The 64194-nt window shown below is 40.6% G+C and overlaps 3 protein-coding genes across 5 annotated transcripts; 1 reads left to right on the plus strand and 2 right to left on the minus strand.

Annotated features, from left to right (window-relative positions):
* Window positions 1-3234: 3234 nt before the first annotated feature.
* ZNF239 (zinc finger protein 239) lies at window positions 3235-17673 on the minus strand. The gene is given in 4 exon segments (XM_039257744.1): window positions 3235-5065; window positions 13465-13638; window positions 16748-16839; window positions 17631-17673. A coding segment is annotated over 1 exon segment (1389 nt). The 5' UTR covers window positions 4972-5065; window positions 13465-13638; window positions 16748-16839; window positions 17631-17673; the 3' UTR covers window positions 3235-3582.
* A 15648-nt stretch (window positions 17674-33321) lies between these two features.
* ZNF485 (zinc finger protein 485) lies at window positions 33322-40830 on the plus strand. Its single transcript, XM_039257745.1, has 4 exons — window positions 33322-33393; window positions 33638-33764; window positions 34271-34363; window positions 39436-40830. The coding sequence occupies exons 1-4, from the start codon at window positions 33322-33324 to the stop codon at window positions 40515-40517; spliced, it is 1374 nt and encodes a 457-aa protein (XP_039113676.1). The 3' UTR covers window positions 40518-40830.
* A 7906-nt stretch (window positions 40831-48736) lies between these two features.
* On the minus strand, window positions 48737-53537 carry ZNF32 (zinc finger protein 32). Of its 3 annotated transcripts, none has more exons than XM_039257764.1 (3): window positions 53467-53537; window positions 50891-51030; window positions 48737-49674 (listed from the first exon to the last, which is right to left on the minus strand). In XM_039257764.1, the coding sequence occupies exons 2-3, from the start codon at window positions 50958-50960 to the stop codon at window positions 48923-48925; spliced, it is 822 nt and encodes a 273-aa protein (XP_039113695.1). In that variant the 5' UTR covers window positions 50961-51030; window positions 53467-53537; the 3' UTR covers window positions 48737-48922. The 3 variants fall into 3 exon arrangements, with proteins under 3 accessions (XP_039113695.1, XP_039113694.1, XP_039113696.1); XM_039257763.1 differs by having other exon boundaries at window positions 48737-49716; XM_039257765.1 differs by lacking the exon at window positions 53467-53537 and having other exon boundaries at window positions 50887-50971.
* Window positions 53538-64194: the final 10657 nt, after the last annotated feature.

The following is a 64194-nucleotide window of genomic DNA, read 5'->3' on the forward strand; positions in this document are numbered from 1 at the left end:
GGAGGGTAAATCTCTGGTTGGGAAGGGCACAAAGATTCGGGATGAGGGCATGGGTGTATGGGGTTAAGTGAATGTTCCGTATACACGTGGCCATTGATTTCAGTGCTTTCCCTTCATGTCTCACTCCCCTCTTCCACAGTATTAAGCATTTCTAGACTGGAACCAAACTGGTTCCTTCTTGTCCTTATCTTCATATGCAAGCAGTTTAAATGGTGCCTGCTTCTGCTCTGATGCAATAGTCATTGCCCTTCCATCTTTCAAATTTTTGTTGAGATTTGTTTGTTATGGTCTTACTCCTCTTCTCTTTATTGCTGTGGTTTTATAAATGTAAAAAAAAAAATTTTTTTTTTTAGCACTTTAATGCTGTCCAGAGAGATGTTTAACAAAAAGTACACTTTCTAGTCCTTTCTCTGCTAGCCATTTTGCTTGGGTTGGCCAAACACTGACATTTTTGTGGTCAAAATGTCCACATCCTTGCTGATCAGCTGCCACATGTTCCTATGTATTAGCTTTTCCCAGATCTTACTCTTGAACTACTGTTATTACCTGCTCTCAGGTACCAATTCAGTGCCAGTTTTACTCTTGCAACTACTTTGGGCATGTTGCTTTGAACTTTGCTTAGCTTTCATTACCTAGGGTATAGTCTTGCACTCCATGACCAATTATGATGCTTTCTCATCAATTAAAGTACAGAGAGAAAGCCATGGGAGCTTCCATATTTCTTTCTATCCCTTAACTCTGGCTGTCAGGGTGGGGGGTGGGAAGGAAGAATGAAAATATTAGAAGTGCCTGACTGGTCCAGTTGGTAGAGCATGCAACTCTTGATCTTGGGGTTTTGAATTTGAGCCCCATGTTTGGTGCAGATTAAAAATAAAATCCTAAAAAAAGTTAAAATGATTATAATTTGTGAATGTGACTACCAGTAATGAACACATATTCACTAGTATTTTGACTTTAAGATGTTAGAAGGAATAGCACCCAATGAATTGGTAAGAATTTTAATAATTGTAAAAGTGTCTCAAGTACTCAACAATCTGTAATCTATATAGTGAAAGAATTATTAATTGAATATAACTGATGATTACTGAGAATATCCAAAGGTCTTTGTTTAACTCAAGTATCAAGGCAAGGGCAACTCCTGAACTCTGAAAAAAAATTTTTTTCAACAATCCTAAAGCACACATACGTTTTTTTATATGAAATTGGGATGTATCTTAGCAAAGTGCTCCCCCCCCCAATCGTTTCTTACGATCTGATGAAATGTGACATATCCCCTGTTGTTCCTCCTGTATTTTCATGTGTAAGTCCTCTTTTTCACACACTTCTTTCCCATAGTCAGTGAAATACTTCCCAAGGACTCTGATATTTCAGTTGTATTAAGAAAGGTGATGTTTAAAAGAAAATAGTAAAAGCTAAACATAGTTAAAAACATTGATATCATAAGTTATGTTTAAAAGGAAATTTGGGAAAACAGGCTATTTTATAATCATTTGAGATTTGGACTTCAGACCTCCTCCTATCCTCAAAGCATACAGGTTCTTGTGTTCATATTTGGCTCCAAATCTCAGTTATATTCCATACATCAGGTAGTCAGAAGACATATGTGACAAACAGTGAAATCCTGAACAGATACTGAGGTATGATCTATGAGGGTAGAAGGAATGAGAGGCATTCATTATTCTAGAGATTGGTGAAATAGAATCACATCATTTGTGATGCTGCCTTAGAGTATCCAAACAGGTGAGATATTATGGAATGGCTAAAGGGAAGATGGTTATATATCACCCTAATCATTGCATATAGAATGCTTACTCAGGGGTGGGGTCAAAGATTCTGGAACTCTCTTCTAAAGAAAGGCAAATGTCTTAATTTCTCTCCTTTATTCCTTAATAGAGATGAGCTGTTTCCTGAAAATTAATGTATACTTTCCCTGTTATCTATGTCCAGTTAACTACTTCAGCTTACCTTGGTCAGGATATATTAGTTACATCCCAAGTTCTCAAGCTAATGAATAAGGCATCCATCTTTTTCCTACCATTTTTCATGTATGGATACTAGTAATTGGTGAAAAACTGGGATATTAAACACTAGATAACCTCCTGAGAACTGGCTGAAGAATCATTAACCATCAGTTAGAAAATGAGGGCTGCAGTCAGGAGCTCATTATATAGTAAATTCCAATTTAGTTATGTATGCAATCACTTTTCTACTTTCAACTGTTGTTTGAGCTTCTTGTATGAACTTCTAGGGGATAAATGCCTCTTTGAAGTGTCCTAGTTTCACACTGCAAGTGAATTGTATGTGACACAATGCATATTTTAACCCTGGTCATCCCAAACATACTCTAAAATAGTTTAAAATGTTTTTATATAGCTATTTTTTTTAACATCTATTTATTTTTGAGAAAGAGAGACAGAGTATGAGCAGGGGAGGGGCAGAGAGAGACAGGCTCCAGGCTCGAAGCTGTCAGCACAGAGCATGATGCAGGGCTCAAACTAATGAAATGTGAGATCACGACCTGAACAGAGTCAGAGGCTTAACCAACTGAGCCACCCAGGTGGCTATTTTTATGTGAAGTACTTTCAGCCAAATATAAAAATAATTTTATAAATCAGACTTCTAGATCTATAGTGAGGTTTAAAGAGGCTGGGGATTCTGTGAAAACAAATGGCTTTCGGGGGTACATCAAGTATTAAACAAAAGATAAGCCCAAAGAGAAAAATACTAGAAACTTTCTCTCTGGACTCCCTTGTTTTGCTTAGCACTGACATGAATGCCAAAGAAAATCAAGGAAATGAGGTAGTGAGGAATTACATACGTTTAGATATATACATTTCATTTTTGCTATGTTTCAACATGGTATATGTACCCTACTTGGCTTTAGTTTGGTGGTGATGGGGGGGTGAAGTGGTGAGATCTGGATGAACCCCAATAGACCAACCGCACCCAGGAAAAATAACTACTTCTGTTCCTAAGCAGCTGCCTTAAGGGGAGAAGGCGGATGTGTTCAATATCCTGTAACATAGTATATGGGGTGTACCACACAAGTAGCTTCTCTCTACTTACTTGTCATGTGGCCATGCATTGTTGGTATATTTTTGCCATAAACACAAGAGATTTCATGCCCATAATATCTCCAACCACTCCCTTGACCTAAAACTAACACGTGCAATCACAATTCAGAGAGAGCTAATCAAAGTTGGAAGGAAATAGGAAAAACACAAGGCACAGGATTTGAAGAGAAACCAGAGTTTCAATTTCTCAGAGAATGTGAACAAAGGGAAACATGTTCTGTTTGCACAAATATAAAGTTCTTGCACTTAAAAAGGCTGGGTAGGATATATAGTTCTAATAACACTGGCTGAACTGCAAAGTATAGACATTTCACTCTACCCATCTGAGGAAACAGAAGAGTCAGTTCTCTATATAGCATGACAAAGTGGTTGGTACTTAAATACTTTAAATAATGAATGAATTTCAGTGAGGGAACATATCTGAATAACCTATGATCTCTCTCCTGAGAATAAAGAGTGATATTAAAAATACTCAAGTCTTTACAGTATGAGCATATGACTGAAGACCTTATTTAATAGGATCTTTCCTATGAACCCGCTGGTGGATGTGGAGGTTGGAGCTCTGGCTGAAGCCCTTCCCACACTTGCTGCACTCATAGGGCTTCTCTCCAGTATGCACTCTCTGGTGGATGAGGAGTTTTGAGCTCTGGCTAAATCCCTTCCCACACTTGCCACAGTGATAGGGCTTCTCTCCAGTGTGTACTCGGAGATGGATGCGAAGATCAGAGCTCTGACTAAAGCCCTTCCCACATTCATAGCACTGGAAGGGCTTCTCACCTGTGTGTATGCACCGGTGAATGTGAAGGTTTGAACTCTGACTGAAGCCCTTCCCACATTCCCCACATTTGTAGGGCCTCTCCCCAGTGTGGACTCGCTGGTGGATGTGCAGGTTGGAGCGCTGACTGAAGCTCATACCACATTCCCCACACTCATAGGGCTTCTCGCCAGTGTGCACTCGTTGGTGGATATGCAGTTTGGAGCTCTGACTAAAGCCCTTCCCACACTTGTCACATTTATAAGGCTTTTCGCCTGTATGGACTGCGTGATGAATGAGCAGACTTGAACTCCTTGTGAAGCCTTTCCCACACTTGTCACATTTATAGGGTTTCTCATCTGTGTGGACTGCTCGATGGATGAGGAGACTGGAGCTCCTCGTGAAGCCCTTCCCACACTGCTCACATTTGTAGGGCTTTTCTTCTGTGTGGTGTCTTTGATGAAGTAGTAGTTCTGAGCGCTCACTGAAGTCCTTACCACACCGACTACATCTGTGTAGTTTCTCTGCAGTGTGGATTTTCTCACATGGATTACTGCCTGAGCTGCTGTTACGTCTTTTCCTGCAGTTATAATGGTTACAGTGTTTCTCCTCTGTTTGAGGTCTCCGACGACTACGACTGACTACCTGTGATTTCCAACCACAGATGTCTTTGCAGTTACAGTCAAAGTGATCCAAAGATTCTTTCAACTGGCCATTCTGGCAAGTTGCCTGACCACTGACCAATGGTGAGACCAGTCCTGTTACATCAGATGTAAGTTTAATTTGAAGGTTCTCTGAACAATGGTCCATGGGAGGACTTTCTCCTTCTGAGACTTTTCTCTCAGTGCCTTCTTCAGTTATAAACACACTTTTGCTTTTCTGAGGATCCTGGGGCTCATTTTTACAGAAAGTCACTGAGGAGTCCTTTGCGGCCATTTGGCTTGGGAGTTTCAAAGACAAATATTCTTCATTGGCCATGTTTTTGTAATCATCACTTTGAAGAGTCACCACACTGCTCGTTTCTAGAAATACAGAAGATGCTTCTCCCTACTTCTGATAAAGGGAAAAATCTAGTTCAGGGTCCTGTACACTTCTCCCGGAAGATTCAGAATACGATCCTGACTCTGTTATTGTGCTGACCATATCTTCTAAAATTAGCCAGCAGAAAAGCCCCTATATAATAGATCCTAAGTCCTTTTTTCTTGAAGATTCTCCATAGAATTTTCATTCAAGTCTCCTAGGGAACAAAGAGAATTCAGTGATAAGGACATACAAAGAGTAGATTTCAAGATTTTGGAGCTGGAATGCCTAATGCTTGAAGATTTAGTAACTAGGAAAAAGTTCAGTCTTGTCCTTATAGTCATGTCCTTTGGGTTAGTATCAGAAGGAGAGAAGGCTTAACTACACAAGGCAGAAATCTTGTCTCAGCTTTTAAACATAGCCAATAAAAGTGTTTTTTCCCTAACCTTGCAGAGGCAATGAATGTGTACTTGTCACAAATAACATTTCATTTCACTCTACTTCATTTTACTTTAATTAAATGTGCATTTAATTGGTAACCCACTTTAAGAGGTGCTGGGGATACAAAGAAGAAAACAGATATTCTTCTGCCTAGAGGAGCCTACTGGGAAGGGGCTCTTCCCTTCTGGTTAGGCTAGAGAATACTGGGAAGAAAGACAGTATCAACAGTGATAACCATAAGTGTGACACCAGTCACATGCACAACCAGTCATGGGAGCACAGAGTACAGGAATTCAACCCAAACCTTGGGGAAGATTTCTGGGACCAAATGGAAGGGCGGGGGGGAGTGAAAATGCGGAGGAAATACGACATGCTCTGGAAAACTATACACAATTCCTTGTGAAGGATATAAAACAGATGACAGTGGTAAAAAGTGCTCTGGAGAGGAAGGCAGGAGCCAGAACAAAGGGCTTGGTGTGTACTATAAGAATTTAGGATTACAACCCTCAGGGATTTAAAGGACTTCAGTGGGGAGCAAAATACCGGACTTCGCGATTATAAACACCATCAGAAATAAGCAAGACTTAAGGTAGAGAAACAATTGCTGCAGCAAATCTGAAGCAAAGGATAAGGACGGTTATCAAGACAAAGGGAGAGATTCATTCTAAATCACACGATGACTGACTAAACTTAGGAGGAGAAGGAGGCATCCAGCATGATCCTTAAGATTCTTACTTGAGTTGATCAGATATGGAGGTATACATGGTAAGACAGGCTAGAATGATAAAGTGGGGAACCAATAACAAAACAGGCTTTGACTTGTTTAATTTGTGGTACTGATGGAACATTCTTGCACTGTTCAGTAATATGGGTCTGCAATTCCTGAGAGAGAACTATGCTAGGAATGTAGATTTTAGACTTACTAGTATGTATGTTCATCAAAAACAATTAGAGTGAATATTTTAATATTACACTGAGGTGACAAAAAAGAAGTCCACAATAGTCCTGGAAAAATAGAAAGGCTGCAATCAGCAGAATAAAAATGTTGAGGAACTCCTAGATGATAAAAAGCAGATGAATGGGAACTGATGGTGAATCCAGAAAAAACAACAACAACAAAACAAAACTCAAATGCACAGCTCAAATCACATACAGAAAAGGGCTTAAAAGACTAAAAGATCTCAGGGGCACCTGGGTGGCTCAGTCAGTTGGGTGTCCGACTTCAGCTCAGGTCATGATCTCACAGTTCGTGGATTCGAGCCCTTCATCAGGCTCTGTGCTGAATGCTTGCTCAGAGCCTGGAGGCTGGTTAGTATTCTGAGTCTCCTTCTCTCTCTGCCCCTCCCCCTGCTCACGCTCTGTCTCACCCTGTCTCTCAAAAAAAAAAGAAATAAATGTTAAAAAAAAAAATTAAAATAAAAGACTAAAAGATCTCAAAAAGTCCTAGAAATTCAAATTCCAAACTCAGAATAAACAATTATAAAGTAAGAGAGGTTTATCCTGGAAACAGGTTTATGAATTCATGTTAGGCATGTCTAACGGTTGGACTAGTTGTTGCCATTAGCAGCACCATTTTCCCAGACACCCTCTTCCCTACAAAAAATGAAATATTGGTTGGCTAAGGGTGGGTCCCCATAGAAAGCCTCAAGAACAAAATAAATGGTCTGTCAAAGAAAAACTCCTAATGGTATTATTTGGGCTGGAGAGAGAACCAGAAGTTGAGGAAATACTGAACCTGCACAATGACATGGTTAATAAAGTACAAACGAAGCAACTGACTCCACATGTGCCCAGGATAAAGATTCAAGGTTGGGGCGCCTGGGTGGCTTAGTCGGTTAAGCGTCCGACTTTCGCTTAGGTCATGATCTTGTGGTTCATGGGTTCGAGCCCCGTGTCGGGCTCTGTGTTGACTGCCAGCTCGGAGCCTGGAGCCTGTTTCAGTCTGTGACTCCCTCTCTCTCTGACCCTCCCCTGCTCGCACTGTCTCTCTCTCTCCTAGAAATAAATAAAATATTTTAGAAAAAAAAATTTTGGAAATAGAGGCTCACTGTATTTTGTATGAAGTTAAAATTTAGGCTTAGAGAAAAGATGCTGCAGTGGCTTAGTCTTTTATTCTGGAGCTCAGAACTACTGAGAGCAAGATGTAACAGTATAAGCAAAGTAGCAGTCCCAGGTTTGGATTATAATCAAACCTCTGATTTTTTCCAATTCTTTATGAATNAGTCTGTGACTCCCTCTCTCTCTGACCCTCCCCTGCTCACGCTGTCTCTCTCTCTCCTAGAAATAAATAAAACATTAAAAAAAAAAAAAAAGATTCAAGGTAACCCCTGAAGTGGGATTTCTGCTAAAAGAGATAACTTGAAAAGCAGGGCACGTCCCAGTTAATTTTGGGCTGAAAAAAGCAACCTTAAAAAAGGGGTCTACAACCACCCACCATTTGGATTCTTATATCTATCTCAAACCTAATCACCAGAGATGTCCTCTATAAGTATAGCATGCATGCACCAAAGAGGGCCATACATCAGCTGAGGATACACATTCCAGTATCATACTGTGAACATATGCCTTTTGAAAAAAATATCAGACAATAAAAACAATATAAGCAGACTAAAAAAAAAAGTAGAAAACTAACATAAATGAAGATTGGCGTAAACTCAAGAAATAATGAACAGAGGAAACGATTTAAAAGGTACATAATTAAGATCCCAGAGAAATCTGAGAAGATATCACATATAGAAAACATAATCTAATAATAAAATATAAACACATTGCTATGAAAAATAATCAGAATTCTTTTAAATTTATAAAAGGACTGAAAAGGATGACAATTGTAGTATTTATGACCTATCATGCTTATTTGAAGTACTCAGATACTAGTTGCACAATCTTATGTAAGAGGAATTCTTAGGACATCCATTCTATACATGAGGAAATCCAAGACTGAAAAGGTTAAGTAATGTGTGTCATAGCTACTGTTAAGCAGATCCTAAGGTCTACAATCTCAATGGGTCGAGTAGCAAAATGAACACATGGCTAAGATGGAAGATTGAGGGATTCTTCTAGAATGCAGAGTAAAAAGGAAAGACAGATGGAAAGATAAAAGTAAAAGCCCATCTTGTAGGAGTTCCATGAATATAGTGAAGAATGAATGGAGGGAGAGAAATGATCAAAGCAGTAACAGATAAAAATGTTTCCTAAAATTCACAATTCAGTGCTTACTGAATGCTAAAAATTGTATGCGAAATTTCAGGACTTCAGGGGAAAAAAAATTCCCCAAAACACTAAAAACATCCAGACAGAAAAGGCAGGTTGTGTGCAAATAAATGAGAATTAGTATGCTAACACCGAACTACCAATAAACAATACTGGAAACCTGGAATAATTGAGCATTATCTTCCATTTGGAGGAAAAGTGATTGTGAAAAAGATGATACACGATACAAGAAACAGCAGTGAGCAAAGAAGTCAATAAAATAGACAATTAAGTTGAATCAATTGTTGTTACATAAAAGAAAACTATAATAATTAACCAATTAACCAAACCACTATAAAACAGCATGGAAAATCACCCCAAATAAAATATTTTAAAAAGCAAGCATCAGCTTTAGGAAAGTGGGGGGAAAAAAGGAAGTGTAATCATAGTATACTACTTGACCTTGTAGGGAACAATAGTTATGAAGTCAAAGCAATATAAGCATTAACCTTGGGTGGATGTTGGGGGAAAATAATGTAAAAGAGTTAAATCCTCATTTATGATTTAAAGAAGTCAATATAAAATATAAAATATTGACAAACTGAAAAATAGCAGTATATTACAATAAACTCACATTAAAACTATATGAGATACCATTTTCCACCTGTTAAACTGGCAAAAACTGAAAGCCTGAAGACACACTGCTTGTGAGTGTAAATTTGTAACACCCCAAGAAGGACATTTTGACAATTATTAAAATCACACATGTATGCACTCCACATTTTGGCTTGGGGGTTTCATTCTTCAGATTTCCAGGTAGAGTTGTGAAATGATAACTGTATGAGATTTAGTCACTGCAGGTGGCTTGTGATAGTAAATGACTAGAACCTGGGTAGAGGAGTTAGGGACACGAAGGAAGGTTTACACTGTGTACCTTTTTATTTTCGTAATATAGCTTTAATACTTTAAAAACGTTTTGTACATTTGGGAACTCTTCACTGCTCATGCATAATATATTTTTTGCCTTTCCCCAGGATGTTCAATGTCCTCACTTGACATTTTTTTCAGCTTTTTTTAGGTATAACAGACAAGTAATACTGCGTACCTTTTTATGTTTTTTAACCATATGAATGTATTTGTTCCTTAAAAAAAAAAAAAGAAGTAGCTGCATAAGTTACTTGAAATATGAAGGCAAACAGAGTAAGAACAACTTAAAGGATTAAAACTGAGGGACTATGAGAAGCCATCCTGTGGCATGAGGAGCAGCAGAGGATGAAGCCTGGTGTTTATAAGTTTTTCAATACATTTCGCTTTACCTAGGTGAATGTATTCCTTTGTTCACAAAGTTTAAAAGTAATGGACAAAAAAAAAGGAAGAAAAATAGTGCAGTTTGGAACAATTAAGTCATGAGGTGGGCCAAAGTTATTAAATGGTCACAGGACACTGCTTCAACATCCTTGCCATACAATACTTGTGATACTAGTTTTTGTAACACACAACACACAGATATATGGAGTACATTTAAAAGAAAGGATACACAAACTACTATTAGTGATATCATTTCATATTATACTTCTGTGTTCTCTGACTTTTCGAGATTTTTAAATTTTTATTTTTATTATTATTTTTTAACATTTATTTATTTTTGAGAGAGAGAGAGAGGAGAGAGAGAGAGAAACAGAGAGCAAGCCAGGAAAAGGCAGAGAGAGAGGGAGACACAGAATTCGAAGCAGACTCCAGGCTCTGAACTGTCAGCACAGAGCCTGATATGGGGCTCGAACCCATGTACCATAAGACCATGACCTGGGCCAAAGTTGGTTGCTTAACTGAGCCACCCAGGCACCCCGTCCCCCCTTTTAAAAAATATTTTTGAAAGACAGAAACAGCAAGCAAGGAAAGGGCAGAGAGAGAGGGACTTCAAGACTTTTTTTTAGGTGGTATCCAGGTGTGGCCTGAATCTGGACCCTGAGATCAAAACCTGAGCCGAGATTAATCTGGCCATATGTAGCAACCTAGATGGACCTTGAAGGTGTTATGCTGAACGAAATAAGTCAGGAAGAGAAGGACAAATATCATATGTTTGCACGTATAGGAGGATTAGGAGGAACTTAACGGAGGACCAAGGGGGAGAAGAAGGGGGGAAATAGTGGGGGAGAGGGAGAGAGGCAAACCATGAGAGACTCTTGAATGATGAAAACAAACTGAGGACTGATGGGTGTGGGGGGGGGTAGATGGGCATGGAGGAGGGCACTTGTGGGGATGAGTACTGGGTGCTATATGGAAACCAACTTGACAATAAACTATTTGTAAATAAATACATAAATAAATAAATAAAACTGGATGTAATTTGGCAGGTAAAAAAAAAGAGTTGGACACTTAACTGACTGAGCCACCCAGGTGCCCCAATTTTTGGCATTTTTATATCTAATTTGCATTAAAAAACGCTGGACAACCACATTCAATGTCTTACCAATGAAAAACAAAAACCTAGCATAGAGCTTGAAACTGGAAGCAAAGAGAACAGGCATTAAGTTTATATAAAGAAAATGGAAGTACAGTCCTCTCACTCCTTACAGGGACTTCTTCACTCTGTGGTGCTTACCTCACCTCCCAGGTTTAGTTGAAAATAATGGTTCAAGAGCCATAGTTACTGAGGGAAGAGAACCATGTGGACAGAGGCAGGAAAAAACCCTGATAGCCACTATTATAGGTTACTTCTTTTTGGTGGTTTTTGTACAATGTCTGCTTTTACTAGAGAATGACAATTTCACAGGGTTTAACCTAGTAGGTATATATGTATCTTACATCTGTGAAAAAGTTTTTTGGGGGGGCACCTTGGTGGCTCAGTCGGTTAAGCATCACTTCTTGTTTTTGGCTCAGGTCATGATCTAGTGGTTCAAGAGACTGAAGCCTGTGTTGGGCTCCACACTGAGTGCTGAGTGTGGAGGCTGCCTGGGATTCTCTCCCTCTATCTGCCTCACCATGTTCACTCTGTCTCTCTCAAAATAAATAAATATTTAAAAATTCATTTTTTTTAATTAAAAAATTTTTTTAAAATTTCAGAGTCAGAGAGAATGCAAGTTGGGAGAGTTAGGCAGAAGGAGAGAGAAACCCAAGCAGGCTCCATGGAGCCCCACACACGGGACTCAATTCCTTGACCCTGGGACTGAAATCAAGAGTCAGATGCTCAACTGACTGAGCCATCTAGGTGCCTCTAAAAATTCTTTATCATTATATATATTTAAAAAAAATTTTTTAAAGATATTTTATTTATTTTTGAGAGAAAGATACAGACAGTGTGATCAGGGGAGGGTCAGAGAGAGAGGGAGACACAGAATCTGAAACAGCCTCCAGGCTCTGAGCTAGCTGTCAGCACAGAGCCTGACATGGGGCTCAAACCCACAAATCATGAGATCATGACCTGAGCCGAAGTCGGATGCTTAACCGATTGAGCTACCCAGGCGCCCCATCATTATATTTTTTAATGGGTACATATTTTTCCCTTGTATGTTCCACTATAATTTGTATAATCAACACCCTTTGATATGTTTGGTGAATAAATTTTTCACTATTTCATTTTATTTATTTATTTTAAAGTTTATTCATTTTGAGAGAGAGAGAAAAAGTGGGGGAGGGTCAGAGAAAGAAAGAGAGAGAGAATCCTAAGCAGGTTCCACACTGCCAGCACAGAACCTGATGCAGGGCTCAAACTCATGAACCAAGAGGTAATGACCTGAGCCAAAATCAAGAGCTGGACACTTAACTGACTGCGTCACCCAGGCACCCCTTCACTGTTTTAAATAATTCTGTAATGACTTATCATTCTCCACAATTTTCCGCTGGAGTACTGATTATTTCCTTATAGTAGATACCTAAAAATGAATTATTACACCAAAAATGTTTAACACCCTTTGATATGAGTCAGAATGTTCTTGAGAAAACCTGTCAATTATATCCATATTTTTCTTTATGGCATGCAATTTTGTCTCATCACAAGTATTGTCTTCTATTCAGAAGGGGAGATGGATGAGTCCCTGAATGTGTAAGAAAAGAAGCAATGGAAACTAGACATTGTAGGGCAGGGGATATTTAGTGAAAATAAAGTTGAGCAAAACTAGTCCAAGGCCAATGTGGGGAAAATGTAGGAAAAGACAGAGTACAGATAAGAAGGTCAGTGTAAATGGGGAAGACCACAACCTTCTGAAAAGGAAGAGGGGGGAATAAGTGACTAGAAAAAGGCAGATCAGTATGTGGAAAGTATCCTTTTGAGGTCTTAGCTTTCTCCATACATCAGAAAACTTCAGAGAGAACTTTGGGAATATTTAAAAAGGGACTCCTCTTTCATGTATTAGCCTGGGCTTATAATTTGCCATTATATCTAACTGATTCCTTTGGAGTTTATTTTCCATTATATAATGATCTTCACCTTGTTCTGAGAGATCACAACTGGGAGACAAGATACTGAGTAACTATACAGAAAGCAAATTCAGTCCCAAGGGATGATTTTGTAAGGGATATGGTTTTTAAGATGATTCAGTAAAGCTACATTCTCCAGTTCTTTTTTTTTTTAATTTTTAAGAAAGTTTTATTTATTTCTGAGAGAGAGAGAGAGAGAGACAGCATGAGCAGGGGAGGGTCAGAGAAAGAGGGAGATACATAGTCTGAAGACAGGCTCCAGGCTCTGAGCTGGCTGTCAGCACAGAGCTTGACGCGGGGCTCGAACCCATGAACCGTGAGATCATGACCTGAGCCGAAGCCAAGGGTCGGATGCTTAACCAACTGAGGCACCCAGTTGCCCCTATGGTTCTCCAATTCTTAACAAGCCAAATTCTTTGGCTGCTTAGAATACTCAGAAACATTCTTTGAGGCAAAAAGAAACTAGGAAACTTTAATTTCTAAACCACACCCCCTGGGGCGCCATCACTATTTAAAATTGAAGAAACAAAGATTCCCGTAAGCATGTGTCTAGGCTCGTGTTCTTACCTTCAAAGACCAACTGTGGTTCTCCAGCATCACAGCTCAGTGCAGCTTTCTCTGAGCAGAGTCCAGGCAGCCCTGCTGTTCTTCAGGGAAGCCCCAAGAGACATCCTTGAATGTCACTAGTTCCTAAAACATTAAGCAAATTCCTCCTTGACCAGCAGCCATTGGCACAATGCCCTGGAAGGAAGGAGAGATGAGATTGGGCTCAAGAAGCCTGCAAGTCCCTGTGTGATGGTGGGACACGGAAGTGGTAGAAGTGGAGGTTGCTGCCTCAGGGTGCCATACATATACCCATTAGGACAAGGGCCAGGGGAACATCAAGCATTAGGATTAGCCACTCCTTTCAACCAGACTTTCTTCTCAACCTCAGAGAACAAGGTTTCTTTCTGTTGGAGGCTAACCTCTCCCCATGCATTCTAGGTCCAATCTTTTTCTTCCTTCTGAAATTCAAGTTCATGAATTATCTTTTTTCCCTTTCATTTTTTAACTATCTTCCACTCAGTCATCTGGATGGTCTAAGACTCCCTCCTTACCTCAATAATATTCAAGCCACTTCAGATCTTGTCAACTCTTCTCTCCTCAATCTCCCTTCTTTATTTCACTGCTTACTGTCATAGATAAGGCCCCCATTTCTTACCTAGACCACAATAACTCCTTACCAAATCTTTAAAATACCAGTTTTGTCATCTTTCATCCATAGACTGAAAGACAGAGTTATTAATTTTTTATTTAAGATCCCACAGATAAAGTGGTGAGGAGAATTCCATGCCAAGAATGAAAAGGATATACTGATGGACTAATTCTGCAGTAGATTCAAGATTCCAGGATAAGAAATGGTAGGACAGTGGCCCAAATGAAAGGAATCAGTGTGACAAAGGGAAAGAAAATAGTGGGTCTGCTAAAGACAAAGCTGGGAATGAAGGACCCTGATATCAATGGAGCTAATGAGTTACACCCAAGGTGGACTCAGTATCCTGGAGGCCAACCAAAGGGGAAGGTCATGGGACTAGCAGTTTCCTGTTCCCACCTGACAAATGTCAAACTCCTTAAAACTATTTATATCATATAACCTTCCACTTCCTTTCCAGAGCCCATCCTTGCTGGATCCAACAATTTACTCAGAGGCAGGAAAACAGTAATGCAGAAGTCAGGAGCTAGACAAAAGCTGTCGTCAGACTAGATTACCTGCAATTAACCAAATGTCATGCTGTAGTAGAATAACCCTTTACATGCTGCTTCTGCCCTGACTTTTATTTCTCCCACCCATTTTGTAATTCCGTCCAGTTTCAGGACAATCAACAACTGCTTTTATGAACCATGAGGATAAGTTAAATGCCTCTTCCTTCAAGATCTCATAGTATTTTTCACATATCTTTACCATAGCTCTAAAATCTGTCTTCCAAATTGGACTACATGATTCTAAAGGATAGGGGCCATGTTCAACTAATCTTTAATTCCCCAGCAACTAGCACAATTGACTGGGAATCTAAATGATATTTACAAATTCACATTCAACTTAAATGAATGATGAAAAGATACAAGTAAAAGTGAACTTTGAGATCAAAGTAAACACTCTAATTTTACAGATGAGAAAACCAAGGCTCAGGATAGTGAAGTGACTTACTCAAGGTCACAGAGGGAGGAGTTAAATTGGGACTCCTGCCTTTCAGACTCAAGGACAATGTCTGGTACATAAAAGTATGGGTGGAATAAAGTCCTTTTTTAAATTCAAAAGAATCTCAAATTTCACTATATTAGCAATACCCAATTACATGATAAATAATCTTCATCAGGGACTAGGTAGAGGAAAAGGAAGGAAAATATACAGAGCACAGGGTCTCATTCATATTAATTTCCCTTGAAGTCCTCAATTTCTTTTCAAGGCACAGAGATGGCATGCTCTTAGGACTTTGAGGCTGCTTACTGCCCTCTAAACTGATTTTTATAAGAGCTCATGGTCTCTTCCTATGTATATAAGAACTGTATTTGCCAAGCAAAAAGATGGTCTTTTTGGTGGTAGTGTGAAGAACCAACTACTTCTTCCTTAAAATCCAGCCTGATATTTTATTCAAGTAACTTCTGGTGTAATTGACCCGTTTAGTTATGGAGAAGGAAGAACATAGAGTCAGAAGACACGGGATTTCCTTCTGACTCTGCTGCTCTCTGCAACAAAGGACGTGGTGCTTCCCTTCAGCCCCCAGATTTAGAGCTCTCTGTAAAATGCCAGCAACCGAGGCAGAGAGGAGGCTGGTGGGCCCCTTCCATTTCAAATGTTCTATGATTCTAAGTGTCAGTCTTGAGGTAACTTTCAAGGAATGGTTTTATGGAGACAAACAAGCAATCAGTTTTTACAAAAGTACTACTCAGTAATTTAACAATTTATTGTACCAATTAAATATGTAGATATGTTGGTAAAGGGAACAAAGCAACCTGAGTATAAAAGATAAAGAACCCATCTTACCTATCTTAATGATGCTCATGTTAAGTTTATAGAGATATATCTCACAACAAATCCAACAAATCTTAGGTTGTACAGAAGCTAATGAGATTTAAAAAAAAAGTGAAATTCTCCTTTTCGTAGGTTTAGGGGAAGGGTAGTGGCTATGAATCTGAATTCTTAAAAAACACCACAGGTAACTGATGAACAGCTTGATTAAGAAGTATTACTGGGAGTGTTTTGGTAACTACTGTGCTGGTATTTAACAAACTTTTTAATGTTTAATCAATAGTTATTATTAAGTGTGTATTTTGTCACACACAGAATCTGCTCATGCAGAAAAGCACCACAATTTATAATTCTGTTTTCCTGAGACCACTTAGCATTGGCTGGAACAGGTGATAACTCTGAATAACTTTCAATGTGAGTGAAATGCCTTGGCAGGAAATGGGAGGCTTTGAGAGAAAACCGGGCAAAGATGTTATGTGGAGTCTTTCAATGGAAGAGCACAGCACATTGGTCTGGGGAGTGGGCCAAGTTCATGGAGCCAGGGTGGTTCAGTGTAAACTGATGTGGAATTTAAAGCAAGCAGCCACCTGTGCAGACTCTGGAGACATCATCTGACAGCTACATGACCTTGGTATATTAATGTTCTTACACCCATATTTACACAATACTTTAGGTCTCGCAGCAACCTCTGACAATAAAAAGATCCTACAGAACAAAGACAGGACCTGACACCACATAAGCACTCAATTAATGCTGATGTTCTTTCTTTGTTCCAAGCTAGAAAGGTTCTGTCCATTCTCAAACAGATGGCGTTTTCACAGAGAAGAAACCCCAACTCACCTGGCACTTGGTCATTTCTTCCTCTCTGGAAGGACAGCGTCCTGGACAAGTGTCATCAGGGAAAGAGAAACAGCCATGAAAATCAAGTCCACCTTGCAGGATACAAACCAGCCGGTCGAACAAGACTGTAGAAAAAAAGTTACTGAGCTCCGGCTCCTAACCCCTTTCCGGTAGCCCTTCCCACGCCATCTCCTGAGCGGCCTTTCTAGTCTCTCCATGCTGCCCCTCCCTCACCTCTCTCCACAGGGTTTTGGATTGAACAAATTGTAAGTAGATTCCGCTGCCCCCAGCAACACTAGGATGTGACCCATTCCTCAGAGATTCTGATTTCTGCCCTAAAGTTCTAGAAAGAGCAGTAGGAGCTCTGAGCTTGGATGCTCTGCCTCAGAATGGATTTCGAATCCCCGAGGCGCTTTCCCCGACCTGCCTCATTTCTGGGGTGTGAGTGCTGTGGGGACAGAAACCCAAGTCCCTCAAAGGGGCCCCTCTCGGTCACCTAATGTCCACCCAAAACCCTGGAATAAGGCCAGTCACCGGCATAGAAATGGCCGGTACGGCCAACTTCGAAGCCTCCAGGCCAGTCAAAGCCAGAGCTAAGCTGGGCAAGAGAGATGGGCCCCTCGGAGCCGCAGTCGCTTCTGCGCTGGGGGCTGTTTAGTCTCAGGTGATTATGGTTGGGTTTGGCGGACACAGCGGCGGTCGCGACTCCCACACAAACACACGTGCGGTCCCGGGCCGCACCTCCTTCAGGTCGCGCGCCCTCTCACAGCCGCCCGGCCAGGCTTTCGGGTCTCAGGGGTCCTGCGCCACCACCGCGGCACTCCCACATCCCAACCACAGAACGCCTCCCTGCTCGCAGCGTCGCCTGTCCTGAGCGTCTCACCTCCCACGTGGAATCCGACACCTGCAAGCGCAGGATTTCCGAGACTGACCCGCGCCCGCGCCTAAGGGCCTCGAACTACAAGTCCCAGAAAGCTGCGGGCTGGCCATACCCACTTCCGGCGCACACTTCCGGCGCATGTCCGGGCCAGTTCCCGGCTGCTGGGGTCAGTGGGTAGGTGTTTCTTGAGGTTAGAGACTAGTTTGTTTAAGTGATCTTATTATTGTTTAAAATTTTTAAATGTTTACTTAGAGAGAGAGAGAGAAAGAGAGAGAGAGAGCATGAGTGGGGAAGGGACAGGGAGAGGGAGAGACAATCTGAAGTTGGCTCCAGGGTTGGAGCTGTCACTACAGAGCCTTCCGTAGGCTCCAACTCACAAACGGTGAGATCATAACCTGAGTTGGAGTCGAGGCCTAACCGACTCAGCCACCCGAGCACCCCTATCTTATTATTATTTTTCTTGATTATAAGTGTGTAAGAATTATTTTACGAATACCCATTAAAATGTATTTTTTTGAAGTGGTGTAGGTGAAGAAAGAACGTAAAAATATCACCGTAATTTTGTCTTCTCCCTTAAAAATATTCTGAAATATATGAATAGTGGCCTCACTATCTTGGCTCCAAAGCTCATTCGTTTGGCAAATATGAGGACCTTACAATGTTACAGGAACTAGCGAAGGTAGGTAGTGTGAACCCCATTTTACAGCTTTTACATTTTAAAAGTTTCAAGAAGCATACTCAGTGTCTCATAATAAGGGCAATGTTTGGATTTAAGTCCAGATTTAAAAAAATATTCCAAAGCACATGTTCTTCACACTTGATTCCCTTTATTATTACCCCGTGTTTCCAGATAATTTTCCCCTTGAAAACTTGGTTTTCTCATTTATGAAAGGGATCCAGTAACCACAGCCCTTTTCAAGGAAACCCCCAAGAAGGCAAAGGAGGTTAAAGTGTTTCAGAAACTTTCCAGGGTTCTGTATGGTTGAAGATAAGTATGACCGAAATATGGTGCACTGTACTTAGAAAAGCACAGGAGGTGTTTGTAGGGATGAGTTGAGGGGCCTCAGCCAGGGTTTTTAGGGGGACAAAGACATTCACCTTGTGTTCTGTGCAGTTTAGAATCCCTGCCCGAAGGATTTCCTCCTAGGGTGGTGCTGGGACCTTGGGATGTGTGCTGAATGGCATTCTGCTGACAGTGATTAGCCTGTCTACAAACATACACCATACTCATTCACACAAACTATATGCATACACACAATCTGTACCCCTTCACAGTGTGTTCCCATACAACCACATTCACACATGGCATGTGCTCACATTCTCACCCCATTATTATCTGTGACAGAACACATTATTATTTCCCAATTTGTTTCAGTTCATATATTTTTAAAACTTTTTATTTTGAAATAATTATGGACTCACAGGAAGTTGGAAAATGTACAGGGAGGTCTCTGTATCCTTAACCTAGTTTCTCCTAATGGCAGCATCTTACATAACTAAGTTTTGTAATTTTCAGGATATAGGTCCTGTATGTGTTTTGTTAAGTTTATACCTTAAGATTTACTTTTCTTGGAAAGATTGTAAGTGATACTGTGTTTTTAATTTCAGATTTCACATATTTATTGCTTAATATATAGATAATTGATTAATTTTTGTGTGCTGATCTTGTGTGAGACTGCTGAACTTAGTGGTTATCAGAGGTTTTCTTTTTTAAATGCTTTTTTGACATTTTTCACATAGAGGAATAATGTCATCTACAATTAGAGATCGTTTACCCTCTTTATTTCCAGTCTGTATTCCCTTTATGCTTTTTCTGACCTATTGCACGAGCTAGAATTTCCAGCACTATGATGAACAAGATGATGAGAACAACATCCTTGTTTGTTACCCGTCTTAGGGAGGAAACCATTTGAACTTTTAACATTAACTTTATCAATTTGAGGAAATTCCTTTCTGTTCATAGTTCGCTCAGCATTATCATGAGTAGTTGTTGGATTTTATGAAATGCTTTTTCTTATATCAATTGATATGATCTTAATATTTTTCTTCCTTAGTATTGATATGGTAGATTATACTAATGAGTTTTCAAATATTGAACCAATCTTGTCTATGTAAAATAAATTCCACTTGGCTGAAGTGTGTAATCCTTTTTTTATTTTGCTGGATTTGATTTGTAAATATTTTTGAGTATTTTTACATCTAAATTAATGAGATATTGGTCTGTAGTTTTAAAAAATATTTATTTTTGAGAGAGGGAATGCAAGTGGGGGAGGGGCATCAGGGGAGGGGACCCAGAGTCATCTCACAAACCATAAGATCATGACCGAGCCAAAGTTGGATGCTTAACTGATTGAGCCTAGGTGCCCCTTGGTTTTGTTTTTTTTTTTTTTTTTGATACTGTCTGGTTTTGGTTATCAGGATAATAATGGCCTCATAAAATGAGCTGGGAAATTTTTCCTCTTGTTTGATTTGTTGGAAGAGATTGCATAAAATCAAATGTTATGCATTAAAGAAGAACGTTAATTCTTTAATTGTTTGATACAGTTCTCCAGTGAAACAATGTAAGCCTGGAGATTTATTTTAAATTATAAGTTAAGTTTCTTTAATAGTCACATGACTATTCAGATTATCTATTTTATTTTAGTTTAGTTTAGTTTTTGCAGTTTGTGGTTTTCAGGGAACTCGTTCAATGCTTCCAAGTTGTTACATTTATGAAGGTAGACTTGTTAGTAGTATTCCTTCTTGAGCCCTGTTTAGGGGACTCACAATATGGTAAGGAGCCTTTTACCTAAATAGTGTGACTGAGGCTTATAGGAATGGTTGTATCTATTTTCCAAGGCAAATGATCTGCTGTGTGGATGTAGCTAATGGTATTTCTCTTTTCAGTCTTACTTTAGTCTTGCCCCACCCTATCCCAGTACCCTTTTACCTTCTCTCCTTAGCTGATTCCAGCCCAGACCCCAGAAAAGCACAGTTACGGTGTGGCCCCCTGAGGCCAATGAGGCCCAGCTAGGATGCTTTCCATGTTGCCAGGGCCAGGTGCTCTGGGAAGAAGCTTGAGAGGTATTCAGTTGGGGTCTGCATCTTCTGCTTATTGTGGTCTTGAGACCTGAAGGAGCACTGGCCAGGGAGCACATTAGTCTTTAGGCCTCAGCTGGAGAGCCCATGGGAGACACACAGAAAGAAAGGTGGAGTAGCAATAGCACTGCTAGGAATTTACCCAAGGGATACAGAAATGCTGAGGCATAGGAGCACATGTACCCCAATGTTCATAGCAGCACTCTCCACAATAGCTAAAACATGGAAAGAGCCTAAGTGTCCATCAACAGATGAATGGATCAAGAAGATGTGGTTTATCTATACCATGGAATACTACATGGCAATGAGAAAGAATGAAATCTGGCCATGTGTAGCAACATGGATGGACCTTGAGGGTGTTATGCTGAGCGAAATAAGTCAGGCAGAGAAGGACAAATATCATATGTTTGCACGTATAGGAGGATTAGGAGGAACTTGACGGAGGAACAAGGGGGAGAAGAAGGGCGGAAATGTGGGGGAAAGGGAGAGAGGCAAACCATGAGAGACTCTTGAATGCTGACAAAAACTGAGGACTGATGGATGTGGGGGGGAGGGGGAATGGGCATAGAGGAGGGCACTTGTGGGGATGAGCACTGGGTGTTATGTGGAAACTAATTTGACAATAAACTATTTGTAAAAAAAAAAAAAAAAAAAAGAAAGGTGGAGTGACTTCCATTTACTGATTTCCTCCTGGATGCTCTGCACTGGGCTCAGGGCCCAGTGTTCCTCCTTGCCTGTTAACAACCCTGTGGAGTAGGGGTTATTCCTCCCTTGTTTTATTTATTACTTAAGAAAAAAAATTTTTAAATATTTATTTACTTAGTTTTGACAGACACACAGTGTGAACAGGGGAGGGGCAGAGAGAGAGGGAGGCACAGAATCTGAAACAGGCTCCAGGCTCTGAGGTGTCAGCACAGAGCCCAATGCAGGGCTCAGACTCATGAGCCATGAGGCCATGACCTGAGCTGAAGTCTGATGCTCAACTGACTGAGCCGCCCAGGTGCCCCTCCTCACTTATTTTATATTGAAGGCACAGAGAATGAGAGAGAAAGGGACAGTGACTTGCCTAAGATCCTGCTGGTGGCAAATGGCAGAGCCAGGATTGAAACTCAACACCTTGGATATTGAATTGGGAGTGCTTTCACTGTAGCACATTTGTCTGTCACCTTGTCTTTTCAGGGGATTGCAAAAGGAATAGGCCAGAATAGAGATAAGGAAAGGAACGTCTGTTGGACCCCTTGGCCTCTGCCTCCCAGTTCAGCCTGCTGGGAGATCAACCCAACATAGAAATGGTGATAGATGCAGGTCCAGTCATAGTGGACTCCTAGGAAAGCTGAAGAAATCACTGTAGGAGCTAGAAAAGGGAGGTCAGGGCTCCTATGTAGATCTGAGCCCAGCCAGGTTGTCTCCTGGGTAGAGCAGGGGAACACAGAGCCGGCTCCTTCCAGATTCCTACAAGTTCTAAGAATATGTCCAGTTCTGTTTCCCAGACTGTCCCGGAATGTGCTCAAATGTTGTGAAACCATACAAATGAAGAGGGTGATAAGGAGGGTCTCATCCAGCCTTCTTCACTTTTTCGACTGGGAATTGAGGCCCAGAGAAAAGGAGAGAATTGGTCAAGTGCCCCCGGGCAAGCAGGGAGGGGGAGAGGAGGGAAGAGAGTCCTGCCTGGTACTAAAGGTATCTTGGTGCTGCCTTGCTAGGGACTCATGGGTAGACGCTCATCATTATAGTATACCTGCTACTAGATGCACATTGGTATCATTCTTGCACTTACTCATTCTAAAGCATTCAGTGAGTATATTCTGTGTACCCTGTCACATACAATGCTGTTTCTCTACAGGGCTCCACCAGCACTGGGGGTGAGGGTTATAGTGGTTTTCAGCAGTATGAATCCTCTCTCCTCCCCCATCAGCCTCTTCGTTCTGATTGTTGTTGCTGCACTTCCACCTTTCTTCAGACTCTACCTGTTGATTTTCTCTAAGACATCGGCCACAACCAACTGAGGATACTAATGAGTAGTTAACAACCTAAGGAGCATCCCCCCAAACTAAGGTTAAATGTATCACAGGGTATCCCTAATGGTTTAAAAATCTTTAAACCAAAAAATTGTGGCTTTTTAGATGCTGTATTAAGATGATAGAAATGTAGAAATGTAAAAGAAAAAAATCTGTGTGGAGTGGGCAGAGTTGGGTTGCCAGATTTAGTAAATGAAAATACAGGATGCCCAGCTCAATTTGAATTGAATGGCCTTTTTTTTTTTTTTTTTTTTTTAAAGACGTGTGTTCTTCCTAATGCCTGTCTGAAATTGAAATGCTGCTAGGCATCCTGTATTTTATCTGGAAACCCTAATAGAGCAGCATATTTCCAAGAATGCCTTGGAAAAGTCTAAGGGGGCAATTGCAATTTCATAGGCTACTCCAAAAGATGTGCTAGCCCGGCTTTCAGCTTAGTCACCTACCTCAGTGAAAGAGGATACTGAGAATAGCTGCACAAAGCTTCTCAATAGCTCAGTAACCAGCTCCTGCCTCACCTTCTCCTCTGTCTTCTGTCTTTCCCTCATCTTCTATGAAAACCCATACTTTCTCCCCTTCAGGCATCAGAGCAGAGCAGCTGAAGGCAGGGGCTGTGGAGTAAGATAGCCTGGGTGTAAATACAGGCTTTGCCACCAGAAAACTGCCATCATGAGCAAGTTTATCAATGTCACTAAGGCTGGATTTCCTCTTGTAAGATGAAGCTCAGGAAATCTGCCCCTTTCCGGCTGTTGAGAGAACTGCATGAAAAAAGGCAAGGAAGGTGCTCATCACAATGCAGGCTATAAAAGTTAATGTAACTGTTATTCTCAGTTTTAATCTTCATGTGGCCATGGTTGCTAGTTGCTAGAGGAATGCCCTCGAGGCGGAGATGCTGTTCCAGGAATGTCTGCCCTTGTGCTCTGTGGTGTCCCTCTCCTTGAATCTCTGACTTTTCATTTCTTTTATATCTAATTCTCATAACAGTCCTGGGAGGTAGGTAAGAAGAGATTAATTTTTTTTGCATATGAACACACTGAGGCCCACATTATTTAGCTTCTCTAAACCCTTCTCATAAGTTACAAAAAACGAGGAGCAGGGCAAGGTCCTTATGGCAGCAGTTTTTGAATTCCCCAAATCACACATAAAAATGAACTGATTCACTAGGATAGCAGGAGAACTATCCCACTGGACAGCATCTTCAACAAAACCAAGATCAGGGTTTCCCCACAGATCCCAGAAGAGGGGAGGTCAAATCACCACCAGGCTTCAGCAACTGTTCCAAGATTGTGAGAGTTCTGGAACCCAGAACACAGAAACTGTCACCAGATAACACAGTCCCCAAAGAAGAGAGCTCCACTCTGAGCAGAATCATCAGCAAGCTGAGAATACTATTGAAACTGGCCTGAGGTTCCACAGGTTCTTTCACAAGCTCCATTTGGTAGGTGAATCCAAAAGACTGCAGGAAACTGAAAACCAGGGCTCTTTGGAGAAATGGCTGGTTCATGGCAAAGCGTAGTGTAAGCGTGGAACAACTTGTCTGCCACCAAGCAAGTAAGTTCCAAAGACTACTACAGTCATGTCATAAAGACCCAGGCCGACCTGAAGGGTTCCCCTTTGAGTCAAACAAACTAGATACAAAAGAAATTTGTGGGACATTTACAGAGATTTGAATTTGGACTGGATATTAGATATAAAAGACCTATAGGAAAAAGTGAAGACCAACCAAATGAGAATAAGCATGCAAGAATAAGCAAGGTGGTCAGCTACCATCCCTTGCATTTTGGCAGAGACTCAAATGCAGTGGAGTGGTAAAGCTTTAGAGTGGAAAAAAGGAAGGCTTTGGGTATGTCCTGATTGCAGGGAAACTGGACGTGACTAAGTAGAAGAGGGCATCCTATGTGATTGGTTAGGGGAATATATTTGGCTTTCTCTGATTGATCCTAAATTGGAAGTGGGGACAAACTTAGGGATATTGTCAGTTATTAATCAAGGCCTGACTGTTTGGGGATAATTGATAGTTTGGCTGCCTAGACTGATTGCTGGAGATGATAATCTGACTTCTACAAGTCAGCCTGTAAGCAGGCTGGCTTCCTGGGCTAGTTATTGTACATTGTGGGTTGGTTTCCTGGGTTGGTTTCTGCAGATTGTTTTTATATATGGTCTTGCCATTTTCCTTTTGCATATTCAGTCTCTCAAGTTATTATTAATTTTTGAAGTGTGATAATGGCACAGTGTAAAAAATTAAAATGCCCTTAGGTAAGATATATACTTGATTATTTATAGATTAAATGGTTCAGTAAAAGTCAAGGGGAGATTGATAGATAAACTAAAATAGGCATGATCTCAATATTTGTGAATCTGTGTTATGGATACTTGGAGGCTAGTTATATTAATCCTATGTTGTTCATATTTTGAAATTTCTATAACAAAGAGTTTTTGCTATTGAGAATAGTAATACCACCTACCTCAAAGGGTTGCTTTGAGTATTAAATGAGATAATTCAGGTAGAAGGTTTAGCATGGTACTTGGCATAAGGTGAGTCACACCTTGCAGTAGGCCCTTGCTCAGCATGTTTCTAGCATTATGTCATTGTTATTTGATACTTACGTGGGATTATGCTACAGAGGCTGTTTTAGAAATGGCTTATTTTCACTCAACAATATTTTGTCCATAAATATTGAGGGTAAAAGGTACAGCACAGGGAATAGAATATAGTCAATCGTATTGTGAGACCTAAATCTAACTGACTCCATTTTAGAAAAAGCCTCCATCTTGAGGGTGAACTATGCCCGAACCCAGTCCCAGGAAAAACCGCAGGAAGTACTTAGGCAGCCTGCCCTTAGTTACTTACCTAACAACAGCAACAGCCAATCAGTTTAAAAGAGGCGCCTATGTCCCAAGACGTTCCTGTTGGCAGTTTGCGGTCGGGCCAGATGGGCCGAGCCCATCGAGTACTGACAAGACAGCCTGTACTAAAAATCAACCTATCAGGGACTGCCACGCTGGAAAGCCCCCGAATCTCACTGTAACCACAATAAAAAGCCCTGTGACCCTGAGTTCGGGGCACCATACTATCACCGCTGCGTCGGGTGCATTGCAGTCTCTGCTCGAGCTTGAATAAAGATCCACGTGTGCTTGCATCAGAATCGGCTCCTTGGTGGTCTTTCGGGTTCTCGCGATCTGGGCATAACAGTATTATAATAGTTGTATGGTGACAGATAGTAGCTACACTTGTGGTGAGCATAGCATAATGTGTAGACTTGTATACCTGAAATGAATGTAACATTGTATGTCAACTCTACTTCAGTTAAAAAAAAACCCGAACCCCCCAAAATTTTGTTAGCACATTTATGAAACATATGTTTATATCCATATTAAATTTTAGTGGTTGTCTAGTATTTTTTCATTTGGATTTACTATAACTTATTTAACCACTCCCTATTAATAGTGAGAGTGTTGAAGTTTATCGGAGCTCTGTGCTTCTGAAAAACAGCACAGATTAAGAAATACCCCAAACTTCTGTTTGGGAGACACTATAGTGTGGCATAAGATAATGATGACATTTCATTTGCTGGAGGAAAGAATAGACTTCTCAGTGAAAGGTGCTGGAACGATTACCCAATCATTTGGGACAAATTTAGATCCTTTCTCTTATAATATGTGAACTTTATTAAAAATAAATTAGAGATATTAAAGGCAGAACATTAAGGAACAAAGCTTATGGGTTGAATTGTGTCCTCCCCCACACCCTTTATACTTGAAGTGCTAATGCCCAGTACTCCAGAATGTAACCTTATTTGGAAATAGGATTGTTGTAAATATAATCAAGTTACCGATGAGGTCATTAGGGTGGGCCCTAATCCAATATAACTAGCTGTCCTTATAAGAGGAAATACCATATGAAAACAGAACACACAGGAGTATTCAAGCCAAGAAATGCCAAGGATTGACAGCAACCACAGGAAGCTAGGGAGAGTCAAGGAGGGATTCTACCCAAAGTCTCAGGAGGAACCAGTTTCTCCTGATAATGAACTTATAGCCTTCAGAACAGAGAAAATTAATTTCTACTGCTTAAGTTTGTGGTACTTTGTTATGATAGCCGTAGGAAACTAATATAAATACTATTTAATTTTAAACATTTCATCCTCCTCCATCACTTCATATCCATTAACAGTCACTCCCCATATCATCTTCCCTCCGTCCACTGGCAACTATTAATATATTTTCTGTTTCTATGAAGTTGCCTTTTTTGGACAGTTTGTATAAAGGGAATCGTATTATATTTTGTGACTATCTTTTTTTTTTTTTACTTAGTATTATTTTCAAAGTTCATCAATTATGTAGCATATATCACTACTTCATTCATTTGTATTGCCACATATCATTCCATTGTGTGGATATACCACACATTTTTATCCATTTTCCAGCTGATGGACATTTGTGCTGTTTCCACCTTTGGCTCTTATGAATAACACTGCTATGAACATATTTTTGTGTGGATGTATATCTTCATTTTTCTTTGGTAGGTATTTAGGAATGGCATTACTGAGTGATATGGTAACACCATGTTTAAGGTTTTGAGGGACTGCCAAACTGTTTTCCAAAGTGGCCACACCATTTTATGATCCTACCAACAATGAGGATTCCAATTTCCCCACATTCTGATGGCTTATAGCATTGAAAATTAGAGCCAATATCCTTGCAGTGGACTAAATGGACCAACATTGTATTAGGGCCTTCCAGGGAAATATAATGATAGTATGCGTATTTACTTAACTACTTGGCTTATGTGGTTCTAGAGGCTGAGAAGTCCCCTGATCTGCCATCTGTCTGCAAGCTGGAGAACTGGGAAAGCTGGCATTGTAATTCAGTCTTTGTGGAAGGCCCAAGAACCAGTGGAACCAATGGCTGAAGGCCTGAGAAGGGAGGGGTGGTGTGCTGCAGGAAGCCCCAGAGTCTGAAGGTCTTAGAACCAGAAGCTCCGGTATCTGAGGACAAGAGAAGATGGATGCCTCAGCTCAAGAAGAGAGAATTCATCCTTCCTCCTTTTTGTTCAACTGGGCTCTCAATGGATGAGATGATGCCTGCCCATACAGGTAAAGGTGGATCTTCTTTACTCAGTATACTGATTCAAATGCTAATCTTTTCTGGAAACACTATCACAGACACACCAAGAATTAAGTCTTACAGGTTGTCTGGGTGCCCCTTAGTCCAATCAAGTTGACACATAAAATTAATCATCACGCCCATGTTCTAGCTTTGACCTACTCTAAGCACATTGACCTTTTGCTGTTCCTCAAATAAACCAAGCATATTCTATAGGGGCTTTGCATCTGGTGTTTTATCTGACTTCCCACAGATATACTCCCTCTTGTTACCTCACTTCCTTCAGACTTCTGCACATATGATCTCTTATCAAAGGGGCCAGTCCTTATAGCTCTATATTAAATAAGAATCCTCTTTGGACCTCTTTACCTGGATTTTGTTGAATCTCTCTCTTCTTGATGTCCATTTGAATGTAAGATCTTTGAGGGGAGAGACATTATTTATTTTATTACATTAAAGAGAAATTATAGTGACCACTTGTTCAATCGAAAAGAAGAGTTTATTTAAGACTTCACTGCATTGCAATATGGAAGAGAGCTTAAACTTAACTCCCACTACAACAGGGAAAATGGGGTTTTATAGCCAACTCATTTGGGGTTGAGGTAGGGTGAGGGAGCAAGTGGAAAATTACTAGGAAGAAATTAGTTAGGTATCAAGGTGGGGGGAAGGCAGAGCAGAATTGGGTTAGATATCAAGGATAGGGGAAGAGGAGCTTGATTGGATTCTAAGGGTGAGGAAATTCTTGATGAACTGGCTTAGTGGGATCCTTTGCTAAAATTTGGCTTGTCAGGTCAAAGACAAGGCCTTATTGAGAAGAGGATTGAGAAGACCCTGACCAAAGTTTGGTTAAGGAGGGAGGATTTGTCCAGTGCTCTATCCTTAGCATCTAGAATAGTGAGTGGCACTTAGCAGGGCATTGGTTAATCATTGTTAATTCAGTGAATAAATGCCCCATTCTGATAAATGGTCTTTCAAATAAAAAGTCCCAAGTGAACAAAAGAGATATATTTTTCCTTTTCTAATCTGTCCAGTTCCTGGAGTTTGTAAGTAGGATTTTTTTCTAAAAAGTAACACATTTCATTTTTATTTATTTATTTTTTAAATGCTTTATTTAATTTTGAGAGAAAGCACATAAGTAGGGGAGAGGCAGAGAGTGAGGGGACAGGATGGGAAGCCTCTCTGTGATGACAGCAGCAAGCCAGTTGTGGGTTTTGAACTCATGGACCATGAGATCATGACCTGAGCCAAAGCCACACGCTGAACCAACTGAGCCACCCACCCAGTTGCCCTGAAAATAACAGTTTAAAAAAACAGATTCAGTCTTGTTCCATCTTCTATGTCAGCAAATAGAAAATTCTCAGTGTTTTGAGTGCTCTACTTTTCGAACATGCTTTTTTTTTTTATTTTGGCTTGAAATCAAAATGGGATTACTTGGAAACAAATAGGTGAAGAAATCAATCGTAAACAGCTGCCCCAAAGTAACATAAAACATGCCTTACAGATTTGCATCAGTTTCTAGCATTGGGTGCCAATCTTGGCTGCACATCAGAATCACTTGGGAGCTTTAAAAAATCCCGATGCCAGGACTGCACCCAGAGCATTAATCCGGAATCTCTGGAGCTGGGACCAAGGCCCTATTAGTTTTCAAAGCTCTCCAAGAGATGCCAACATAGGCAGAGGATGGACCTTTGCCTCCGAGACTACATTTCCCAGGGGCTCCGCGGCTGCTTCCGCTTCCGGCCCTCCAGGCCTCGGTGTGGGTAGAGTGAGGTTCTGCCAGCTCGCGGGTCTCGGCGTCCGGTGCCGCTTTGGGTGGTCGCGGTTCTTCAGCGCGCACAGCCTCGTAGCGCAGCCCTCCCAGTTCGGTCCGGGAACAGCGGCCGCCGGGCAGGCACTGAGACCTGGTGCGCTCCTTTTTTCCCCAGGGGGCCGGCCGAGAAAGGAGTCGGTTTAGGAGAAGACAGGCAGATCTGGCCGGGGCTCCACCCCGATGAGCCCTACTGTGTTGAGTGGCCGCCCCAATCGGGCTCCTGGTAGAGAGTTTAAAGGCTTGCCCTGAGGCCCAGAGATTGAGTCACCAACGAGACTTTCCACCCGTGTTGGCAAAGGTGCCTGACTGACAGCCAGAGCTTGGCTTGGAGCTTGCTGCCCGGCCGGACTCGAGGCAACCAAATCCTGACCTTAACCACCTTCACCTGTCTACTCACCTTTGTGCGGAGTAGGGAGGGTGGAGGACTGGTCGGTTCAGCTTGCAGAGAGCAAGTTCTAGCTAGTTTAGGATATGGAGGAACTTCCTCATATTTCCTTTCTTCTTTCCCAGATTGGCTTATTCAGGATTCTTTGCCCTTCCCTGGGAGAACAGTTCAGGAGACAGATGGCCCCAAGACTACCAAGAGCCCAGATCCAGGCAAGTTTGGTTTTAACTTTTCCTGAACAATTGCCACCCTTCCAAAATGAAGTTGGGTTTATGCTTGCCTGGAAGATGCTCTGCCCTGTGTATGGACCAAATTAAGTTGCCTGAGCCAATCCTGGGTAGGTGCAGTGCTGCAGAGGAAGGACCCCTCTCCCCACTGTCGTCCTTTCATGTCCTCTCTACACATTACAGAGTCGTTCACTACCTACTTTATTGCTACTCATGCTTTCTAGAGTGCTAGAAACTGAAGAGTACTTTGTAGGTAAGGAATACCCGTTGTCTCAAAGGTGTTGCCAACTCAGAAGATGAAAGACACATCATACAAGGACAGAGGCTGATACATATGACACTACGATGGTAGTGCTCTCTTGACATTCAGGGGTCAGAGGAGTCTTCAGGGTGTGTTGGGGGCAGTAATCGTTTTAGTTCTTCCTGAAGATTAAATGGAGTTTGCATAATTGTGGAAGGTGGGGTGACTAGGGGAAGGCTACAGCATGAGTGAGGACATTATATCTGAACCATGAACACCAGTTCCAGAGAAGTTTGGAAACATTTGGGGTCTGGAATGCCAGGCTGGAGTTTGCCTTTATCCTGGAGAAAACTGGGTTTTGAAGGATTTTGTGAAGTTGACAGGAAGTAAATAAGCATTTTGAAAGGAAGTAAGACATACTTGACTATTTATTTTATTTTATTTTTTATTTATTTTTCTTAAATAGTTTATTGTCAAGTTGGTTTCCATATACCACCCATTGCCCATCCCAGCAAGTTCCCTCCCCCATGCCCATCACCCCACTTCCCCTCTCCCCCATCCCCATCAGCCCTCAGTTTTTTCTCGGCATTCAAGAGTCTCTCATGGTTTGCCTCCCTCCCCCCCACTATTTTCCCCCTTCTTCTCCCTCACAGTCCTCCATTAGCTTTCTCCTAATCCACCTATATGTGCAAACATATGGTATCTGTCCTTCTCTGCCTGACTTATTTCGCTCAGCATAACACCCTCAAGGTCCATCCATGTTGCTACACATGGCCAGATTTCATTGTTTCTCATTGCCATGTAGTATTCCATGGTATAGATAAACCACATCTTCTTGATCCATTCATCAGTTGATGGACACTTAGGCTCTTTCCATGTTTTGGCTATTGTTAAGATTGCTGCTATGAACATTGGGGTACATGTGCCCCTATGCATCAGCACTCCTGTATCCCTTGGATAAATTCCTAGCAGTGCTACTGCTGGGTCAAAGGGGAGTTCTATTGTTAATTTTTTGAGGAACCCCCATACTGTTTTCCAGAGGGGTTGCACCAGTTTACGTTCCCACCAGCAATGAGGGAGAGTGCCCGTTTCTCCACATCCTCTCCAGCATCTAGAGTCTCCTGATTTGTTCATTTTAGTCTCTCTGACCGGTGTGAGGTGGTATCTCAGTGTGGTTTTGATTTGTATTTCCCTGATGAGGAGGGATGCTGAGCATCGTTTCATGTGTAGGTTGGCCATCTGGATGTCCTGTTTGGAGAAGTGTCTGTTCATGTCTTCTGCCCATTTCTTCACTGGATTATTTGTTTTTCAGGTGTGGAGTTTGGTGAGTTCCTTATAGATTTTGGATACTAGCCCTTTATGTGATATGTCATTTACAATTATCTTTCCCCATTCCGTCAGTTGCCTATTAGTTTTATGGATTGTTTCCTTTGCCATGCAGAAGCTTTTTTTTTTTTTTATATTTTTATTTATTTCTAGGAGAGAGAGAGAGAGAGACAGCGTGAGCAGGGGAGGCTCAGAGAGAGAGGGAGTCACAGACTGAAACAGGCTCCAGGCTCTGAGCTGGCTGTCAGCACAGAGCCCGACGCGGGGCTCGAACCCGCGAACCGCGAGATCATGACCTAAGCGAAAGTCGGACGCTCAACCGACTAAGCCACCCAGGCGCCCCGCCATGCAGAAGCTTTTAATCTTGATGAGGTCCCAGTAGTTCATTTTTGCTCTTGATTCCCTTGCCTTTGGGGATGTGTCAGGTAAGAAATTGCTGCGGTTGAGGTCAAGGAGGTTTTTTTCCTGCTTTCTCTTCTAGGGTTTTGATGGTTTCCTGTCTCACATTCAGGTCCTTTATCCATTTTGAGTTTATTTTTGTGTATGGTGTGAGAAAATGATCTAGTTTCATTCTTCTGCATGTTGTTGTCCAGTTCTCCCAGCACCATCTGTTAAAGAGGCTTTTTTCCATTGGATGCTCTTTCCTGCTTTGCCAAAGATTAGTTGGCCATACATGTGTGGGTCCAATTCTGGGTTCTCTATTCTATTCTAGTGGTCTATGTGTCTGTTTTTGTGCCAAGGACATACTTGACTATTATACAAATTAAGAGTAAAGGAAAATTTTAAAAATTAAAGGTGACCCATATTCTATTACACTAACAGATCAAATTATTTCATTTGAAGCACTTTTGCATAAGTATTTTTTAGGCTTGCCCATTTTTTCTTTTACTATGTTTTAATGTTATGACATATTAATATGTTATGAAATGTCTTCCTATTTGCTCCATAGCACTTTTTATAGCTTCTTTTTATTCTTTAGTCAACCAGCCCTGTGACTTTGAACAAGTTCCTTCAACTCTCTGAACCTTAGATTTACTTTATAGACTGTTATGATGGAAATTCAGAGAGACATTGTTCATCTTGGGGCTTAGCACTGTGCCTGGTACATATTAAGTTGCTATTGCTGTGAAAGACAATTAACAAATATATATTATTTCCTAGTAAATTCTAGGATAAAGCCACTATCATTTTGCATGTCTTCTGGAGTTTCTGTTCATTTGTTGATTGACAAATCCTTGAACACTTCCATGTTCTGAATATTCCAGGCAGTATTTTAGGCTGGAGGGACAACAGTGACCCAAGTGGTCCCTAACCTCCAGGAGCTCACATTATAGATGATAAATCTAGTCCTGCCAGGTAGTGAGAAATCCTGTGAAGAAAGTGAAGTGGGTCATGAGATAGAGAGTGGTAAAGGATGGGAGAAAAGAGAACATTCTGAGGAGGTGACATTTAAGGAAAGACCTATGAAGTGAGGAATGAGCAAATGCCAGGCCCAGAGGAGGGAGCATGATAGGTGTATTGGAAGAACATGAGGGCAGTGTGATTGAAATGAGGGGCCATGACCTCCTCTTATTCCTGGTTGGATTTTCCAGGTTCTTTTAATTTTTTGTTCCTGGGTAGCAAGTCTGCTTCCTGAGCTTGTCATATATTTTCCCCCATGGTCCTTTTGTTAACTGTGTTCCACTTCCCTCTGCATAAACAATCTGTAGTATTAGAAGCTGGCCTTGACTGTGTTGCTCTCCTTTTCCAGTGAGGACTTCCTGGTTCCCTACTGCAGGGTGTAAACATTCCTTGGTGAGAAGAATTGGGTTTGATTTTGCAGGGACCACTGACATTTGGGGATGTGGCTGTGGCCTTTACCCAGATTGAATGGAAACACCTGGATGCTGCTCAGCGGGCCCTGTACAGGGATGTGATGCTGGAAAACTATGGGAATCTGGTGTCAGTGGGTAAGGATGTCCTTTTAACTAAAAATTGATTTCTAGGGCAACAGTGTGTTTTCACAGGGTGAATGGTTTGGGGTATTTAAATCTTAAATGGGAAGTTTTGTTTGTTTTTAGCATGGGCTTAGAGGCTGGAGTTTATGCACGTTCCATCTCTCAGAAAGTCACAGCTATACAGAGTTTAATATATGTTGTGCCGAAGTGAACAAGAGCCATGCAGAGTTTAAGGGTAGCTATGTGTGCCATCTAGCCCAGTTCTCTAAATTTTCCATCTCAGGGTTTGTCTCAGGGATGTCACCAATAATAGGAGTTCTCATCCTCAAGGAGGCCTGGTTTACTAACTTACCTTCCCTCCTACATTTCTATAACTAGCATGATTTGGACATGATTTGTACATCCTTTTACTACCCTCTAGGCCTCTTTGACATTGAGGCCTTCCCGAGATTGAAATCTGGGATAACTGCTTGTGCTCATAACCATAGTCACATTCCTTTCATTTTTTCTATGAACAGGGCTTCTCTCTTCCAAACCCAAACTAATCACCCAGTTGGAGCAAGGGTCTGAGCCATGGGTGGAAGTACAAGTTCCATCAGGTACTTGTTCAGGTGAGTGAGGTGGGGACCTTTTCAAGCAGCAGCTCAGCGCACAGACAGGTGAGGAGGGGTTGTTGGTCAGAAGGCTCACCTTAGAGGGCTGGTGTCTGTGCAGCAGCCCTGGGGAACTTGACGCTGCTTTCCTCTTCTTAATGTCATCGTCGCGTCAAATGACTTGCCATTTTTCTCCTCATTCTGTCGATGCCTGTGGAGAGCTGGTCCCTTCTCAAGGGCCTCAGGACCATGACTTCTCACCTAAAATCCTCAGCCTCTTTTTATGTTTTTTTCCCCTTCCTGTTTCAGGCACTTGTCAGGCTGTACTTTGTTTCTATCTTCTGTCCATTCTCAATTCCTTTCAACTTCTCTCATGGTTAGCTTAATAAATGACTATGTATCCTTTTCTGGTTTTAATATCCATTATCTCATATAGTGGCGGTGACAGATTCCAAGTGTAAGCATAGTTTTCTAACTGTCAGATAATTACTATTTTTAGCAAACACATTGATGGGGAAGTATTTTCTTCCCTTTGAAATTTTTTCTGTTATCCTTTGCTCTTGACTCTCATTTTTTTTCTATGTATACTTTGCATAAATTTCTGTGAGTCAGTTTCTTTGTGTCATAATTTGTTTCAAAGTCTTTAAACATGGATGTTTCTTTCACCTAAAACATTTATCTTGACAGTATTCCTTTTTTAAAAACTCTAATTGTCATTTTGCCTATATCATCTTCAGAGAAACTTTTATAATTATATTTCATGGAAAATACCAGTGATATATAAAATGCTTATTTATTTATTTTGAGAGAGAGAGAAATAGGGAGCATGCATGTGTGAGCAGGAGAAGGATAGAGAGAGGAGATAGAGAACTCCAAGTAGGCTCTGTGCTGCCAGAATAGAGCCCAACTTGGGGTTTGATCTCATGAACTGTGAAATTATGACCTGAGCTGAAATCAAGAGTTGGGCGCTTAACTGACTGAGCCACCCAGGTGCCCCTGTTTTGTTTTGTTTTTTAATTCAGTAATTTTGTTCTTACTATGTTTAATTTTTCTCTCCTAAAATTTATTTATTTATTTATTTATTTTGAGAGAGAAAGAGAAAGCACAAGTCGAGGAGAGGCAGAGAGAGAGGGAGAGAGAGAGAGAGAGAGAGAGAATCCCAAACAGGCTCCACACCATTATCGCAGAGCCTGATGTGGGTGGGGCTTAAACTCATGAACTGGGATATCATGACCTGAGCTGAAGTCAGATCCTTAACTGACTGAGCCACCCAGGTGCCCCTTTTCCCTCTAAATTTTTGTGTAGATTTCTTATACAGTAATAGTAGTAATTCAGTCTTCCTTATTCTCTGTTGTCTGTTTTAATTTTGGTATTTTAAAAAATAAGATGTTTAGAATTTAGATGTAGTAAAAACTAGCAATGTTTCCTTTGACATTTCTTCCATCCATTTAGAAGACTAATAAATCTTTAGACAAAGATTTTACAACCATTGCATGTTTCACATTTCCCCTCCTTTTTTGCATATTCCACTCTATTAGTTTTTAGAAATGCGTATGGTACAAAATTTAGATGGTTCAGTGGTATGCAGGCTTCTTCAATACCGCCTTATTTTTTAAAGTTTATTTATTTTTGAGAGAGAGAGAGATTGAGAATCCCAAGCAGGCTCCACACTCTCAGCACAGAGCCCAACATGAGGCTCGATCCCATTACCCTGGGATTATGACCTGAGCTGAAATCAAGAGTCGGACGCTTAACCAACTGAGCCACCCAGGCACCCCCTTCATGTACCTTTCTTAACCATCTAGTTTCTCTCCCTGGAGGCATTCTTGTATACATTTCTTGTGGAAATTTCCAGATATAATGTGTGCTTTGCAAGAATATACATGTATTCCCTTTTTTTAAAGCACATGGTAGTATAGTATTCTATCTTTTGCTTTTGTATTATTTTGGAAATCATTTCACATACCTACATCATTTAGAGTGCTGTTTTATTCTTAATGGCTGTACAGTGTTCCATTTTATGGATATACTGTAACTTATGTTATCAGTTCTCTGTTGATGGACATAATAGCTATGAATGATGCAGTGATTATCTTTGTACACATCAATTTTCTCATGTACAAGTAAATCTATTGGATAAATTATAGAAGAAGAATTTGTAGGTGAAAGGTTAAGTATATTTGTAAATTCAGTGGATATTACCAGTATCCATAGAAATTATATACATTTATACCTCTAATGACAATATATGAGTGCCAATCTGATCATACCTTGTCAACAGTGCCTTATACTTTTTGATCATTGCCAAACTGATAGTTAAAATCTTTAATTTTATTATAATTTTAATTTGCATTTCTCTTATCAGGTGTGTAGTTGAGCATGTGTTTTTTTAAAGTTTGTTTTATATTGACTTGTTTTTGTATTGTCAACAATAATGGTAATGATGGATATGGTAGTCTTTTTGTGTCTTTAATAGGTTTGTGTCTAGGATTCTCCCATTTAGCTGGTTATTGGGTTGGAATACCTAAATGTTATGTAAAGTAAGTATTTAATTCACCTCTTTGAGGGAGGTGCGCCTGGGTGGCTCAGTCAGTTAAGCATCTGACTTTGGCTCAGGTCATGATGTCATAGTTCATGAATTTAAGCGCCACTTCTGGCTCTATGCTGACAGCTCGGAACCTGGATCCTACTTCAGATTCTGTAACTCCCTCTCTCTCTGCCCCTCCCCCACTCGTGCTCTGTCTCTGTCTCTCAAAAAATAAACATTAAAAAAATTTAATTCACCTCTTTCATTAAGAAATTATTTATTTAAAAATAAGCATGGATGTTGAATTTTATCAAATGCCTCTTGGTTATGATGCAGGGCTTGATCTCGTGACCATGAGATCATAACTTGAGCTGAGATCAAGAGTTGAATGCCCTACTGACTAAGCCACCCAAGCACCCCTAAATTAATACAGTATTTTTAAGTTGAATACTATGTAATCAGTACTCAGGTCAAGGAAAAGCATGCTGGCAATACTACTAAATCATATGTTGATTCCTCCCAATCATTAGCCATGTTCCTCTCCCCACCCAGACTAACACTAAAATTTATTTGGCCACTTTTATTCATTGTCTTTGGTATAGAGCAAGGATTCATAAAACTTTAGCATACATCAGAATGCATGCTTAAGTACAATTACTAGGCCCAGGCCTTGGAGCTATTTATTCAGTTGGTTTAGAGTGAACTGAAAATTTCTACCAAGTTCCCAAGTGATGCTGATGCTAATGCTACTGGGCTGGCGACCATGCTTTGAGAACCACTGCTATGGAGTATTTCATTCATTGTATGGCTATACCATAGCTTATTGCATATATTTGGATGGATATTTGGGGTATTTCCAGCTTTTGACTGTTAGAGATGCTATGAACAATTTTATAGGTTATCTTTTGGTTCATTTGTGATACATTTCTTTTGGGCATATACTTAGGAGTGGAATTTCTACTTTATAGGATATGCATATATTCAACTTCAGTACATAATGCCAAATAGTTTTTTAAAGGTTTGTGCCTTTACTTGATAATGTCGGTCTTTAGAACTTAGGCATTCTTTGGGTGTGTTGTGTATCTCACATGGTTTTAATATCCTTATCCCTGATATCTAATGAGGTTGAAGACATTTGCAAATGTTTATTGGCCATTATATATCATCTTTCATGAAGTATCTATTCAGAGAGCTCTTTGTTGACTACATATGCAGTATCACCCTTCTCTCTGTGGTTTGCTTTTCACTATTAATGGTCTTTTGATGAACAGAAGTTCTTAATTTTAATTATCTCTAGTTTATCAATCTTTCCCTTTCTTGTCAGTGCTCTTTGTGTCCTTTTAAACAAATCTTTCCTTTCCTCAAGTTCATGAAAACATTATGCTGTGTTAACTTATAGAAGCTTTATTGTTTGTCTTTTAGATTTCTCATACTCTTAAAATTGATTTTTGTGCATGGTAAGATGTAGGGTTCATGTTTAACTCTCTCCCAAAAAAGTACCAATATTCCTCACTACTCTGCAAGCTACCTTTGTCATAGAACAAATGTCCATATACTTGAATTTCTCTTCATATGACTGATTTATCTCTACCTACCTTTACAATCAGTATCTTGAAATTTTCTCTAGTTTAACCATTACACATTAAATGAATATCCCATCAAAGGCCATTTGAAGGATCTGGGCTGTTACTCAGCAGGCTTCATTTCTTGCATTTTCCTTAAAAAAATAGGTCTTAGCTCCAGTATCTGATGTATCCAATCTGATGAATCTCTCTCCAGGATAAATATAAATAATAAAAATATAAATATGTGTGTGTGTGTGTGTGTATCCATGTGTAAGAAAAATTCATTTAGTAAAATAATTGATCACTGATTGTTGATTTATCACAAATTTGGCTCCATTAGTTTTTTGGAATCTACTTGTCAGAATCATCTTGCATATTTTCTCTTGGGTCTTGCACATGTACTTTGTAAAAAAAAAAATCACAGTTTTATTGGTATGTTCTTTTTTAGGTATGTTAAAAACTTAAAGCCTAAAATCTTTTGGCCTGAGAACTTTTTTTGTTCTTTAAATATTTTGTATATTTTTTCTCTGAGACAGTAAATATTGGTTCTCTGTTAAATTCTCATAATGAAATGTTATCCTTAAGTTCTTGGAGACATTAAAATCTTCTCAGATGTACTACCCTACAGGAATTGCGCTAGCAATTGTGATTTGTTTTGTGATACTTGGTTTTCTCTCCAAATTTGTGTTTATTCTCATGTTCTCATCTATATTTTTGGGAGGGGGGTTCTGTGTTACCTTCCTAACTTGCCAACTTCCTAGATGCTCCTTGAATTCTTTAAATACAAAGTTTATAACTTCCTGCCATTTCTTTAGACACCTACATAACTTTTATCTTTAGTTTTGCCATCTTTTCTTAGCAAGAATCACAAGTGGGATGAATTAATTTTACATAACCCTTACTTGTGTGGAATAGAACATTATTCTTATCCTGTGCAGCTCTCATTTTCAGTATTTCAACATAGAGAGTGTTTGAATTAAAAAAAAATTTTTTTTCAGTCCAGGAGTACTGGTTTGAAACAAAGATGTCCACCCTAAAGCAAAATACTTCTGAAGGATCTGATCTGGGAGAGCAAACAAAAAGTGACATGATGGAGAGAGGCCTGGACTGGGAGGGCAGAAGTTCCCCAGAGAAGACACATTATAAATGTGAAGAATGTGGGAAAGTATTCAAATATAATTCCTCCTTTATTAGCCACCAGAGAAATCATACTGGTGAGAAACCCCATAAATGTCGTGAATGTGGGATAGCCTTTATGAGCAGCTCATCCCTTTTAAATCATCATAAAATCCACACAGGCAAGCAACCTTATAGATGTATTGAGTGTGGGAAATTCCTTAAGAAGCACTCAACATTTGTTAATCATCAGAATATTCATTCTAGAGAGAAACCTCATAAATGTAATGAATGTGGAAAAGCTTTTGGAAAGAACTCTATCCTTTTACGTCATCAGAGAATTCATACAGGTCAGAAACCCTACAAATGTAATGACTGTGGGAAAGCCTTTGCTCAGAATGTAGCCCTTACTCGTCATGAGAGAATACATAGCGGAGAGAAGCCTTTTAAATGTAGGGAATGTGGCAAAGCTTTTAGGGATAACTCAACTGTGTTGGAACACCTGAAAATCCATACTGGTGAGAAACCATATCAGTGTAATGAATGTGGAAAAACCTTTAGGAAGAGCTCAACTCTTGTTAGCCATCAAAGAATGCATACCGGTGAGAAACCCTATCACTGTAGTAAGTGTGGAAAATCTTTCAGGTATAGCTCATCATTTGCTGGACATCAGAAAACTCATAGTGGAAATAAACCCTATAAATGTAATGACTGTGGGAAAGTCTTTACAAAGAGCTCAACCCTTATTGGACATCAGAGAATTCATACTGGAGAAAAGCCCTATCACTGTAAGAAATGTGGGAAATCCTTCAGACATAGCTCTGGCCTTGCTGAACATCAGAGAATCCATACTGGAGAAAAACCTTATGAATGTAATGTATGTGGGAAGGCTTTTCCTCAGAGTTCAGCCCTTAAACAACATAAGAAAATGCATAACAGAGAAAGAGCCATCAAATGTAATTAGTGTGGTAAATCATGCAAAAGTAATTATTCCTTTTGACCGTCAAAGAGGAGACATTCAACAAATCACACATTTAACAAAAATAGTCTTTGTACCTTTGTCCTGGAGAACTTCTCACTTGTGAAGGATGTTCACTGTAGTATGGATTGTATTAGTGAAATATTTGAAGAAACTAAAAGTTTATCAATATGGAAATAGTTACTATAGAACACTAGGTAGCAAGTAAAAAGAATGAAGTAGAGCTCTATATAGAGCCATAGAAATGTCCCCATGATTCCTTGTTCAAGTTCAAAAAAAGCAAGTTGCAGAAAATCTACATATTGTGGTCTAATTTACATTTTGAAAAACCAAGCTATTTTTATTTATATGTATATATTCTATGTATTCAAAAAGATCTATCTAGTAAAATAAAGTCCAAAAGTTTTTATCTTTGAGAAGAATGCTTTTATTGGTACAATGAAGTGAACTTTTGATTTTGGCTTTGTTTTTGAAATATTTAATCACATACATTAATGTATCTTCTATAATTTAACATAGTTGTCTTTCTAAATAAGAACATTCAGAAACCATAAAAATAAAATAAATAACCACATAAAAACTAAAAGCTTTTGTATGACCATAAGCTTCACAGTGTTAAAACAATCAGACTTGGAGAGAATATTATCACCATCATATATAACAAATAATACTTAGAATATCTAGAGAGCTCATAAAAATACATAAGAATAATATAAAAATCCCAGTGGAGAAATGGCTTGGAATATGAATGTACAGTTTTCGGAAAAAAGAAATACAAATAGTCAAAAAGAAATAACCAGCTTTAGAGAAATGTAACTTAAAATGAGCAGATTTTTTTGTCATTCTTGGCAAAAATTAATAAGATAGAAAATATTTTGTCTTGGGGCGCCTGGGTAGCTTAGTCGGTTAAGTGTCCGACTTTGCTTAGGTCATGATCTCGCGGTTTGTGGGTTCGAGCCCTGCGTCGGGCTCTGTGCCGACTGCCAGCCCAGAGCCTGAAGCCTGTTTCAGTCTGTGACTCCCTCTCTCTCTGACCCTCCCCTGCTCACGCTGTCTCTCTCTCTCCTAGAAATAAATAAAAAAAAAAAAAGAAAATATTTTGTCTTTTGAGAGTGCAAGAAAATAGGCACACTTACATATTGTTGAAAGAATTGTGAATTAATGAAGTGTTTGGTGATGAGAAGCATAATTTGATTGTATCTACCAACTTTTAGAAAGCTCCTGCTCTTTGACTTAACATTTCTACGCCTTAAACCCATAAAGAGTTAAGGGGGTCTTTACAGCAGTATAGTAATGAAAAGTTGGAGTCACCATAATATCTATCACCAGGGCAATGGTTAAATGAAGATATGTGCATTCTTTGGACTTCCATGTGCAGTAATTTAATATATAACAATTATAAGGCAATCATTCAATCAATAAACATTTAATGGGTCAATTTTTTAACTGACATGGAAAGATATCCAAGACATGAAGTGGGAAAAAAGCCAAATTAAATAATGGTGTAGGGCCCCTTTAATATAGTTTGTGCATTACTTCAATCTTTTATAATACAAATATACCAGTGGTAGTTTAAAATATAAACTAAAGCAAGATTATTGATGAGTTTTATAGACTAGAAGGGAAAGGAACTAAACATTCAACTCAAGAAACTAAAGAAGGTTAGTATTAATTAGAAGCACAGTTGAGCGTATGTGTGTTATTAGTGAAAACTGGTTAAGCTTTGGATAGCAGTTTGACAACATGAATGTAAATCTAAATGTATGCTCCCATTGACCCAGAAAAGCCACTCTCAAGGAAATAATTAGGCTAGCTTACAAAGATTATATTTCTCATCATAGCATTGTTTATAATAAAATCCTAGAAAGAGGTGGGAAAAACACCTAAATTAGGAAAATGTTTAAATAAATTATAGAACTTTCAGACTGGTATCCCGGTTACTATTGGTAATAACAAACCACCCAAACTTTGTTACTATTTTGTAATGCTCACAGACTTTGTGAGTATCAGGAACTCAGAAAGAGCCTACCAGGAACAACTTTCTAACTGTATGAAGTCTGGGTCTCAGCTTGGAAGACTCAAGGCTGGCATTGACTTAACAGTTGCATGCTTGAATCATTTAAGGGTGTCACAGTACAGTAGCCATCAGTGGCTATTGAGCAGTTAAAAAGAGGCTAGTCTGAGTTGAGATGTGTTATAAGTGTAAAACATATGTTAGATTTTGAAGACATAACATGACAAATTAAAGTATCTCAATCATTTTTATGTTATGTATCAAAATGATATTTTGGATATATAGGTTAAATTAAATATTAAATTTATTTAAAATGATTTTAATGTGTCTGCTAGAAAATTTAGTTATATATATATATATATTTGGGGTTTGCATTGTATTTCTGTTGGTCAATACTGATCTGAAAGCCTTCTCACAAATTTGGGGGTTGACAATACTGGCTAGGACCTCGGGTAAAGCTTTCTGTACAGAGGGCACCCTGGCAGGACAGCTGAAGCTGAAGCAGGTGCAGCCTGGGGCGGTCCTGGGGCTCTCCGTGCAGAAGGTGCCCTGGCAGGACAGCTGAAGCTAAAGTGAGTATAAGCCAGGTGTCCTGAGGTGCTCAGCACAGGGGACTACCATGGCGGAGGGGTTGCTGCCTGGAGCAGAGGCAGGGCGTGGGCCTAGGGTTCCTGGGGTGCTACTTGTGGGGGGTGACCTGGCAGGGTGGCTGGAGCTGAGGTGGGTTCCCAGGGTGCTCCATGAAGGGAGTGCCTTGGCAGGGTGAGTTATTTGTAAGTGGAAATTTGTATCTTTTGACTCCCTTCACCCATCTAATCCCCCTCATCATCATAGATTAATTCGCCGTGCATTTATTTATTTCTGGGCTCTCTTCTCCGTTCCATTGATCTGTGTGTCTTTTATGCCAATACTATACTGTTTTGATTGCTATAGCTTTATAATAATGGTTTAAAATCAGGGAGCATGTTGCTTCCAGCTTGGTTCTTATCAAGATTGCCTTGGCTGTTCCAGGTCTTTTCTGGTTCTATACAGATTTTAGGACTGTTCTGTTTCTATGAAAGATGCCATTGGAATTTTGACAGGGATATCATGAATCTGTAGATTGGTTACAGTAGTGTGGACATTTTAACAAGATTAATTCTTCCATCCATGAGCATGGAATATCTTCCCATTTATTTGTCTTGTTTGATTTCTTTCATCAATGTCTTAGAATTTTCAGCGTATAGGTCTTCCACATCCTTTTTTAAATTTATTTTTAGATACTTAATTCTTTTTGATGCTATTGTAAATGGGATTGTTTTCTTAATTTCTCTTTCTGACAGTTTGTTTTTAGTGTACAGAAAGGCAACAGATTTTGTATATTTCTTTTCCTTTTTTTTTTAAAGTTTATTTTGAGAGAAATAGAGAGGAAGGTGGGGGAGGGGCAGAGGGAGAATTCCAAGCAGGCTCCACACTGTCAGCACAAAGCCCGATGTGGAGCTCGAACCCACAAACCATGAGATCATGATCTGAGCTGAAATCAAGAGTCAGATGCTTAACCAGCTGGGCCACCCAGTCACCCCCTGTATATTTATTTTACATCCTCAACTTTACTGAATTCATTTATTAGTTTTAATAGTTTTTTGGTGATGTCTTCAGGGTTTTTTATATATAAGATCATATCGTCTGCAAATAGTGACAGTTTTGCTTCTTTTCTAATTTGAAATAAAATGCCATTTACTTCTTTGTCTTGCCCAATTGTTCTGGCTAGGGTTTTCATTACTACATCGAATAAAAGTGAGGATAATGGGTATCCTTGTCTTGTTTTTGATCTTAGAGGAAAAGCTTTTTGCTTTTTACTCTGAATATAATGTTAGCTGTCATATATGGTCTTTATTTTACTGAGGCATGTTTCCTTTTACCAAATTTATTGAGAGTTTTTTTTTTAATTTTTTACATTTATTTATTTTTGAGAGACAGAGAGAGACAGAGTGGAAGCTGGGAAGAGGCAGAGAGGGAGAGAGAGAGACAGAATCAAAAGCAGGCTCTAGGCTCCGAGCTGTCAGCAAAGAGCCTGACACGGGGCTGGACACAGGGTTCAAACCCACGGACAGTGAGATCATGACCTGAGCCGAAGTTGGATGCCCAGATGACTGAGCCACCCAGGCTCACCCTGAAAGTTTTTCTTATCAGATTTAGACGTTGAATTTTGTCATATGCTTTTTCTGTACTGAGATGATCATAGGATTTTTACCCTTCATTTGGTTATGTGGTGTGTCACGTTGATTTGTGGATGTTGAACCATAAAAATCAGTGCACCAGACACACGCACGAGCACCTTTCTGGGTAATACTGGTGCTGTGGAGCACGGCAGAAGGAGAATATGAAGTAAACGTCCCCTCTCTGAGGTCTCTGGAGAGATTTAGTGTGCCCTTACCTGTATTAGAATCCTGCCCTTCAGTCCACAGCTATGAAAATAAGCTAATAGGCTTGTTTCATAGAAAGACTGAGAGTCTTGTTCTGTTGTCTCTTGTTGTGCCCTGAGGATGGTAGCCAGTAAAGAGCTTATTTCTACACTGGTTACAGTTCAGTGGACCCATGAGCATAAACCCCTAGAGTTGTCCCCCTGGGCCAGAACTGCAAGAATGGGTGTGCTAGAGGAGGATATAAGCTCCTTTCTGGGAGATGACCTGTGAGCTGAAGTGAGGCAGAGGGAGAGTGCAGAGATGGTGTCAGCCATCTTCCATCTCTGGAGATGCAAGGCCTCTAGGTGTGTGTTAAATTAGAGGCTTGTGCCTCAGGCCTCACTTTTAGATAAGAAAATACGCCTCTTTTAAAATTGTGTTTTCAATTTGTTTAGAGAGAGAGAGGAAGAGGGAGAGAGAGCACAAGTGAGCATGAGCAGGGGAGAGGGGCAGAGGGAAAGAAAGAATCCTAAGCAGGTTCCAAGCTCAGCACCAAGCCTGATGTGGGGCTCGATCCCACAACGTTGGGATCATGACCTGAGCCAAAATCAAAAGTTGGACACTCAGTGAACCGAACCACCCAGATGCCCCGAAAATATGCTTCTTTCACCTGAAGTCTGTGCACCTCTCAATTGGCTGCCTCTTGTGCTTTTCCCTGGGGTGAGTCCAAGTGTGAGAGGCCCCCCACCCCCTTTTTAAAGTTAATTTATTTTGAGAGAGAGAGAAAGAGAGTGCACAATGGGGAGGGCAGAGAGACAGAGGAGAGGGAGAGAATCCCAAGCAGGTTCTGCATTGTCAGTGTGGAGCCTGACACTGGGCTCAGTTTCAGGAACCATGAGATCATAATGCCAGCTGAGATCTTAACTGACTGAGCCACCCAGGAGCCCCAAGTGTGAGAGCCTTTTAAGAGCTGTTTTTCAGTTCACTCTAGTCCTGTGGGTCTCATGAATGTGAGTCCTGTTGATTTTTAAAACTACATATTTTGGGGATTCCTATCTCAAGTCTTAAAAGTCGGAGTATCCAATGTGGGGCTAAACTCTTTGCTCCTCAGGTTGTGTATTCCCTCCCGATGGTGGTTTGCTGTACTAGGGGTAGGATTTATGGCAAAATTGTCTCAGCCTCTCCTATCTGCTTCAAATATGAGTTTTTAAAATTTGTGTTTTATGTAGGAGTCACTCAGCTAGTTTTTATTCAGAGGAAATGGTTCCATATGTGGCTGTAGATTAAGTGTATCTGTGGGAAGAGGGGAGTCCAGGATCTTCTTACACTGTCCTCTTAAACTGGAACTCTCTTTTGTTATTACTATAATATAAGCCACCAGCAATCTTTGAAGAAATTTAATAACACAGTACAAAAAATAGAAAGAATATTTTTAAAGGCCCTTTATATTTTCTGACCTATTTATTCTTTATTTACTTATTTTCTGCAGAACTTGGATTCTAAGATATCTGTATATAGCTGTGTCTGTGTGTATTTCTATCTATCATGCAGAAACTTTCCACACCTTTAAAGAGCTCTTCAGACTTATTCTTCGAAGTGGCGTAGCATCACTTCTGCTATTTTTTGTGTTTGAAGCAGTCACAAGCCAATCCAGATTCAAGTGGGGGTGGAATAGACCTCCATCTCTTTGTGAGATGAAAGAATTTCTGGGCAGTGTTTTTAAACTGCCTCATTACTGAAGTATCTATCTAATAAATTTCTTACAGTGCAGGACTCTTGGAGACTAGCATTTACTTCTTCATATTAACTTGTATCTGGGTTAACTAATCTATATCTTGCCTTCTATTTTGTCACAATAAATGTTTTCTTTTAAATCTTAAGCCTTCCGGTGACTCTTAAATCTTGATTTCCTGTTTCAGTTCAATCAGTAAGAATCAAGTTGCTCTTCTAGATTTTTCCTTTTCTTTTCATAGTATCTTATCCTTTTAAAAAATACGTTACATTCTATTATTGCTGTATAATAAATAATCTAAGTATTTAGTGGTTATACCATCACTTTTGATTTCTCTCATGGTTTTGTGTTAGGAATTTGGGAAGGGTGTTGTTACTGGGGTCTCTGATACAGTTTTGGTCAGATGTCACTTGGGGCTCCAGTCATCTGCAGGTTACACTTGGCTGGACATCTATAGTAACTCACTCACATGGCTGGTAGTTGATGCTGGCTATCTGCTGGGACCTCAGCTGAAGCTGTCAACTGGAGCACTTATATGCCACTCCGTCCATCATAGTGGTCTCAAGACAGACTTTTCACGTGGCAGCTGGTTTTCTCCAGGGTAAGCGTCTCAAGAGAATCACACAGAAACTTTTCACACCTTTAAAACCTCTTCAAACCTATTCTTGGAAATCATGTAGCATCAGTTGTTTTTTGTTTGAAGCAGTCACAAGCTTACCCAGACTCAAGTGGAGGGGACAGACCCTCATCTCTTCATGAGATTAGTGTTAAAGGACTTGTGTGCAGTGTTTTTAAAATATCTCATTGTTACTGAAGTATACTTTACATGTAAGAAAATGCATAGATTCTAAGTATTGAGTTCAGTGCACTTTGACAATTGTATAGACCCAGGCATCCACCACCTGAAACCTGAAATAAGAGCATGTTTTCATTCTATAAGGTTGCCTCGTGCAAGTCAGTCCTTACCCAGTCCCCTCCTACTATAGTTAGCCACAATCTTACTTCTATTACCATAGAGTAGTTTTTCCTGGTGTGTGTATTTGGGTTCTTTCACTCAATATAAAGCTTTGAGATTCTTCTATATCAGCTGTGTTATTCTTCTATATCAGCTGTGTATCAGCTGTGTTATTTTTTATTGCTGAATCATATTTTGTTATATGAACATACCCCAATATGTTATACCTTTACTTATTGTTGGGTTTTATCCAGTTTATTACGATTATGAATTGGGATATATGAACATTCTTCTATACTTTTTCAAATAGTATCAGGGTATTTTGGGAGCAATATTGCATCACTGTTGGGGTGCCTGTCTAGCTCAGTCGGTTAAGTGCCTGACTTTGGCTCAGGTCACGATCTCACGGTTTGTGGGTTCGAGCCCTGCGTCGGGCTCTGTGCTGACAACTAGCTCAGAGCACGGAGCCTGCTTCAGATTCTGTCTCTCTCTCTGTCCCTCCCCTGCTCATGCTCTTTCTCTGTCTCAAAAATAAATAAACATTAAAAAAAATTGCATCACTGTTCAAACCCAAAGTATTTCTAAAACATTTCTGTGTCCAGAGACCTTTGATATAATTTACCTCTTTAGTTCATAAAGATTTGCTGTCAAGCTTTTTGGGATGAATTCTTCCCAGTGGTTTTGAATCCAACACAAGATTTATTTGAATATGTAAAGAAAAGATCTTGGCATTCATAAGGGGCTGATTTTTATTTATTTATTTTTATAGTTTATTTCTGAGACAGAGAGACAGAGCATGAGTGGGGGAGGGGTAGAGAGAGGGAGACACAGAATGTGAAACAGGCTCCAGGCTCTGAGCTGTCAGCACAGAGCCCAATGTGGGGCTTGAACCCACGAACCATGAGATCATGACCTGAGCCGAAGTTGGACACTTAACCGACTGAACCACCCAAGTGCCCCAGGGGCTGATTTTTTAAAAAAGACGAACGAGGTCAACTACAAATTTAAAATCTGTATCTGTTATACATAGAACAATCTCCAAGTTATGCGTGAGATTAATGGAGTTACTTTGGGAAATCAGATCCAAATAAACTGACAGAAATTATGAAACATATGTGATAATGATAATAAACAAGACATTTATTTTTCATACTCATTTGGGGGAAGGGAGAAAAGTCAGTATGCCCTACCCAACAATGGTCCTTCTGAAAGAATCTCCATTCATTCCACAGAATTGGACAGGTTGCTTCATCTGAGGATTTTGTACTTTTAATTCATAAAGAGAACTTGGTTTGTAGAGAGTGGTCAAAGGGTGAGTCTTTGTGAGCAGCTTCGCTGGTGCACAGCCAGACTCCCCCTCTGAGTGAAGCTTTTCCCACACTGGCCACACAGATAGGGTGTCTCTCCTGTGTGGATTTTGCCATGCAGGATACAATTCCCCCTGGTGTGGAAACTCTTCCTGCACTGTGTGCAGGCATAGGGTTTCAGGCCTGTGTGGACTCTGATGTGAACAATTAAGCTTCCTTTCTGACTGAAGGCTTTTCCACACTGATCACATCTGTAGGGCTTTTCACCACTGTGAACTCTTCTATGAACAGCAAGGTTACTTTGATTCCTGAAGCTTCTCTGACAAATAGCACACTCATAGGGTTTCTGTCCAGTATGGAGTCTTTCATGAACGGCCAGACTACCTCGTTGACTAAAGCTTTTCCCACACTCCTTGCACTGATAGGGCTTCTCTCCTGTGTGTATTCGCTGATGTGTAACAAGATTGCCTTTGGCCCTGAAGCTTTTTCCACAATGGGTACACTCAAAGGGCTTTTGACCGGTGTGGATTCTCTCATGCAAGGTTAGACTACCTTTTTGCCTGAAGGATTTTCCACATTCCTGACACTCATAGACCCTCTGTCTCACTCCAGGTGAATCTTCCTGTAGTGTCTTAGAATCTGGGGATTTTTGTTCCAGCTTCTCCCTTCTGAAAGAATTCTGGAAATCCCAGCTTGAGGATCCTGTGGCCTCAGAGTGGTCATATTTGTGGTGGGCTTCTGTCATCACATCTGGTAAAATGAGAGGGAAGTCATGTAAGATGCACCAATATGCTGAGTGGGAAGAATAGGGAAAAAAGAAACAATGCTTTGAGTGCTTATTAAGTGCCAGCCATTATACTATGAACTTTGCATAGATAATTTAATCCTGGAAACAATCCTATGAGATTGCTACAGATAAGGAAATGAGAGCATAGGGAGGTTGTCAAAGATCTTGCAGCTAAGTGTAAAGTCGGGATTCAAATGTAGGCATGCTCGATAGTATTATATTGTCTCTAAATTTAGTTTAATGTAGCCTTAGGCTCAGAAAAATTAAGAAAACTACATAGCAGCAAATAGAGCCCTATACTCAAGTTTTATCTGACTCCTAAAAAAGGTATGGATCCAGGTTGTGTATGGCCTAAAGCTTTAAAATTTCAGAGGCACTCCAGTAAGAAAAAGTAGAAAAGTAGGTACAGGGCCCTAAAGAGATCAATAAATAAGAAATCCTTCTCTGTACCAATCTGCTTTCTTGACAGTGGAGTAAGCTCCATGAGGACAGAAAATATGCATCATATCCTTTGGTATGTTACATCTATTATCTCTAATCCCTGGAACCCTGCAAGGCAGAGTTTATTGTCCCATTTGACAGATGAAGAGCTTGGAGCTTAAGGAAATTAAATAATTTATCTGATACCATAATTTAAGCTAGGACAATTATAGATTCTGATCCAAGGCACTACCCCTTTAAAATCCATGCTATTTCAGACTACTAAGCTGCAGTGGAACTGAGATCAATTTTGGTTTGGAAGTTATTCTCAAACACTTCCTATGAAGATGCCGACTGACAGTGTTTTCCATATTGCCCTGCCTCTGAGAGACTCCTACTGAACTTTAAGTATAGGTCCATTCATCACCATTAACAGTTTTCTTGGAGTCATCCTAGGAAGATTTTCTCCCTGTTATCTTGCCTTACCCTTATTCACCGATTGTGCTGAGATGTAAAGCTGCTCATTCATTTTCTCAGAGACTACCTCAAAACTGCCTCTATGTCAAGACCATTCTCTTGCTCTATTTCTACTGCTATTTCTAATTCTAGCTTGCAAGCTTTCCCTGTAATCCCCAGGAACAGTGAACTCCTCCAAAGAAATGTCTCCTCTGCTTCCTCAACCTGCTGACCAGTGCCTGAGGACAGGGACACTGAATATTGTGAGCTGAGGGCATCTCAGCGATCAACCGACTCACTCACTGAAAAATGCTACATTCTGAGCATATCTTCCATGACAGTCCAGCAGGGTAGCTGTTGGAAATCCAAACATGTCCACGCCTGCTGTATGGCCTTAATCACCACCTCTTCATATGATTCTTCCATGGGCTGTTCTTGAACACCTGAGAAGGAAAAAACAAACAAACAAAAAACAGAACAACAAAAAACAGGAAAGGGCAGGAGAATTGATAAGTGAGAAGGATAAAGTCAACAGGAGCTCCAGTTTGGGGTGAGTAAATGGAGGAAATCTGGACTGCCTGATATAATCTTAGTCACCTATAACATAACTGCAAAACTGGCCAAAAGGTACCATGATTACACATAAATGAGTCAAACTGGAAACACGAGGTGGGAAAGCAGAGAATACATAAAGTAAACCCATACCTCAGTCATCTGCCAATCCCAAGATAATGGTCACTCCTATTTGGACTTTAGCCTTGGCATGTAATTGGGATCTTCCACTTCCTTCCCCCACCTAACCACCTGCTCTTTTACCCTTCAAGCCTCCAAAGGAATTCAGAATCTAAAAAAACCCAACATTTCAGCCTTCATGATTGGTTCTAGGATGCAAATGGCTCTAGCTCTCCCCTCCTGTTCCCCCTAGGTTATAAGGACAGAACAAAGGATCTCATATTTACCCTTTAGCAATATTTAGAGGTTCCAGATCCAGACTGACCTCTCCTATTCTTCAAGATATGAGAATACCAATTCTACATGCAAATACTTGTCAATTCTTGGATAAGTCTACTTCAGACTCCCAAAACCAAGCCAAGGCACTCCAACTAGGATAAGTAACCTGCTCAAATTCTCAGAGCCAATAAGGAGTCAAGGGTGGGCAAAGGATCAAATTAGAGACTTTTGAGATCCAGTGTCTATGCTTACACTAGACAATTCTCTAATCACTAAAGAGCTGGTGAGAATTTTTTATAAAATGGAACAACAAAAAAAAGGAACAGAACGTAACAGCGCTTGACCAGATTTTACTCATCTTCAAGATCCTAGGAATCCTCTTGCTCTATATTGTCTTTTTCTACCCCCCCCCCTTTTTTTGAGTATTTTCTTCTTACTTTAGTATCCTAATTACCGAATTCTTACACTTTATGCAGTGATTCAATGTATAATCTTTACTTCTGTCTAATATGTCTCATCAAAATGCTGGCCTACTGATTTAATGAAATAGCAGTGTGATGCTACAGTGCTTTGTTTTGTTAACCTCAGCACTTGGTCTTGACAACTGTACATTCTGCTACATGTTATTTTGACTGGAGAGGCATTTAAAACTTGTATTTGGAGGCCTCACTTCCAATTTGAAGTAGAAGCTACAAAGGAATCCTCTCTGAGAGGGCCAGGATGCTACAGGATGTTAATTTGTTAGTTCAAGGTGTACTGCTCAGCAACTGGACATCCATCAAGAGTCAGTGGAATAGGCATGAAAACTGCTACCTAAGGTTGGACTCTGTCCCTGGGGAATCCAGCAAATAGTCTGGTCAGAACAAGAGGGTAGAATTTATAGCTCTACCTCTGCAAATGCTGAGATCTTCTAACAAGTTAACAACTCAGCTATGTCTCAGGAACCTTCTTGATGAAAAAAGGGAGATTGTCTTATTTTTCTCCCGAGGCCACAAATCTGAGGAAATTATTTCCAGAAGATTTTAAAGAAGTAGCTTTATTAATAGAACATTGCTTTTCCTATCAGAAAGGCAATTTATCCTTTTGAAAAATTCAGAATTAGGCCATGAGAAATTTGGATTCTTGCCTTGGCTTCTCCATTACCACCATACAACCTTGGGCAGGCGTAACCAAACAGCCCTGATTATTTTCTCACAAACTAAATCAGTCAGTAACACTGTCATATCACGTGTCATATCACTGTCATATCATAGCTCTTGGGAGAATGAAAGAACCAAATGTGAACAATCTCTGCTATAACCTACAGACTGAAGGCCTAATGTTTGAGAGTCCTCAGGAGAGGCCTAACAGAAGGGGTAAACTTTGCCGTCTTGGTAACCTCTTGGGTGATAGTTTCAGGGTTAGAAAATGAGAGTACGGTGATTATTTTTCTCCACACATCTGAATCCATTTTGTCCTTTCTCCCATTCTCCACCCTGACAAGTCTGATCTCTCTCCCATTCTCCCTCCCTAAAGATTGCGTCCCCCGACACCCCCCTCCAATCGTGTTGTGAAACCCTAACAGCAGGCCCCTGGTCACACCTGCCTGTGGCCTCCCCCTCCCGCCTCTCCAGGGTGCGGGGCCTTCACTCATGCTCTGCCCTGCAGAGCGGCGGTCGGAGAGGCTCCCCGGGGCACCCTCTCCCCTCTCGCCTCAGCTACCCCCCGGGCCCGCCCGGCGTGCTGGACCTCAGCACCCCACTCTCCGATCCAGCTGGACCCTTCTCTGTGGGCCGCACGCCTCTCCCCTCGCGGGTGGCCTCCCTCGGGGCTCAGGCAGGCCAGGCCTGCTCAGGGCCATGGGGACCGAGGAGGGTCTGGGGGCGACGGCCCGCCCACGCGGCCCCGCCTTGCCAGGGCTCACTGACCCGGCCGGCGGCCTCACTCACCGCAGCGGCGCGCGCCCGTAGACAGACAAAGGCCGGCGCCGAGCCCACAGCAGCGCCGGCGCGAGCGACCGAACTACAACTCCCAGGAGGCTCCCCGCGAGCCTGCCCACCGGGTCCCGGGCCTTCGTCGTCCCGGTTTCTCGGAGCACTGTGGGAAACGTAGTTCGGCGGCGCGCCCTGCCTCTCGGGCACCGGAAGGTCCCGACCCGCGCGGATTCCTCAGGCGAATACCCTTTGGCCTCAAGGCGGAGGCGCCCTGTCCACTGACCAAGACGCAGCCGCTCAAATTAGTTAGGCGTGGAATAGCAGCCTTGGGAAGCCGTCTGCTGGGCCAGGAAATCGGGAATCTGGGGTTCTTGCAGGGATTCGTGGAAGGAAACAGTCTTGGGGGGAGAAGAGCTTGGGTGCTTAGGCGTTATGTGTTGAGCCTCTGCATGAGCAAAGACTTAAGTGTTCTGTAGTTACAGCTCTGAAGCTAGGAGCAGCTCTTTCAAGCAGAGACTATGGGGGAAGAATTTGATACAACCGAAGAATTTAGAGGGGCCGGAAGGTCGATACTTCTGTCTGGTGTAGAGCTATTCCCTTCAAATCCCTTTAGTAAAATACTTGTCTTGAGTTTGCTTTATCAGCTCCACCACTGATTAGCTACAGGACTCTGGATAGGCTTCCTAATCTGGTGGGGAGCCCGGGGGTATGGTTAGGTGGCCGGATAGGTGCCAGGAGGGTTTCTTGGGAGAGCCAGGGTCCAGGCCAGGCGACCCCCATTCTGTTCCATAAGAGCAAAGACAGGTATGTGAGTGAACCCAGAAAAAGTTATTCTTCATATACCCTATGAATTATGGAGAGAAAACCGTATTTTGTAGGGTAACCAGTGAGATTTTTCTTCTTAACCGGAGATGTGACTGAAACATGGAGAAATTGTAAGCCCTGAGAATCAGCACACGGAGCAAGAGCTTTTTTTTTTTTTTTTTTTTTTAATGGGGCGTCTATGAAGAGCCCACTCACACATAGGCAGTGAAGTCCTTAGTCCCGTTGTGTGATACTTTGAGGGGACAAGATTGCTTTTGAGCATCTATGAGATAAAGGATTTCTAAAAATGCCCTAAGCCTCCTTCAAATGCACTTTTACAGCATCCTGGCCTCCCCAGGAGGGAATTTGGACAGGGAAGAATGGCCAACTTTCTGAGGACTCAGGCTGCTGGGGCTCTTTCTTCCTTGGAATCACCTTTGCTTTCCTTCTTCCTGGAGGTCTCTTGCTCGTTGTACCTCTCTTCAGCCTCCCTGCTCTAGTTTCTACTTGGAGACTGGTCTCCTCTTGCTATGGTCTTGTCCTCTGCGGTAAAGCCACCTACCTGTTAAGCAAAACAGAACAAAAAATTAATTTCACAAAGTTTACAAAATGTAAGTAATGTTAGTCATTACCAATCAACAATAGTATATGGGGCGCCTGGGTGGCTTAGTCGGTTAAGCGTCCGACTTTCGCTTAGGTCATGATCTAGCGGTTCGTGGGTTCGATCCCTGTGTTGGGCTCTGTGCTGCCAGCTCAGAGCCTGGAGCCTGTTTCAGAGTCTGTGACTCCCTCTCTCTCTCTGACCCTCCCCTGCTCATGCTGTCTCTCTCTCTCTCCCTCCTAGAAATAAATAAAACATAAAAAAAACCCCAATAGTACATCATTACTTAAGTTCATTGATTCTGGGCCCATTTTCGTGTATGTGTTGCTGATGTGAGCACATGCTGAGGCCATTTTAAGTGGGTACTGTGCTGGGTGTTGGGGACACAAAAGCGAAGATGCACTTCCTTCTAGGAAGGGAGCTGACAGTCTAGTTGAGAAACAAACATACCACCTTCCTTAAAACCTGGGCCAGTATTCGCCTCACTGAGAGGTACCTCAGTGTGCAAGGGCAACTTTCCTGATGACTCCTATTCCTGAAAAATCCCTCAGCACCACTGCAGAGCTCCCTGTGGTGTCTCCTTCTGTCATTCGTTCCAGAGTCAGGGAGAGAAAGGGGTATTGCAGCAGGGGACAGGACAAAATCCCTGCTTGGTCTCTCTCTTTCCTTGCAGAGCAGCCAGATACTTTTATTTTTTTTGAAGCCCAGGAAGCACACAGCAAAAGCCAGACCTTGTGTTTGAGTGGACAGTGTTCTATGAGTGTCTCTGCTTTCTTTTCTCCCAAGGCTGTGCCAGCAGGGTTGCGTGCATCACCTCCCAAGCCCCAGGCCCAGGAGTCATTTCTTCTGCTGATAAACAGCACCAGGTGCCTAGAAGTGGGCATATTGGTTCTGTTGAGGTCAGGATCAGCTGTGGACATTAGGATGAGTTTCAGATCCCACCAGGAAAGTAGATGACAAGGCTTTGGTGGGAAAAGGTGGCTGTAAAGGAGGACTTGCAGTTACTTTTTTCACACAAATCTGCATACATTCTCTTAAGGAGTCTCAGGAAAGTGGGCATATTGAATGGAAATGGGAGAGAAAGCAGTTAGACCTGGAGTTGATGAGACCTAATGCTCCCTAGACAGACACTGAGCATCTTCACCTACGTCCTAAATGGGGCCCAGTTTTCAACCACCACCAGCAACTTAAGACCCACACTCAACAGGAGGTGTGGGGAGCAAGGTGATGGTGTCAGCAATGTGGATTTGAACAATTATGGAAGAACTCTTCCCCGACTTTGCATGCATTTCAAAACATTAGGTAAGGACAGATAATTCAGTAAATGGTGTTATGACAAAAGGCTAAACATTTGGGAAAGAAATAAAGTGAAATGTTTATCTTACTATAGCCAGGATAGCTTCCAGATGGATTAAATACAAAATGTAAAACTCAGATCCACAAAGGACCAGAAGAATATGTGGATTAATATTTTTATAATCTTGGCATAGGAAAGGCTTTCCTAACCATGGTAACAAAGGTAGAAACAATAAAGAATTAGATTGCTGGATTTGACTGTATTAAAATCCAACACTTCTGTGTGTCAACAACATTTATGAAGTTAACATATGACAAGCTGGGAAAATAATAGTAACTGTCATATTTAAAGATAACATACAAAAAGAAAACATTTCATTAGAAATCTGGCAAAGGAAAGGGGCGCCTGTGTGGCTCAGTTGGTTAAACATCTGACTTCAGCTCAGGTCATGATCTCATCATTCATGAGTTCAAGCTCTGCTTCAGGCTCTGTGCTGAGGGCTCAGAGCCTGGAGCCTTCTTTGGATTTTGTGTCTTCCTCTCTCTCTCTGCCACTCCCCTGCTCGTGCTCTATCTCTCTCTCTCTCAAAAATAAATAAACATTAAAAAAAAAAAAAGAAATCTGGCAAAGGACAGCACCTCACAAAAGAAAAAAAATAGAACAAAATAAAAACACTCAGATTTGCTATTAATCTTTTTGAAATGCCAGGTGAAACAGGAAATTTTCTTCCCTAACTACTGAATGGCAAAAATTGTGGAGGGACTAGGGCAATGGACATTTTCATCCATGTGTAGATTGAGACAGTTTTTCTGATTAGATATTTAGTGATATGTATCAAAAAGTCCTAAAAATGTACACACTATGTCTAGGATATTTTTCCCAGGGGGGTAAAAATCAGATAATTGTAACCTAAAGGTGGAATGACAGCTGCAGCATCCTAGTTTATAAAGTGAATTATTGACTTGCAAGGGACTTGTGGTTTGTTTGAAGGGAGGGGATGCCCCAGAAGTTTCTATGAGATGGCATGATGCTCAAGTCCTTCCTTTGCTGCCATAGTTCTGAGCAGTCTTTGAGTCTAGAGTGGTAGAATCTGCCTTCCTGCAAGAGTTTATCAGAACAATTTTCATGATGACTCGTCTGTGTTATTCTAGTCCCTGTCAAAAATGCAAGCCCCTTTAGTCATTTGTCAACAGCTGTGTTTTATGTCTTCCATCCCACTATTCTGTATACTCACTGAACTAAGCAGCCTTCCCATCCCTCCAAAACCATCCCACTATGTCCATCATGGAGGCTGGGGCTTTACAGAATGCTGGCTGTCTCTCAGGCCCCTATTGAGCAGTGGCCAAGCTTGAGGAGCTGACCCTATCAGAAAGAAAGGGATCTGTGCTTCAGTGCAATTCTCAGGTCAAGTTGTTGAATTCTCAGCTGGAGCCATCCGAGTGTCTCTTGACTTGCTAGCTATTTCTCAGGGCTGGAAGTCATCCTGGCCTCTCCTTGGACAAGCCATTCCTGTCCTCTGCAGCTGCTCTGTCACTTCAAGCAAATATGTCTTGTGTTTGAGCTCACTATTCTTACCTGATACTAATAATTTGGCATTAATGATGCCTAGTGTGTGCACCTTCGCTTTTGTAACTTTGTAAGTCCCACAGCTATTCAAGTGTAAATCATTCGTCCTTGTGGAAGCTCTTTGTACAGTCAGACAGATTTTTAGTCTTGCCATTTATTTCTGCCACGTAACTAGTTATGCCTCTCTCCATTCAGTTTCTTGATGGAGTTGCTTATCTAGCAGAAGATGGGAGGGACTGTTTGGGGGTGGAGATTGATGTCTCATACTCAGTATATATTTGTGTCTATTTCCAGTGCCAGGGGCCAGGCCATTTTTTCCTGTTGAGGCTCTAATGCCCAGAGATGATTATTCTGTTTGGTATCACTTAGTGGGGATGCCTTTAGGATCCCTTTAGGATATATTTATGGTGCCAAGTGGCTCAGAAAGAGGAAGTGCCCTTTGTTGTGTGGGTGAGTATAGTCCTCTCATGATGACCCTTTTGAGGACTGTCAAGGGGGAGCATGAAGTACTGTGTTTCTGTCAGCCCATTTTGTAGGAAGGCCTCCCAAGCAGTCAGATGGTGAAGGCATGCATGGGACTGCAGGGAGAGATAGAAGTTGTTCTGCTCAGATAATCTGTTGGGTATCACTGCCACACCCAAGTCCTAGCTGCAGCCTTTGGGGCTGGGGTTCTTCACTAGGGGCCGCATGTGGGTCTGTGAACTTGCAAAATGGCATAAGTGAACTTTTAGGGCAGATAGTACTTACTTTTCATCAAAGACTTGGTTGACCTCTGAAAAGATTAAAATGATTATTTTAGAGAATCCTTGAATAAACAGAGATAGATCATTTAAAACTTTTTTTCTTTTAACTTTTTTATTTTGAAACAATTTTAGACTTACAGAAAAGTTCCAAGAACAATACAGGAGTTTTCATATTATCCTTCACCCAGCTTTCCCTCATAATAACAGCAGAGAATTATAACAACAATGGAAACCATGAAATTAACATTGGCCATAATACCCAACAGTAACACTTACTGTAAACCACTGGTCTTCCTGAAATTTCACTGCTTTTACCCCTTGTGTTTGTCTTCTGTTCCTGGGTCCAGCCAAGGATCCCATATTGCATTTGGTCATTGTGTCCCATTCATTTTCTCTTATTTGTGGCATTTCCCCACTTTAAAGAAGAAAATAAAATCTTTTGGGAGTGATGACATTAAAATGCAAGATAAATGTAAGGACATATAAATGATCTGCCTTCCTCTCTTCTTTTTATCCTTCTTACTCATTTTCCTTTCTAAGTAAAGCTTAAAAATTAGCCTTATTTTTATTTGCTATAACGGAAGTAAAAAAGTTATGATTTTTATTTTAAAATAAGTAAAAAATGCAACTGTTGGTTTTAAAGGCTTTACAAGCTTCAACCATGTTTCAGAACAAACACATTTCTTGAAATATAAACTATGCAATTGTAATCATCATACACCTGATTTTACTGTGTAGTAAAGAATTTAACCCTGACCCCCAAAAGGCAAGATTTTATCCTTGGGAGGTGACCAGGAGGTGACCTCTAAGCCTTGGAATGTCTTGCTTGATAGTGTCTTCATCTGCCTGGAAGCTTTCAATTATACCAGGTAGTATAAAAATGTGATTTTGAGTGAGGGCTGCCACACTAGATGTCTTAGGTTGGGACCTGGACACTCCAGGTAGAAATAGTGTGACATTGGGTGGGAGTTTTGGATTACATGGAGATTGAGATCAGCCACATGGACAATAAATCATGTCTGTGTGATGGACTCCAAATAAACACTCTGGACATCAAGGCTCAAGTGAACTTCCCTGGTTGGCAATACTCTGTGCATATTATTACATTAATGCTGGGAAAGCAATGCTGTCCTGACTGCATGGGGAGAGGACAACTGAAAACTCCATGCTTGGTACTTCTCCTGGACTCTGCCTCATGCTCTCCCTTTGGCTGATTTTAATCTCTATTCTTTCCCTGTAATACACCACACTTGAGAGTGCAACAACATCCAGTGAGATCTTTGAGTCTTTTATTTTAAAATTTTAAAAAATTTTTGAAAATTTATTTATTTTTGAGACAGAGAGAGACAGAGCACGAGTGGGGGAGGGTTAGAGAGAGAGGGAGACACAGAATCTGAAACAGGCTCCAGGCTCTGAGCTGTCAGCACAGAACCCAATGCGGGGCTTGAGCCCACGAACCGTGAGATCATGACCTGAGCCAAAATCGGACACTTAACTGACTGAGCCACCCAGGCGCCCCAACCTCTTTGAGTCTTTGAAGCAGATTGTCAAAACTGAGGGTGTTTTTGGGAACTCCACAAAGTTAAAACTGATGCCAGAAGTGAAGTGGTCTTGTAGACTGTTCCCCCAGCTTTGCAATTGATCTAATGTTTTGCAATGACTTTGAAAGTTGAATCTGAAACCCATGAGTCTTTGCACTTGAAGACAAAAATAATTCTTCTTCCAAGACAAACAAGAGATTGTTACTGGCAAAGTGTCATTTTATATTTAGCATGTCCACCCCAGCTAAAGTTTCCTTCCTCATTTCAACACGTTTCATTTGTAAGAATACAATAGGACAGAGCTGGTCACTTTCAGACCTGAACTTATCTTACTTGCGTTGAGGGTTTATAACAAACATTAGAGTTCTTCTAAATATAGATTAAACTCAACATAGAACCACTGTCTTAAAAGACCCTGATCATGATCTGTGGCAGCCTTTATTGGTAGGTCACACATGTATCCTGTCTAGATTCCAGAGCTTTTAAAATTTCTTGAATGCTTCACCAAGATCTAAGTTCTTCAAGCCTAAAGAGCAGCCACATAGAGTTGTTTTCTTTTAGAAACTTTCATCTTAGTGATAAATGCATTTACTTAATTCTAGTAGAGGTGGTGGTGGTGCAGAGTTTGGTAATGGGAGTATCTTTCCAAATGTACAAATCTGATAAAATTGCTGTGAGTTGAGTGCATCTTTTCATTATGGAAACCAGGCACATTCAAGTGCATAGTATTTTTCAGACACTCAAGCTTACTTTGATGGTTATTCCATTTCTGAAAACAGAAGTCCTAGTGTTTACTTAACAAGAGAAAAGATAAATTGTAGGGTGAGTGCTAAATTTATACTTCATATTATCAGACTGCTATTTTCAGAGCACTATGGAAATGGATTCTCATTGAGAAAATGGTTTATGCTATAGCATTTTGGAACATATTTTTCATTTAAAAAATTTAAATATCTAGCAAAATATGCCAGTGAGCACATATGAACACATCATTTGTGCTTTTGTCCTTTTTATTTCTGAAATCCTTCCAACTATTTAAAAATTTCAACTATTAAAAAGTATTATAGTTGGCATCTCAAATGTTGGTAAATTTGTTTTTTTTTAATTTGAGTACAGATGATGTACAATGTTACATTAGTTTCAGGTATACAATATAATGATTCAACAACTCTATATGTTATGGTATGCTCACCATAAGTGTAGCTACCATTTGTCACCACACAATGCTACTACAATACCACTGATGATATTCTTTGTGCTGTACCTTTAATTCCCATGAGTTATCCATTCCATAACTAGAAGCCTGTATCTCCTGTTTCCCTTTGCCTATTTTCCCCATACCCACTTCTCCTTTGGGCAACATCAGTTAGCATTTCTAAGTCTGATTCTGTTTTTTGTTTGTTTATTCATTTGTTTTTTAGATTCCACATTTAAGTGAAATCATATTCTCTTTCTGACTTACCTTACTTAGCATAATACCCTCTAGGTCCATCCAAATTATTGCAAATGATAGAGCTCATCCTTTTTTATGGTCGAGTAATATTCCATTGTATAGGATACAACTGTTGGTAGGCGTTTATGACTTTTCCAGTATTTGATTCTGAACTTGCCGGTTTACTAACTAGGATGCTTTTAAAATAAAATTTATTGTACTAGGAGTTGAAATGAGGTGTTTTAACTCATAAAACAAGCTGCTGGAAAGTATTTTCCTACACTTAACATACAATATTGTATTAGTTTCCAGTGAACAATATAGTGATTCAACTATTCTATACATCTGCCAGTGCTCATTATGACAAGTACACTCCTTACTCCCCATCACATATTTCACCTGACCCCTCACCCACCTTCAAGATAGTATCAATTTATGTATTTATTTTTAAATTTGAGAAGAGAATTATCTTTCTTAAATTATTTATTTATTTATTTATTTATTTATTTATTTATTTGAGAAGAGAGAACCCAAGCAGGAAAGTGGTAGAGGGGGAGGAAGAGAGAGAATCCCAAGCAGGTTCAGGGCTGTCAGCACAAAGTCTGACATGTGGCTTGATCCCTTGAATGGTGAGATCATGACCTGAGCCAAAATCAAGAGTCAGATGCTTAACCAACTGAGCCACCCAGGCTGTCCAGATAATATAATTTTAAAGCAGCATTTAAGACTGTGGACTAGGTAATGAAATAATAGAAAGGAATTGGAAAATGGATTGAGAGAAACCAAAAATAGTTTTCCTATTACCTAAAGGGCGAATAGAATTTTGTGTGTTTATTGCTACTTTAAGATATTTTAAATGAGGCCAATGCTGTTTGAGGATAACAACCAAAGAATCAGAACTGAGCTATTTTCCTGTTTAATGTTAGTAAAAGATGGAAGCAAATGGGGGTACACTCACTCATCTAAAGACAAGAAATACCCAAGGAAAGACTGTATATAAGAAATTGGGCATGGATTGGGAATGTTCACAGTAGGCATCCTCCAATGGCAGAGAAGCTCCCCTCTCACCTCCCACATTCCAACAAACCCTGTCCTCCCAGTGTTATTCTTAAGTAGTTATTGGATCTGCTGCCTCCACACTTGCCTCTCTGTCACTGTGTGACCTTTCTTCCCCTGGATTTCCAAGATAGGTCCCAAAATGTTGATTTGCCTAAAAATTACAATTCATTCTGCATATTAGGTCCCTAATAAATATTAACCCATAGTGACTACACAAAAATTTCCAAGAATGGGTGTGCCTGGGTGGCTCAGTCAGTTGAGCATCCAACTCTTGATTTTGGCTCAGGTCGTGATTCCAGGGGTGTAAGACTGAGCCCTGCGTTGGGCTCCTTGCTGAGTGTGGAAGCTGCTTGAGATTCTCTCCCTCTTTCTCTGTCCCTCTTCCCCTCTTGGGCTTCCTCTCTCAATCTAGAAAAAAAAGCTCCCCAAAATGGACTTGGGAACAGTCCCAAGTCTCATGCTTTTGGAAACAGATGTGTCTCGGTAGACATTTATGTACGTTACATATAATTTAATCCTCACAACGATCCCATGTAGCTGGCAGTGGCATTTTGTCTACCTTAGAGAGGTGTCCATTGCACATCCAGGGTCTCACAACCATGAAGTGCTTCGTTTGGGATTCTGCCAAGTTCTGATTCCAAGTGCCTTGCTTCTTCCAACTCACTGGGTTGTCTTGACAGGATATGCGCTGGACTGCAGTAGGGGCACCTGAAACAAAATAAGCCCGAAAGGCTTTATCAAATATGAACACAGCACTGACATTAATGTCAATATTAAATAAGCATCGTTTAGTCAACGGAAATTGGCTATATATATGCAGCATTTAACAAAAATGTGATTTTACTAAAGACAATGTTTTAAAAAGTTTATGAACTTTGTTACTTTTTGACGTAAAGGTATAACATTTAGAGTTAGGGAGTATTTGACAAAATATGCTCTTTAGAAACTTGAATTTACCATTCTCAGTTAATATTATTAAGTCAAGCTGGCAAAAATTAGGTATATATTAGGTATAATTTAGGTATATATTACAAGACAATAAAATAGAATACCTGAGAGAATCTGAGTCTTCTTTTTTAGCTTTATTTATTTATTTTTTTACAAATAGTTTATTGTCAAGTTGGTTTCCATATAACACCCAGTGCTCATCCCCACAAGTGCCGCCCTCCATGCCCATCTCCCCCCTCTCCCCCCATCAGTCCTCAGTTTGTTCTCAGCATTCAAGAGTCTCTCATGGTTTGCCTCTCTCCCTTTCCCCCACCATTTCCACCCTTCTTCTCCCCCATGGTCCTCCGTTAAGTTCCTCCTAATCCTCCTATATGTGCAAACATATGATATTTGTCCTTCTCTGCCTGACTTATTTCGCTCAGCATAACACCCTCAAAGTCCAACCATGTTGCTACACATGGCCAGATTTCATTCTTTCTCATTGCCGTGTAGTATTCCATCGTATAGATAAACCACATCTTCTTGATCCATTTGTCCGTTGATGAACACTTAGGCTCTTTCCATGTTTTAGCTATTGTGGACAGTGCTGCTATGAACATTGGGGTACACGTGCTGCTATGCATCAGCATTTCTGTATCCCTTGGGTAAATTCCTAGCAGTGCTATTGCTGGATCATAGGGGAGTTCTATTGTGAGTTTCCTTAGGAACCTCCACACTGTTTTCCAGAGGGGCTATACCAGTTTACATTCCCA

The sequence above is a fragment of the Hyaena hyaena genome, unplaced genomic scaffold (assembly GCF_003009895.1).
Source record: "Hyaena hyaena isolate Hyena2069 unplaced genomic scaffold, ASM300989v1 scaffold_631, whole genome shotgun sequence".
NCBI classification, from domain to species: Eukaryota; Metazoa; Chordata; class Mammalia; order Carnivora; family Hyaenidae; genus Hyaena; species Hyaena hyaena.

Coding starts and splice junctions, on each gene's coding strand:
- ZNF485 (XM_039257745.1), top strand. CDS start 33,322: ATGATAGGTGTATTGGAAGAACATGAGGGCAGTGTGATTGAAATGAGG. Junction 33,765..34,270: donor TGGGAATCTGGTGTCAGTGG/GTAAGGATGTCC, acceptor TTCTATGAACAG/GGCTTCTCTCTTCCAAACCC. Junction 34,364..39,435: donor TCCATCAGGTACTTGTTCAG/GTGAGTGAGGTG, acceptor ATTTTTTTTCAG/TCCAGGAGTACTGGTTTGAA.
- ZNF32 (XM_039257763.1), bottom strand. CDS start 50,960: ATGTTTGGATTTCCAACAGCTACCCTGCTGGACTGTCATGGAAGATAT. Junction 49,717..50,890: donor TCAGAATGTAGCATTTTTCA/GTGAGTGAGTCG, acceptor CTTCCCACTCAG/CATATTGGTGCATCTTACAT.